We start from the raw sequence: 72,089 nt of genomic DNA, 5'->3' as shown, positions 1-72,089 counted from the left end.
CACTGACAAGGCTTTGGTTGGTGGGAGGCTATAGCAGAAGACACATGCCAAGTTGCCACACAGTGGGACTGAACTGAGGACCATGTGTTTTGGAACAAAGTTTGTTACCACACAGTAACACCTGCACCTATGTATGTGTGTGGGGGTGTATATATGTATGCATGTATATATGTGTACATATTACATGTACATCTATCTATCTATCTATCTATCTATCTATCTATCTATATATATATATATATATGTGCATCTACACATACATGTATACATATATATGTATACATATACAGCTATACATATACATCTTCGTCTTTTGTTTATTTTCATAAAGCTTCCCGTTATATATATATATATATATATATATATATATATATATATCTCCATATATATATATACATGTATGTATATATATATCATCATCGTTTAACGTCCGTTTTTCATGTTAACATGGGCTGGATGGTTCAACTGAGGTCTGGGAAGTCAGAAGGCTGCGCCAGGCTCAGTCTGATCTGGCAGTATTTCTACAGCTGGATGCCCTTCCTAACGCCAACCACTCCATGAGTGTAGTGGGTGCTTTTTACGTGCCACCTGCACAGGTGCCAGACGAGGCTGGCAAACGGCCACAATCGGATGGTGCTTTTTATGTGCCACCAGCACGGAGGCCAGTCGGGGTGGCACTGGCAACAGCCACGTTTGGAGGTTCTCTTATGTGCCACCAGCACTGGTATCATAGCTACAATTTCCATTGATGTTGATCGATTTCGATTTTGATTTTTGATTTTTAATTTTCACTTGCCTCAACAGGTCTTCACAAGTAGGGTTTGTGTCACAAGAAGGAAAGGTATGCATAAGTGGACTGGCTACGTCCCGGGTAGAGGCCATGGGTTATGGTCTCACTTGTCCTGTCGGGTCTTCCCATGCACAGCATACTTCCAAAGGTCTCGGTTTCTGGTAATTTCCTCAGTGAGACCTAAAGTTCGAAGGTCGTGCTTCACCACCTCGTCCCAGGTTTTCATGGATCTACGTCGTCCACAGGTTCCCTCAACTGCTAGGGTGTGGCACTTTTTCACACAACTATCTGCATCCATTCTCGTCACATGACCATACCAGCGCAAACGTCTCTCTTGCACACCACAACTGATGCTTCTTAGGTACAACATTTCTCTCAAGGTACTAACGCTCTGTCGAGTATGAACACTGACATTACACATCCATTGGAGCATACTGGCTTCATTTCTTGCAAGCTTACACATATCCTCAGCAGTCACGGCCCATGTTTCACTACCATGTAGCATGGCTGTACGTACACATGCGTCATACAGTCTGCCTTTTACTCTGAGCAAGAGGCCTTTTGTCACCAGCAGAGGTAAGAGCTCCCTAAACTTTGCCCAGGCTATTCTTACTCTAGCAGTTACACTTTCAGCACACCCGCCCCCGCTACTGACTTGGTCACCTAGGTAACGGAAGCTATCAACTATTTCTAGTTTTTCTCCCTGGAATGTGGCAGAAGTTGGTCTCTGAGCATTTTCAGTGTTTATTGCTCCTGAGCATCTGCCACATACAAAAACTATCTTCCCAGTTAGCCTTCCTTTGACATTGCTGCACCTCTTATGTGTCCATAGCTTACGCTTGGTGCATCCTATAGAGTTTCTATCTACGCCTTTTCTACAGATTGAACAGGGTCACCTACCTGAAGGCGTTTGTGATTTGCCTGCCTTCCTACATATTAGGACTTTGGTTTTAGCTAGGTTGATTTTAAGGCCCTTCGATTCTAATCCTTGTCTCCACACTTGAAACTTTGCCTCTAGTTTTGATAGTGATTCAGCAATTAGAGCAAGGTCATCAGCATATAGGAGCTCCCAGGGGCATCCTGTCTTGAATTCCTCCGTTATTGCCTGGAGGACTATGATAAATAGGAGGGTGCTGAGGACTGAATCTTTGTGGACCCCTACCTCTATCCTGAATTCTTTAGTGTACTCGTTGCCAACCCTCACCTTACTTACAGCGTCCCTGTACATGGCTTGCACAGCTCTCACTAACCATTCATCTATCCCTAGTTTCCTAATTGACCACCAGATAAGGGATCAGGGGACCTTGTCGAAGGCTTTCTCCATGTCAACGAAAGCCAGGTACAGGGGCTTATCTTTGGCTAGGTATCCTGCAGCTGTCTCACCAGAAATATGGCATCGATGGTGCTTTTCCCTGGCACGAAACCAAACTGCATCTCATCCAAGCTGACTCTCTCCCTAATCAGTTGGGCTATGACCCTCTCCGTAACCTTCATTACCTGATCCAACAGCTTGATACCTCTGTAATTATTTGTATCTAAAGCGTCACCTTTACCTTTGTAGCAGTTGACTAGTATGCTGCTACACCAGTCATTGGGTATGACTCCTTCGTGTATCACCTGGTTAACTATATGGGTGACTAGGCTATAGCCGACACTACCAGATATTTTGAGCATCTCTGCAGTAATTTCTGATGGGCCTGGGGCTTTCCCTGTCTTCATGCTTCTAATTGCCTTAACTACCAAGGAACTGTCAACTTGGATAGCTGGTCCCTCTGTTGGGTCAACATTCGGCAGACTCTCTTTATACCATTCATTTTCCTTATTCAGCAACCTTTCATAGTGGCGTCATCAAACCTCTCTCTTTGCATCCTCATTTAGTGCAAGTGAACCATCATCCATGCGAACACATTTCTCTCCTACCACGTCACGATTCTCTCTCACACATTGTCTGGCAACATGGAATACCCCAAGTCTTTGGTCCTCACGGTGCAGAACATTAGCAAATTTTTTCTTATCTGCTTCCCCTCTGGCTAAATAAACCTGTCTCCTAGCTTCCCTTTTGGCAGTCTGATACAATTCCCTGCTACCACCATTCTTCCAGTCCTTCCAAGCCTGTCTCTTTTCTCTAATAGCCCTACAACATTGTTCCACCACCACGTTATTTTGGGTCGAGAGGGGCACTTTGCACCAGCCACAGATCTGGTCAGTGGCTCTCATATATATATATATATATCCACATATATATATATACATCTATATATATACATCTATATGTATACATATATATATATATATATATATATATAATATATATATATATATATATATATATATATATATATATATACATACATGTAAATTTAAATTTAAAATAATAAGGGTTAAAAATTGAATATTAATTTGATTAATATGAATTGAAAACCAGTGGTGTAGCATATAAGACCATAGTGGATCTTCTTCTAGCAAAATGGATGTCCACTGTTAATGGTTCATCCCTGTTATATAATAGTTTCACGTTATTAGTTTCAGTATTAAAGTGAAAGCATGTGACATTACAATAGAGAGATGTTTTTGTTTCACTTTTAACATGTAATACTGAAATATTGGAGAAGATATATTGCTGTGGGCTCGCCCTAGGCAAGAAGTTAAAATATTTTTTTGCCCATGACACTACATGGACTCTAAGTAAGGCATGTGTAAAATTTGAATGAAATTGGTTGTGTAGTTCTCAAGTTTTAGGGATTCACACAGACAGATAGACAGACACATTCTCATACATATATACACACACACACACACACATATATGTATATATATAAATACATATATATACATATATATATATATATATATATATATATATATATATATATATGCATATACCGGAGTAAACACATAAATGTGAAACAAGGTGGAAAAAAGAGTACTCAAATACCAGTGGTAGAGTAATATGCTTTATTTAAAGCAGCAGAAAATTCAACAAAACCTGTTACTCTGAGTTTCCCGTTGCCTTTCATCGGACAGTTTTTTACTCTTGATTACTATCCTGATGTCATATGGGCTGCATATCTTTTGTATCTTTTCGAAGAAGCCTTTCACATGGGGTAGACAGACTGTGAACCGTTATTGGTTTCATCCACTCATTTCTTCATAATTGGAATGGATAGGCCTCTCCGAAAAGATACGAAAGATATGCAACCCATATGACATCAGGACAGTATTCAAGAGTGATACAACACTTTGCAAATATCTCCTGCATTATATAGAGGGCGGACTGGCAAGTTTGCAAGAGGTGAGGGACAGATGATTAGAGATGGGGGAATTGATGGAGGTGAATGTAGTGAACTGATGATCAAGAGTGGAAACGTACATGGCTGGTAGTAAATATGAATATGGAGGGAGGGGAAAAAGGTTGGAAAGTAGCTCAGGGAAGAGGAGACAATGAGTGGTAGATTAAAAAGGTTGGAAAGGAGCTGAATTAATGAAACCAGTGGTTGTCAGCCATTTTTACCTTTGGACCCCTTTGATTTACCTGGTGGACCCTGCCCCATAACCATTCAACATTTAAAAATTCTTTTTTGTTTTTTTATAATTAAATATTATTATGAATTTATTAAAATATTTTCTGTTTTTAGAACAACCAATATATTACTCATAACTTTTAACAATTGACTAAATTCTATGGAAAAATGAATTCTTTTATTTTTATTTTACTTGTTTCAGTCATTTGACTGCTGCCATGCTGTGTTTTTGAAGTGTTTTTTTAGTCAAACTAATCAACTCCAAGGCTTATTTTTTAAGCCTAGTATTTATTCCATCAGTCTCTTTTGCCAAACCTCTAAGTTACAAGGACATAAACACACCAACACCAGTTGTCAAGTGGTGATGGGGGCACACAGTGACTCCATCATCATCATTGTTCGACCGTGGTCGAGACAATGGAATTTACCATGCTACGCCAGACTTCACGGTCCATCATGGCATTACAGAGGTCCTGTTGCTGGATGCCTGTATCCCTAGAGATTACATCAGGGTAGGAGAGTGTGCGCCCTCTGGTATTGCGAGTAGATGGCTTCCAGAGGAGAAGAGTAGAAATTACCTCTTTTTCAGTGACACCAAGACACACACACACACATATAACAAGCTTTTTCAGTATTTGTAATACCAAATCTACTCAGAATGCTTTGGTCAGCCTGAGGCTATAGTTTGAAAGCACTTGCCCATGGTGCCATGCAGTGAGACTGAACCTGGAACCATGTGGTTGGGAAGCAAACTTCTTATCACACAGCCACACCTGTGCCTGTGTGGTCAGTATACAAGGACATATTTATTTGCAAAAAGATAGTACTTTAGTGCTTCAGTGTAAGCCTTGTGGTTGATGCTCCTCTGCTAGTTTTACATACTATTATGTTGAACTTTGTTAAGTGTTAGTGAAAGGAATTTAGTTTCTTGCAAGTTTTTCATGGACTTGTGAAGTGCTGCTGTGGATGCCCAGTTTACTATTTTGCTTGCACAGACCTCCAGGGGTCATATGGACCCTGGTTGAGAACTGTATCTAACTGTAGATAGATAAGAAAAAGGGAGATGATGTGAGTGTATGTGTGTGGGGAATGGGTAGATAGCTAAAGAAGGAGTGTTGGGTGGGGGGACATACAGTGATAGAGATGGAGATCAGAGGTATGTAGGGATGGAGATAGCAGCAAACAAAGATAGGAGAGGAGAATCAATGGTGATATGAGGCCATGTTAAGAATGAGATATGGCAGTCATAGGATGGAGCTCTGCAGGGAAAGGTAGCGTTAACGCCTTACTTCCATAGAAATGATTCTGTTTGAATGGTTTTAGTGATTTCATTTTCAAACTCTCCAGTGGAGCAACAACTGAAACGAGAATAATTTTTTTCAAGAAATCTTTATTTACATTTTTATGTTTATGTATTTGTTTTGCAAGATTCTTGATCTGAAATCAAGTGTTGAAACAGACATAATTATATTTGGGGATGTTCGTATTTTATTAATTAAAAACATGCGCTATATATTTAGTCTTTGCTTCATCTTTATTGCTGCTATTTTTGTTTCTTTGTCAAAGCTCTTTTGTCACACATCCTGTGACCTCTTCACTGACTCTCTGACCCATGTACCTCCTCTTGTTCTGCTTATTCCATTTAGGAAATAGATTGTAGTGTTGGCATAAGCAGAACAAGAGGCAGACACGTGGGATAGAGAGCCACTGAAGAGGCCACAGGATGTGTGACAAAAGAAACTAAAATAATAATAATAATAATAAAATTGAAATGAAGACCAAATATATAGTGTGTGTGTTTAACTGGCATAATATGACCATCTCCAAGTGTAACACTATTTCTATACATTATTTATAAAGAAAGGTTTTGAAGATACATATAACTTATTTGCTGTTGTTATTTATATTTGACTTCTGACTTGAATTTCTTTTTCTACTTTTGGTTTTTCAGATTTGAAAATTTGTTGCTATATTGTTTTTATCTGACTTGGAAATGACCAACTGAATATCGTATCAGGGGAATTATTCTTCTTTATCTTTATTCACATTTGGAAAATCTTAAGGCTTATGTAGTGAAGCTCAAATGAAACCAGATGATTATTTTCTATTAGTGAAATATTAAAGAAGTTTACGTAATTTATTTATTATGAATAAATACATTGGTAGGGTTGATCATATGAAAAATTCAGACATGCATCAAATAGAAAAGCCATTCAAGTGCAACTTCTGTGAGAAGTCTTACTCTTGTTCAGCGCATTTACTACGGCATGTGAAAACTCACTCTGGAGAAAAATCTCACAAATGTACTCTGTGTGAGAAAGCATTCTACAACTCTTGGGATCTTACCCGACACATGAAAATACACACAGGAGAGAGAAAATTTCGTTGTGAACTTTGTGAAAAATCTTTTTTACGGTCAACCAGTCTCACAGAACATATGGCTGTGCACACAAAAGAGAAGCCATATTCCTGTGAACTTTGCACAAAAGCTTTCTCACGCACAAGCCATTTAAATGCACATCTGAAAATACACTCTGGCATCAAAACTTTTAAATGTGATCACTGTGTGAAAGCATTTTTTAATTCCTGGGAACTTTCACGGCATGTAAAAATTCACACCGGTGAAAAAAAACATATCTGTACTTTTTGTACTAAAGCTTTTACACGACTAAGTAGTTTAAAAGAACATTTAAAAATTCACACAACAGTAAAAACATTCAAGTGTGTCTATTGTGTTAAATCTTTCACACGGCCCAGTCGGCTCGCGTCTCACTTGCGTATGCATGCTGGAATCAAACCTTATGCATGTATACATTGCAATAAAGCCTTTTTGAACTCTTGGGATTTAACACGACATACTCGCATTCATACAGACGAAAAACTTTTCAAGTGTCAGCATTGCCAGAAGGCATTTCTCAGATCTAGCAGCCTCAAAGAACATATTAGAATACACACGGCTGAGAAACCATACAAATGTGAATGCTGTGGCAAGTGTTTCACTCGTTCTCGTGGACTTCGGGAACATTCTCGGGTACATGCGGAAGAGAAAGCCGGTTGCCAGCACTGTGGCAAAACATTTTCCTGTTCAAACCATTTATCTCAGCATTTATGTGTGCAGACCAATGGCCAGATATTTTAAATATATTGTTTCTCTTTTTATCAACTGTATGAGGAATTTTAATAGTTTTCTAACTATTAATATACTTTTAAGCAATCTGGTTTTTTTTTTTATCTTAACTATTTGTGACTAATATGTTTGTCTATGTGCATGTCAAAAAGGAAATGAAATCTCTCTCTCCTTAGGGTAATTCTGAGTTCCTTCAAATACAATTCCAACAGATTGTTTAACATCATCAATATCATTTAAATCATACTGAATCTTGCATTGGAAATAACATTTTATGTTTAAAAGTCATTAAGTTTTTGAATTGTTATAAAAATGCTTAGTAACTTGCTCTGGTACGGTTCTTATTTTCTGAAAGAAGAACTTTTTCTTTTCCTGTGTACTATTTAATGTTTTGAATTATTGGAAGCTACTTGATAAAACATATATGATATGTTTGCAGAATACACCATTATTTAGCAAACTTGAATGCAAATCTATGCCTTAAAGCCATTGATATTGCTTTTAAAGATTTTGGTAACAAAAAAGGTGTTGTTCTAGAACATAAAAAATATTTTTGCTTGCTATTTTCATTATTCTTGTTAACAAGAATAATGAAGGCAGCAAACAAAAATGTATTCTATTTCTCCATTGTGAACATTTTATTTAACTGGAATTTTATTACTGATGTTTTTCTAATAATTTCAAAATATTGCACCATTTTTCTTGAGATATTTCATAATTTCATAAAGTATAACCTACTATTTTAAATAATAGGTTTGTTTTCATATCTTTTTGTTACTTTTAGTATAGTATGTCCCCACTCATAATAATAGAAGTAAAAGAAAATAGAACTTGATTAATCTCAACAGAACTTGATGGAAAATTGCAAAGTTAGATATAAAAATTTACTTTTTTGTGTTAATCTATATTTTCTGTTTACTTAAAAAATGAAGCATTTTTTTCATTCTTGAATTAGGAATAAAGAAAGCAAGCAGAAGTATTTGAAATATTTCTGTAAATGTGAATAAGTAATAAATAAAAAAAATACTATCTGTTAATTTAAAAACTGAATAGAAAGTTATGATGAACGTGAAAAACTTTCATTTCTGTTGTAATAACTGCTTATGAATAAATTACATAATAACCACAAAACAGTTTTTTTCATATTTAATTACTTTGTATACAAGATTTAAAATAATAATATTTTACTCACCATAAGTTACTATGTAAACTGTATTAATAGTAACAAAATATTGAAGTTTTTTTTCTGTGTTACGTCAGCATTTTTTCAAAATCAAATATTTTTTACATGCATTTTTTCTATGCTAGCAAAATTTAGGTTTTATAAATTTAAACATTTGCATAAATAATTGACCAAATACTTTTCTCATACAAATTTCTAAACTCTGAAGAAAAATAATATTTATTTTTACTTTCTCATGCCAAGAGTAATATTCTATGCGGTTTACCAATATTTGTATGCTGCTTTTTGGCTTGTGATAGTTGTCTATATTTCTGTGAGTGCAGTATTGCTGAAGAGTGAAACAAAACTATGCCTTTTCAAGTACAAATTAGAATAATTTTGGATCAAATTAAAATAATCGTGAAACAAATTAAACTAACCTTGAAGCAAATTAGTCTTTTTTCTGATTAAGTTATGCCATTAAACAATACTTCTGATACATTAATTTAATGAGTTGTAGATTAGAATTTAATTTTCTCTGGCAGCACTTTTGGGCAAGTATCAAAACGTTTTTCATAAGTGTATGGAAACCAACTGTTTTGGAAATACAAAACAGTTACTCTGACTGTGAAATGCATTTACATCAGTAAAATAATTTCTTTTATCAATCCTTATGGTGAATGTAAATTTTCACAAAGATTCTTCAACATTGTGACCATTTGTTTAACCAGTGACTCACTATATTCATGTTCTGTATTCTTTGTTATGGACAAATGTGATGCACAATCACTGCAAAGCCAATTATATGCTGTTGTTTTCTTAACCCCATGTGTAGCAATAATAGATTTCATATCTCATTCAGTAGCAGACAGTACATGTGTATAAGTTTCAAGTGCAAACTTCTTGTGTGTCCCTCACTTGCTTGTTTCAGACTTTTTGAAATGACAGTGCTTGTAGCTGGAGACAAGCTAGTGTTGCTTTGAGACTCACTATTATCATCCATAAATAAACGTAAAGTCAAATAATGAAATGAATACAAATTTAAAATGAGTTTGAAGGTGGCCACAAATAGAATACTTTCTTTTTTTGCTGCTTGTGTACTGGTTTATTTTCTAACCACTCAAACTTAGCCCTTGCTCTCCTCATAGTCACTTTGTATAAAAAATTTTTAAAAAATGAAGGATCAATGGTCCATCTCAAGCCATAGGTTCATTAAGCTAGTTTCTATGGCATATTTCCCTACTGGACACCAGTCTGTCACAAGATTACTCAATTTTGCCAGCTGAGTGGACTGGTGCTATGTGAAATGAAGTGTTTTGCTTAAGAACACATTGCAGGAATTGAAACCACAATCTCATGATCACGAGTGCAACACCCCAACCACTAAGCCACATACTTAGTATACCTCTTTTTTCATGTTTACTTTGTTCCCTCTAGCTGTGGTGTACTTCATCACTGATAGTCCCCTCAATTTCTGGTAATTATAATTAAATGGAATTGTTTTTCTGCCAGATTATGCAGTTTTTGATTATATTAACACACCTAAGCAAATACAGTATTTAGACCCTGCATTCTGGTATTGAAATGTTGAAGATTTACACACATGAAGGTAATATTCCAGCATTGTTTTACCTGTGATGGCTAAAACAATCTAAAGAACATTGCCAACCATTCTAAACATTCTTCAGTAGTGGGGGAAATCACAATGTAATGAAGGTACCTGCATACTTTTTAAATAAAATATTTAATTGACTGTGTGTACAAAGCACATTTCACCAGTGAAGAATGGCCATGAAAAATAAGGATGATGGTGTGTCTGTGTGCGTGCATACATATACAGGAGTCTTTTTATGCATCACATTATAGAGGTACTACTTGAAAACTTTATGTAGTGAATATAGGGCAAATCAGACAGACATTGCACAAACTTCTTCAACGTCAGAATTCCTTTCGAGTATACAATGATTTAAATGTGAATTCGATGAAATATCTGTATTTCATATGTATGTGTTTCTGATATATTTTAGACTATACTCTGAGCACTGAATTATGTATTCAAAATAGATGTATCACTTCTAAATAAATGAGTTTCTTTTCAAATTATTATTATTATTAGGGCATTGGATTGACAAAATTGGTAGAACAGTGAAGAGAAAGTGCTGTGGTAGAACCCTGCATCAGTCAAGTGTTGGGTTCTGTGCAGTTGATTGAACCTTCCTCTCAAAGTTTCAGTTCTTGTGCTTTATGATAGAAAACTCTCATTATCCTATCATTAGAAATGATTTCTTATGAAGTGCTGTGGATCTTGCTATAACAGAGTATTTAGCTTTGTGACTTTTTGTTCTTAGAGTTAACTTTACCTTTAATCTTTATAGAATCATTAAGCTATATCTAAAAATATTTTAACCTGATCAATGAAGGAAGTGAATAAATATTTACCGTTTCAGTTGTTTCCCATCCCAAGGATCTCTAGTTCAGGCACATTTTATATAATGCTAGAGGTACAGAAAAGTGTAGCAATGGAACCTAAAGCTTTCAAAGTAATTATGATGAATATGATTTATAAATAGGATACAGAAAGTTCAGATGAATCAAGACAATTACCTGAATTAGTAACTTCAGATATTGTTCAATTGTGGTTGAGCTTTGGTATGGAAATGTTCTTTTCACTTGTTTCAATAGAACCTCATTTTTATTTTGGAGATAAGAGTAATTTCTTCTATAGCAGCAAATGCTATAGGTAAAGCAGTTGTCAATTGAGAAAATGTTAAATAATAAAATAAGAATGCTTTGTGTTAAAATTTACACTTAATTTTCTCCTTAGTAGCTTAGAAATAAAACTTGTAAGCTTGGATCATCCTGAGAATGGCTCTGGTTTATTTATAGGTTATCTGAGCTTCATTGAGTTATTTAAACACTCATGCATGTATCATGGTTTTTAATTTCATTTTCTAAAAGTAACTCCTCATCATTATTGTTATTTCATTAAAACTTTATCTTTATTTTCAATGTAATTTTGTTATTAATATATACTGAAAAGAATCACACTGCTAGTTGGTGCTACCTTTGTTTTGATATTTTTGTCTACTTAAATCAGGCATTGTTCTTATATTCACAGATGTCAGAATTGCTATTTGAAACTATTGTGATTCAGTAAATACTCCTCACCTATCTATGTAAAATGTCAATGTTATTTATTTTTCTAATAATCGCTTTGATATGTGTCAATAAATTGTCTCATTAAAATTGTGAAATAATTTGTAAACTCTAATTTAATTTTGTTGTTTATTATGTGAAAAATATTTTTTGTAATGCATTATAGTTACACATTTATCTTTTATCAGACTGTGGCCATGCTGTGGCAACACCTTGAAGAATTTTTGGTCAAATGAATTGATCCTAGTACTTAATATATTAGTCTATTTTGCTGAACCACTAAGTTACAGGGACATGAACACACCAACATCAGTTGTCAAGCAGTGATGGGGGACAGGCACAAAGACACACACATATAAATACAACAGGCTTCTTCAAGTTTCCGTCTACCAAATCTACTCAAAAGGCTTTGGTTAGCCCAAGGTGCCACACAGTGGGACTGAATCCAGAACCATGTGGTTAGACAGCAAGTTTCTTACCACACGGCCACATCTGCACTTAATTTTTCTAATATCTCTGTCCTTTCTACTTATTAAAAGTTGTTTTTGCAAAGTCTACCATAAAGCCTTCAAATTCCAAATTGTGCTTCCGTTTCTGGAGTATCAACTTCAATTCTACTAATTCAGCTACAAGAGCTAAGTTGTCAGCATACATGAGTTCCCAAGGGTAGCAAGTCTTAAATTCTTGTTAGGACTTCAAGAACTATCATAAATTGGAGAGAGCTGGAGACTGAGCCTTGATGTACCCCTACCTTCACACTAAATTTATCATTGAACTCACTGTTGATTCTCACCTTTGCTGAATGCTCCTTCATGCATAGCTTGTACAGCCCTCACAAACCATCAATTTCCTTATTAACCACCAGATGGCAGTGCAAAAAACTTTGTCAAAGGCTTTCTGCAGATAGCCAAATCCTGTATAACATAGAAGACAACTGGATGTTTCTATGGAACAATCTACTGAGGGCTACAGATCATGTCTGTGGATGGTGTGAAGTTTCTTGAAGACCGAGGATGATGTAGTGGTGGAACAGTGAGGTTGACAGCCATAAAAGCAAAGAGAAAGGCTTGCAAAAGATTAGATGAATGGAGGCAACAGAGAATCAAGTCATTAGAAGAGACACAACAGGTTAGGAAGAGAAGTAAAATGTAAGAGGGTTACCAATGTTCTACTGAGTGAGGACCCGAGGCATGAAGTAGATCAGAGAGAAATGAGACATTGTGCACACATGGGAAATAGATTTTCTCAAATGCCTAGAAGGATCACAACAAGTAGCAGATAGCTGCTATTTCCTGTGTAACCCAATTGGCGGTGGAGGAGGAGGAGGATGCTCTAAAAGCTCTTGAATAAGAACCAGCTGGAAGAAGCTTAGAGAGCTATTACCTCTGTTGGTAACAAAAGGCCTTTCTCTCAAAGTGAAAAAGGCAGATTGTAGACAGCTCATTCATGCACACTAACATTATGCATCCAGCAGAGCATTTTGATCTCCATTCTTTCCATATCCTCCATAATCAATACCTGTTTTGCTATCATGCAATGTCACATTTAGTACATAAGTGTCATGCAATCTGTCCTAAACTTGAAGACAGAATTTTTTTGTTGCCACTCTGTTCTTATACTTTCAGAACAACTACTTCCACTACTAAGTAGACCACCTAGAAAGTCTCTCTCTGTCAGTTCGCTTGTAATACCACAATTTATGCACCTATACTTTACATTTAATACAAAAGTTTCTGCATACTTTTTTTCTATTCATCATCAGAGGTGGCCACCTCCCAATTGGCAGAAGAATCCCATCTTTTGTGCAAACTAAAACTTTCATTATTGCTAGATTTACTTAATAGCTTCTAGATTTGAGACTTTGCTTCCACATTTCCTCTCCAAATTTTCGACAGATGAGAACTAGATCATTGGCTGGTGCCACTTTAGAAGCACCCATGCCAGTGTTACATAAGAGTACCTGTAACAGTGACATGTAAAAAGCTCACATTGTTAAGTGGTTGGCATTAGGAAGGGCATCCAGCTGTAGAAACCATGCCACAACAGACAGTTGGGGGTCTGGACAGCTCCATGTCACAGAATGGGGACCAGACATTAAATGGTGATGTCCTCATGGACAGCTGATCTCAAACCCGTTATGGCACATTGAACTGATACACATTTACAAGCAGACTAAATTGTCTGAACTCACTGCTAATACCTTAGTGATACACAATTGCAGTCATGCTACATTCTTGTCTAAATTCAATGTTTGTTTTATTTTCTCTCTACATTGCTGGAATAACTAGCATAATTCATCTACATCAAACTAGGGTGTCAAAGGAAAGCCTTCAACTGGTCAATGAATGTGAGGTACGAGGGGCGTTCAATAAGTAATGCCCCTGACCCACTTCCCATAGCAGTAGAGCAATGAAACTTGGCACAGTCATTAGTCTTTTTCTACATAGGAACCATCCAGAGTTACGCATTTCTCCCATCGTTTGATGCAGCTCTGGAGACCGTTTTTGTAGAAGACCCCAGCTTGGTCCTCCAACCACGATGTGACTTTAGAAATCAAGGCTGCATCATCTGGGAAACGCCAGCATTTTACAAGGTCATATGATGGGGCATCATCACCATAAGTTACTTTCATTTCATCAAAAGTCTCCTGTGGCGTGCGTCCTTTCAAATACAAAAACCAGATCACTGCACGACACTCAACAGGCTCCATTTCACACTTGACTCAGTTCAAACACCTGTAAATCAGAAACCACAATTAGTTCAGAGCTGTAATTTGCCACTTAATCTAGAGATATAAATAATTGCACATGCAAAATTTCAGCTAGATCAAACAACTGCAAGTGGGTCAGGGACATTACTTATTGAACCTCCCTCGTATGGCAGTGTTAGTGTAACCATATGTTTATTAGCCATGCATAGTACAATGTATCTTTTGATCAGGTTGCTACAGATTACTTATTTCCTTTGACAACATTGAGTCCCAAGAGTTAGCTTACTTACATTGAATTTGTGTCATAAATGTTTGTACTTAAAATGGAAAGAAATGAAAAATCAAGAATGATGATACAAAACATTCAGTTTTTATTTTCAACATTTAATGTTTTTTCTTCTTCTTAAACTTCGTTTTTGGTCCAGAATATGCTTCTGCTTCTTCATCATCTTTATGTTTTCGTTTCTTATTAAAACTTTCTGATAGTTCCTGGAATAAGTTGGGAAAAAATTATTTTTGTCTCTATAATATATGACCATATAAAATAAAACCCCACGTAATTATGAAATTACATCACGGAAGACCTATTTTAGCCATTAAATTTTTTAAACTTATTTCTTTGTATGTTAAAAGAATTGTGTCAGGAACCAATTTGCAGTGAGGTGATGAAAATTTTGATATTCAAGAAATAGATGAAAATTGAATTTAATAGTTTTTGTTTATTTTTATGTAAATAAAATGCTTCTTTAACATCTCAAATCAAGTCTTTGCTAAACAAGTACACCTCCAAACTATATACTTACGTTTACCACTTATTTTAATCTGTTAAAAAAATATCTAACTGCTGAATTACACAGAATATACATCCTAAGTTGGTATAAAAAAATAAAGCATATATATATGTGTGTATCCTTTATACAAATCCACAATTTTTCAGTTAGAGGGCTCACACTTTCTATGGTCATTCAAAACCGTCCAAGGGTGGTCGTGCACATCTTTACATTTCCCCAGTCACCCCGCAAAGCTATTAAAAAATCAATAGAAGTCACTTTTTTGTGAATTTTCTATCCAAAACCCAATCAAAATGCGTGAAACTTGATACGCCAATTGAATGCTAGCTAGCTGTATGTGATTGGTCGGAGATTTGGACAGTACTCGCGTGTATGTGTGAACGCACGCAGCTGTATATGCATGCAGTAGCACTATGACCTGGCGTTGCTGGGTCATAGTGCTAGTAAAGTATATTTGTTCAATCCAATCTCTTGGTTACACTTATAAGTATTACAAATTATGTTCTATAGAACCAAGTAGTGTTAATGATTGTAAATATACTCACCAGTTTTGCTAAACGTTGTGCTTCTGAAACCCGCTCGGTCAATAACATTACTTCCTCTTCTTCAACTTTAAATAATGGAAGTTTCTTTCCAATCAAATGTTCGATTCTCTGGTACAGTTCCACATCATATCTAAAATGACAAAGTAATTGTAATTCTGTCAAATCAATGAAACTTTATAGTGGTTGACAACTATGACAAAATCCAGCAAGAAATTCAGATTATGATTTCTAATCTCCTACAGTTCAGACTAAATTCAATAAGAATACCAGGTCAGGAGCTACTTGCCATAGATTTTAGGGTTGCTTTAACTGAGGAAATAACAACTTTGAAGATATTTCTACAATACAAAGCATAAAATTCTTTGAGCATACCAAATATTAAAAAATAGGCTTATTCATTATTTAATGATTTTTAAACTTGAAATACACTTCCTTTTTTTACATGGCACTGTCGAAATAATCACTATAGATTTATGTCCAGACTCATCATCATTAAACATTTGTTTCCCATGCTGGTAAGCCAGAGAGATGCACCAGGCTCCAGCTCTCCACCTACCAGCTTCTCTCAAACCACATCTTTGATCGATTTTATTTCTAAAACATCATCACCGCCTTCATGATTTAAAGTCCATGTCTTCAGCAGTCATGGGTTGGGTGGTTTTTGCAGGATCTGATGGGTACAAGGATTGCATCATACTCCAATGTCTGCTTTGGCATGCTTCCTATGGATGCCCTTTCTAATACCACCCACTTTACAGTGAGTATTGGGTGCTTTCTTGAGCCACCAACACTAGTGAGGTGATTATGCAGCTTGCAAGCCTACAAAACCTGAGGGGAGAGGCTTCAAACTAATAGATGAGGGTTAAGGATTGAGGGAAGAGGATGGGGTAGAGCAAGTTTTTGTTGTGGGGGAGCTACATTTTACAAAATATTCAAATCTATTTGACTGACAGTTGTGACCATCACTGTCAATATTTTACATTAATCAGTTATCATTAATGTTTTGTTGTATGTAAAGAACTTCTAGTCTAACAAAAGAAGTAATATAAATTAGATGATCTAATTTTAATATTATTGTTATACAAATTTTATTATCTTTCTTACAGTATATTTTCATATTCATTGAATCATACATTAGAAATACTCACTGTGTTACAAAAGTTATGGATTTGCCTGATCGTCCAGCTCGAGCCGTTCGTCCAACACGGTGAATATAATCTTTAGAACGCATTGGGATATCAAAATTAATTACTATGTCCACATGGGGAATGTCAAGACCTCTGGCAAATACAAAAGAATACACGCTTATTTCTATTAACAATGTAAAGAAGAATGAATTACTTACATCTAGCATTATTGGTTCTCATATTTCTAATTTGGATTGGATTATAGGGGTTTAAAATTATATAAATGAGTTGAAGATGAAGAAATAAACAAAAAAAGCAAGTGTAAGAAATTTGTCAGTTGAAGCTACATAAAAGTTCGAGATGATTTAGTAAGACTGGTGCTTTATCTACCATCATCATTATAGTAAAAAGTCATCTTGGTGAAACTCATATTTCTCAACTAAACATTACATATTTAGTTTACATTATGAAAGTTGGATATTTTATTTTTCACCTGCAACCAATTCAATTCTAACAAAGAGAAAAGTTAATTAATTACAATATATTTTCACTAAAAATGCAGTAATTCATACATTTTTAAGAGAGTACTATAAATTAATAGGAACCGATAATGAGGTTGCTTATTTTTAGAATGACATTAAGAGTAGGTGTGAGAGGCTAGATATGGTTGCTTTAAATGATAAAGAGTTAAAAAACGTTAATAACTTTAACCATTACAGAATTTAAATTTCACTAAATGCTAGCAGGTAAAAATTCATTATAAAAAGAATACATATTTTATAAAATAAGCAAAAGCTGAGAATTTAAACTGCAAAACTTGATTTTACTCAAAGGTTGCAAATTAAAGAAAACAACGTCAGTATTAGTTGTTTCAGTAAATCCAACAGAAATTTAAATAGCAGCCAACACATTTGTTATCTGAAGAATTAGCTTAAAAAAAATGTATCAAATTGCTGAACTGACTTCAGCAAAGTAAGCATCAGATAAGCTCAACTTGCTCCTTTCAAAATCTCTGGAGAAATCAAAACAAAATGAAGCATAAACTTGGTAGAATATGTGTGGAGTGCTACACAACTGTACACAGCATAAAAGAACATAGATAAGAAGAGAGAAGCTTGGCATATATGGGGTGTTGAGCCTTTTAAACATTTGTACAGTTACCTTCATCTCAGGTTCACTTGAGGAGGGCACAACTGAAACGACTCTAAAACACATTTGTCCTAACAAACAACTAAATAAAAATGATTGAATTTGTTGTAGAATCTAAATCCTATAAAACTGAAAGAAAAGCTCGTTCCATGAGCTGTGGAGGCTCAGAGAGCCAGTGATTAACTCTACTTAGTGTAACATTAAAAAAAACTGAAGGTAAATTTCCTCCTGTATAAGATACGAGACAATTATAGAAGGCCTAGGAGTGATTTACCAGGTAGAAGCAAACTAAAGTTCTAGGAGTGAGTAATTAACTCAAGGATGAAACACTTTCAGTAAAATATAAATTTATAATTAAAGAGGCATTCTTCAAAATATTCATTTGCTTGTTTCACCTTTAGCAATCAATCAATGCATGGAAAAATGTATATGAAAAAATATTTATACTGTAAAAAGAAAAGTTGATTGCAACATACCTACTGGCAACATCAGTTGCAAGCAGAACAGAATTAGACTTGCTGCGAAACTTGTTGAGTGATCCAAGTCTCTTTTCCTTTGGTTAAGAAAAGCAAAACGCATATAAAAATTATCAACAATTAAAAAAATTTAAGTTAAAACCTTAAAATGTTAATAGAAAATATATAAAAGACAACAATTTTGAATATTTGTAAACTCAGTCAACTGATTCAATGCTTTTTCCTTTTCCACATGAAAGTTTATAATCAGAATAATATTGTATAAATTTTTTTTTAATGGATTGGTGAAAAGAGGAAGAACATGATACTTTTCAGGGACTCTGAGACTTGTAAGAGGAAATTATCCCTGACTGGAAATTTGTCATGAATACTAGCAACAGTGGAACTCCACTAAAGGCACTTAAGGGCTAATTGGTGTTTTTAAACCAAATAGCAGTTTAAGTGTAACACCTAAAAACAGAAACAATCCATCCAACAGGCTCACATAATTCCTGTCTACAGAAATTTCAGTCAGTACCAAAGTCAATCCAGAGTCAGGGAAGAAAACATTTGACGAAGAAGCCACAATGTGGGATTGAAGTCTCAACCTCCTAGTTGCAAAATTAACTTCTTAACACAGCCATGGTGAACCTGTAGTCTTAAAAGGATTACAAATAAAACCAAAAATGAAATCAAAATAACTAAAATTTTACTAGCATGGAAGAACATTTAAGTTGGATAATTAAAATTTTTCTTAACCACTATTGTAAAGATATAACAATTGTCAAAATTTACCCACCTGTGAAAGTTGACCATGTAAAGGAATTGCACTAATACCAAGGTTACGTAACATCAGAGCAATACGTTGAGTATTAGAACAAGTATTACAGAAAATGATACAAGACTTCCCTGATTGCTCATTCAATGCAAAAGTGAGGTAAACATCCTGGAAAAGATTTTTAAATGAATGAAGAAAACAAAATTTTGAATTCTTTTAAAATGAAACTAGCTTGTATGATAATTCATTTGGTTAAGAAGTTAGGAGAAGCTTTAAGCATAAGTTTTTAAAATGTAGTTGAACAAACTATTGAAGACTTATTAGATTCAGCTTGCAATAAATATATATTTTGAAGACTAATCAACAGCAAGCAAGAAAGCCAACTCTTTTTAAAACAAAACTAATATAAATTTGAAGAAATGAGATAATCATTAAAATAACAAATATGATATTTTTATGTAGGATATCGTTGTCTAGCCCTAGGTAAGTACTAATCAAGAAGAGGCATTGGAGCTAGCATACCCAGGATTACATTAACCTAGATGCATGTCTCCTTTTTTAAAACCTTACAGTCGGTATGAGGAATTGGCTGTTATTTCTAGCAGGTTGAATGACCATGTAGAATCCTCTTTGGTTTATGTAAACAGTTATTAAATCTATTTGGTTACCATGTATGACTATAAAGGAAACCAACATTTTTTTTTTTTAAATACAAGAACAGCACACAAACATTGACTACAAGAGCATTGATTTAATCATTCTTAGATTTCTCTCCCTGCTGTAACTCCACTATTGTTAATCAATAGAACATTGATATTGGCTAAGCTAATTTCAATAAATTTCAAATATAGCTTTGTAAATAATCAAATATTTTGTCAACTAAACAAAAATATTGGGGTTATAATAGCAAGCCATTATCATTTTGTCTCATCTCAGCAAAACCTGTTGACTTACAAAAATCAGTACCTCACTCAGCATCTCTAATTTTTTAACTCGAGCATTTGATTTAGATGATAACTTCACCATCCTCATCAGGATCATTTAACATTCCTCATCCATGCTGAGTGGAGTTGGATAGTTTGACAGGATGACAAACCGGAGGACTGTGGCAAGTTCCAACGCCAGCTTTCACATGATTTCTATGGTTGGACACCCTTCCTAATGCCAGACGTTTTACAGTGTGCACTGGACGTTTTTTTTTATGGCATCAACACTAGTGAGGTCCTTGTGACTTGCAAGACAAGAATAACCCCTCTGAGTAAGGACGTAATATTGAGGGAGGCAGCTTTTGCCAGATGTTATGATAGTGGAAGAGGAACTGATGTTTTGCAGTAGGGGAGATACATGGCCACCCAAGCTGGAAAGAGAGAAAATATGGTGGTGGTGGTGTAGTGTTGGGGGCATACCCTGAAGGAAGAAGATGTGAATATAAGAGAGAATAAGAGCAGAGGATTAGAAAGGGTGGGTGGGTAAAATCAAGAGAGTGAATTTAAGTTTAAGTACCTTGAATCTTGCTGGAATGAATAAATAGAATTGCTGGAGTTTGTCTACTGTTGTATATTTGGTTGAGACTTCCAGCCGCACTGGATTTTTCAAAGATGCCCGTTGAAGTTTAGCAACCTGAAACAAAGAATGGTCATTGCGAAAATTCAAGAAAAGACACGTAAAGCTAAGGGAAATATGAACTTACACAGACAAACATATATACATATATATATATATATCCCATAAATAATGCAGTTTTTTCAATTGTATGAACTAAAAGTCAGCGGGGGACAGGATAAACTACCAGCATCAACTTGCTATAAAAGCAGGTAGTAATTTTACCTTATCCTTATTCTTACAAGTTTTAAAGAGTGCAGTTCGATTTAAACAGTTATTTGTTTCAAAGCTATAATGGAAGTGACAAAGGAGCATTATTCAGCACATTTTGCTTTGTGATTTCAATAAAGGCAACAATGGAAAGTGCGAGGAATATTAATGCAGTATCTGGGGATCGGACAATAAGCATAAGCCAGTGTCAACGATGGTTCCAGAAATTTCAAGCCAGCAACTACAGCCTAGAAGACAAGCCTCGTCTTGGAAGATCTATAGAGCTCGACAAAGATGTCCTGCAAACCCTGGTGGAAGAAAATCCCATCATAACTGTTGAGGAACTAGCAGAGAATCTTGGATTTGGTCATTCGAGACAGAGCTAGAAGGAAAACGACCAAAGGTGTTCATCCATCAGAATAATGCTCGACCATATACAGCAATGGATATTCCAAAATGCTGGAGCAGTTTGAATGGGAAATGATGCCCCACCCACTATATTCGCCAGACATTGCCCCATCTGATTATCATTTATTCCACAGTCTTCAAAATCATTTGGATGGAAAAAATATGAATTGTGTAGACTAGGTCAGAACAGTACTGGAGGAGTATTTTTCATCATGATCAAGTGAATTTGGACCATCTAAAACAAATCAGATAGGTAAAGAGCATCAAATGACATGTCATTGCATAAAAGTGAACCATTTTTGCATTGTATTGTTACATGTGATGAAAAATGGATTCTTTTCAATAATAGCAAGCATTCTGCATGGTTGTTGGGTAGAGATGAAGTGCCAAAACACAATCCAAAAAAAAAGCTAATAGTGTCTGTTTGGTGGTCCAGCACTGGTATTATTCACTACAGCTTCATGAGGCCTGATAAATCAACTACAGCAGATGTATATATACATCAACCAATTGGATGAAATAATGAGTGAACTTGCAACTGGTCAATAGAGACAGGCAGCCAATTCTCTTGCAAGACAATGCTCGACCACATGTTGCACAAAGAATGCTACTCAAGTTACAGGAACTGAACTTGGAAATACTCTGTCATCCTCCATATTGAATAGACCTTGCACCAACTGGCAATCACATTTTCCAGGCATTTGACAACTTTTTGCAAGGAAAAAACTTCAAATCTGAAGAAGATGCAAAAACAGTCTTTCGTGATTTCATCATCTCTTGTTCTCCAGAATTCTTCACTGCTGGCATAAATAAGCTGCCGATAAAATGGCAAAATTGTGTTGATAATTTAGGTGCATACTTTGATTAACTGCATTGCTTTTTGTTGAGGGAAAGTAAAATAAAGTTTTTTTGCTAAAAATCGGACAATTCATTTTTAATGATCTGATAGAAGAGACTTGCCCAAGGTGTCATGCTGTGAGACTAAATTGAGAACCATGTGGTTGAGAAGCAAACTTCTTACCACACAGCCTACCATCCACACGCATGAGGCGTCTTCAAATTATGTCAACTAATTTCACTTACAAGCTATTGGTTGACCTGTAGTTATTGTACAGAATGCCACCCAACAATGTTTACACAGCAGAAACAAATCTTTAACCACATGATTTCTGAGCGAACTTCTTAATCACACAGCCATGCCTACACCTATTAACATTGTACTACAAAATAAATTTATAGATTTCAGCCAACACTAACCTATGGACAGATTTTATAAGACAGTTGTACAGTGTTAGCTGAAATCTATAGGTTTATTCTGTAGTATATCATAACACCAAAACCAACACTGTTAATGAGTTAGTAATTTATAAATTGAAGTAGCTGCCAATAATGTGTTATTCATGCCAAAAAGGGTTGTCTAATTTAATGAAACTCTTAGTAATTACGACCATATATACAGTTTTATGATAGACAGACAGCTAGAGAAGGAAGTCAGTCGGTGGTGGAATCTCAATAAAGAAGGAAACTAATTCATCAGATCCTTCGATTTTTTGTTTATAGAGAAATTATGTAAAAAGACAGTTGTTCATAATTGACCAGTCTATTTAATTAAGTCTAATTTACACACAGTTGTGGTCATGAGTTCAGTCCCACTGCATGGCACCTTAGGCAAGTGTCTTCTGCTGTAGCCCTAGGGCAATAAAAGCATGTGAGTGGATCTGCAAGATGGAAACTAAAAGAAATCTATTGTGCATACATATGTGTGTGTGTGTGTGTGTTTGTCCCCAGCACCACTTCAGAACGGGCACAGATTTGTTTGCATCCTTTTAACTTAGCAGTTTAGCAAATGGTGATGATTTCTGGTTGATAACTGACAAAAGGTGGGAGCATCCACATCCTTTGTGAATTTTTCTCCTGTTTTCCTTATATTCTTTTGTCATCCTCCTGTGCAATATTTTATTACACACACACTAACAGTTTTGTTTCCCAAATTTACTCAAAAGGCATTTAACACCCAAAACCATGTGATTGGAAAGTGATCTCCTTAACTGCACAACCATGCCTGCACCTATTTACATTAATTTCCTGTCAAAGATATCCTGAATGGAGATAATTCTAAAAACAATGGAGAAAATAATCTACTGTTTTGCAAATTGCTGACCTAAATGAAGCACTAAGTGTAAATTAAAAAGGCTTTCTTTTTTTTCTAATTCTATGAATCTAGCAACTAAATTGCAGCACATTGCTTAAAATAGTAATTTGTGTATCATACTTATATTAATTGGTGATATATAAGGGAAAACCTAATTAACTGCAGTTGCATATAACAAACTTTTATTCAGCCAACCAGCGAATTGCAAAATCAATGTTTTTTTTTCCAGTCATTGTTTTACTGAATCATTAATGACAGATTTTGTCTTGGCAGGCAGCTGCTGCCAGTGGAGAATGGCTATTGACAAAGTTCAAAGAGGCAGAAATGAATATCTAGCACTGCTGCTGAACTCATACATTTCTAAGTTGTTTAACACTGTATATCTAAAAGAGATACTATCTCAGGATAAAACCATTGTATATAATAAATTCTAATTGCTTAAATATATTTTTTAAAGTTCTAACAGTGGTAAGATTTAACCAAACTGGAAATTAATCAACATAATTATATATGATTAAAAAAATAATATTAAACAAATAAAAAAACAATTTTTTTTTTTCTTTTTGTTTTACCTTCTTGGTCATTGTTGCAGAGTAAAGATAAGTTTTCCGATCCCGAGGAAGAGCTTGCAATATTTTGTCAATCTGATAAAAGAAGTATTTTATGGTTAGTTGTAGCAAAGATTTATTTAATTTGGTTCTTACTCATAGAAAATGGTAAGGAGCTGAGCTTATTTTGAAGAAGACTTTGTGGACTGGTTTTGACTATTTCAAGTATTCAGAAGTTTATCATTGATATTATTGCAATACAGAGTCAACCTAAGAAAACTACAATTTCAGTGACAATTTTTATGAAGTACCTTCCTGAGTTTGCATTCAGCCACAGAAATGATCATTAATGCTAATAGTTTTTTCTTTGCATCACATATACCATCTTAATTGATTCATTTTTTACTTTTTTATTCACTACATCCATCCATCATTTTGAATCTGAGTTTTGTCCCTGTTAACGGGGGTGGTCGGATCTACATCAATGCCATAGCAACCGCCCTCACACCATCTTTACCAGTTTTGGGCATCTTCCCTTCTCAAGCCAACTCTCCCAATCTCCTCCTCCACATTTTCCTCAGTCTACCTCGCTTTCGCTGTCCATTCACCTCAAACTCTAGCATCCTCTTCAGAACATGCTCCTCATCCCTCCTCAACACATGCCCATACCACTGCACTCCACTCACCCTTGCCAGCCATTCCACCGATTCCTCCAGCCCCAGCATCCCCATCAAGTCCTCAGTCCTCCTCTTATCAAATAGCCTCATGCCACACATTGCTCTCCCTCAGTCCTCCTCAAAACTACCATCTCTCTCTCTCTCTCTCCCCCTCAAACACCATGTCTCACTCCCATTCAGTATTGCAGCTCTCGCACAACTCCTATACACCTTTCCTTTCCTCTTCAATGAGAACCTTCTCCCATATAACAATGCTCTACATTCCCTGAACTTCACATCCACCCTATCTCCCAAATAACAAACCCCCCTCACTGTCTCCTCCTTGTCACATTCTGTTTCCACTGACTCCGCCAGCCCTCCAGCTCCTTTCTCACATCTTCCACAAACAAACTCTCTTGCCAGTCTTGGGGTCACTTTCTTCATTTACGTACATCTACCATTGATCCATTTCTCACATCTCGTACGCAACATTGCATTTGCCATTACCCTCCCCCCACATGGATCCACCTTACTCACTAACACTTCTCCTTCCACCCCACTCACCATCACCTTTGTCTTCCTGAGGTTTACCTTCAAACACCTCCTTCCATTTCCAAAACTTCTCCCTCAATCCCTCCATCATCTCACTCATCAGAACAAGGTAATACAGTACCTCCATTAGCAGCCCCTCTCTTGCACATCAATCACTATTGCTAACAACACTTTTGTCTTTACCTCATCATGCAAACTCATCACTACTCTCACTAGTACACCTCTCTTCCTCAATGCCTACTCAGTCACCTTCCTTGGAACCCTGTCAAATGCCTTCTCCACATCAATGAAGCACATGTGCAACTGACTTCCGCTTATCTCAGTGTTCCTCCTGCAATCTCCTTACAATGAACACTCCATCTACTGTCCCCCTTTCTGGCATAAAACCAAATTGTATCTCATTCACATCCACCCCTTTCCGAATTCTCCTCTCCAACACCCTTTCCACTATCTTCATTGCATGCTCCAATAACTTCACTCCCCTATACGCCCAACAACTCATCGCATCCCCACATTTAGTGCCCAATCATTTGGCATTCCTCTTCCATCCAGCACACCCTGGCACAGCTCCATCATCACCACAATCCCTATCTCTCCACTTGCAGTTATCATTTCCACACTTACTTCTGATGGACCAGCTGCCTTTCTTCTTTTCATTTCCTTCATTGCCTCCACTACTTCTTCCCAACAAACCCTCTCCACTGGCCCCTTCACCAGAGCAACTTCCACCCTCTGATCCCATTCATAATTCCCTCTATATGCTCCTCCCAAACTCTTCCCCTGCCCTTCTCACTAAAATTCAACCTTCCATCACTCCCCCTCATCTCTTCCATCACTTTTCATTGATTTAATAAACCTTACACACTCTATCTGGGTTCTCATCCAGCCTGCTCAACCTCTCCTCAGCCTACTTCCTCATAGATCTTGCAACCACCCTCTTTGCACAATTCTCCATCTTATTATACCTGGCTTTCATTTGCTCAGTCCTTTTATTACATAAAGCTTTGTGTACTTCCTTCTTCCTTGCTATCGCATCCCTCACCTCCTTGATCTCTCCTATTTTTCGTCTTGTCACACACCTTAGTACCCATTCTTTAAAAAACTTCCATAAATCCGGTGCATCAATGCTTACCAACTCCCCAACCCTCTCCTCAAACCTTTCTTTTGTTTCTTCTTTCACTTTCCACACTTTTCTCCTCTCAACTGTTACATTTCTCACATGCTTTTTAACTTTCCTCTTATCCAAGTCAGCAACCACCAACCTGTACTGCAACTCCCCTGGTATTGTCTTCACTTCTCTCAGATATTTTCTGTTTTTCCTGCCAACCAACATGAAATCAATCTCTGTCTCATTCCATCCTGCACTGAAAGTCACCTTCCTTTTCTCTGTTTTCCTAAACCATGTATTCACCACACAACTTTTTCTCATCACAAAACTCCAACAGCATCCTTCCATCCAAATTTCTCTCTCCAATTCCATTTCCCCCCTGTACACCCTCAAAGCCCTGGATCAATTTCCAAACATGTCCATTAAAATCACCCATGCCCAAAACCAATTCAGCTACCTTTTGTAAGTCTCACTCATTCGCCATTTCATCCAAGAACTGCTCTTTCCCAGTGATCCCTCTTCCACTTTGAGGACCAGACCCACAAATCCCCTTCACCACTTCTTCTTCCTCAATTGCTAACACTACTGTCATCCCTCTGTCACTCTTTCTCCTAACCTCCACCACCTTCGCACAGATTTCTTCCTTCACCAAAACTCTCACACCTCCAGTCCCCCTGCTCTTTCTCTACCACAACTAGTACCTTCTTCCCTTGACCCCTACAAATCTTGCACCCTGGCCCATCCACTCTCCTCTTCCTCAATTCCTCACATACTTCAGTTCCCCTTCCACACAGAGTGCCCACATTCCAACTTTCCAACCTCACCCCAGGCGGTTGGCCATCATAAGGCAAGTCATGCTTGCGTAACCCAGGATGAGGGTTTGCACCTTCCTTTTTTAGGTAGGCAGGTGCAGTCCACCCCAACCTTTGCTATTATCATGAGGTTTTTTTGAAGCTGGATTTTCTACGGGGAGCGTGCCCTTGCTACCCCCAACCTTAGTTTCCAGACATGAGTGGTCCCAAGACCAAGCCTTCTACCATGATTTTTAAGAAATGTGGTGGAAACACTTTATTGTTATTCCCTGCTCAACTGTACATTCTCTAGTGGAGGTGCAATGGCCCAGTGGTTAGTCCAGCAGACTCACGGTTGTAGGATCACGATTTCAATTCCCAGACTGGGCGTTGTGAGTGTTTATTGAGCATAAACACCTAAAGCTCCACGAGGCTCTGGCAGGGGGTGGTGGCGATCCCTGCTGTACTATTTCACCACAACTTTCTTCCTGTTTCTGTTGTAACTGAATTTCAAAGGGCCAGCCTTGTCACACTGAATCTCCCTGAGAACTCCATTAAGGGTACACATCTATGGAGTGCTCAGTCACTTGCACGTTAATTTCACAAGCAGGCTGCTCCGTTGATCGGATCAACTGGAACCCTCGTCGTCGAAACCAACGGAGTGCCATGATACATTCTCTCTACAGAAGGCACATCTAAGGAATTTTTTCCCGTCATTTGTTTTAAATTGCCTATTCAGTGAATACTTCATGAGGCAAAAATCCTTTGGAGTCAACATTTGAAAAATATGTTAAGACCCTAAGTAGACCCTCTTTTGTCTTCTAGGGTTAAAGTACAGCTTAAAGTCCAATTTGATATTCCCCAGACTTCTGATATGTGATGATGACTGCAAAAGTTCCTTAACTCCAATTTTCTTCTTCATTCTACCATTGATATTTCACAAGCATTTTCCTGATTAAGTCATGAAAAGAACCCCTATTCTCCCTCTGCCAGATGGTTCTGTAGAATGTTACTACTTTGGCTAAGGCTGGAGTCCCAGTAGATCCTCCCTTGAATCCTCCAGGGTAGGTGTTCTTACATATGGTAGATGTACTCTATAACCATTGTTGAGAGGCTTTAATGAGGTACCCCACTTGTCATGACATGATGATGATGATGATGATAACCAAAGTTATATAATTATAGCAGAAATGCTTAACAAACAACAGCTTGAAAAGGCAAAGATAGTTTAATCTATTACAATTACTCCAAGTAAAATTGGAGAAAAAAAATGTACATAAATCTGAAGTATTACATTTTTTTCGATGTGCCAACCCTATCTTTTTGCTTGTGAGACAGACAAGCTATTTCTATAAAGTTAAATAAGGATACAGTCACTCAACAGTGTATATCAGCAACCCCAACAAAATAGTGAAATGAGATAAGAGTTAGTGACAAGTGTAGTGAGAAATAGCAAAAGAGTCTTCATAAGGCTCAATTCTCAGCCCACTTCTCTTCTTTATAGTCTGCCAAGCCAGAGCAGAGAAGTTTGCTCTGTAAAATGTAAGATTGGATGAAGACACTTTAGTCTTGTTGAGAACATGACACCTCCTTAGTGCTGGTGCCATGATGAAAGCACCCAGTACACCCAGTTGAGCAGTTAAAAGGGCAGTCCTTTCAAACTGTCTAGCTGAGCAGCACTCTAAATATGTGCCGACTCTGCCCATGCCAGCATGGAAAGAAAACATAGAACATGATGATAATGATTATAATAAGATACAGAGAGTTATAATACTTGACAATATATCACAGGGAGCTCTGGCAAAAGTTCATTGATAAGTTCTATGAAAAGTAAAATATTTTGTATCAATAAAAAATAAACTTACATCATCTGTAAAATCCATGTTAAGAATTCTGTCTGCTTCATCCATAACCTAAATGAAATGTTCATATTAAAAGACATTAAAAGGTATATCTAAATAAAACTTCTGTAGTAAATAGTTTACTTCAATGTTTACATAAAAAGACATTTCAAAGTTTAAGGAACAAGCTCAACAAATTCAATATCCTGGGCAAATCGAATTTTCTCAAACTGCAGTTCCTAGATATAGACTGCCATTTGCGTCTGTTCAGAGTGAGATGTTCTCAATGAACAATGTTGATGTTCAAGGACTCAAGCATATGTTTTTGTTTTTTGTAATCTCATGAAATCTTTTCATACCAAGAACTAATCACTTTAGAAGCCTGAAATCAAAACAGATGGCATGACCAACCTATCACATATAGTATTTGATGAGGTGAGCTTCTATACTGAGACAATCTGCCTTTTCAAACATTTATGAGTCAGCTGTAAAAGATTCCCAACTGATGCTTTATGTAGATCTTAGAAAATTCTGGTGAAATCTTTTGAGTATTTTCAAGAATCATTGATATAGAATACATGTGTCTGATGAATGTGATAATGCAAGCACCACAGAAGCAAAGCTAGTTTCAAGTTCTTCATTTCTCCAGTGTCCCAGATGCACTCAAAGTCTTCTTAATCCTTAAGTTGATCTTTGAATCTTTTCCTACCTTCATCACCTTGTCTACCATACTGGAATACACTTCTCTCGTAATAGCAAGTCCACATTTCTTTTTTTCCAGTATTGATAAGGGCAAGAGTACTATAAATACACTTCTCCCAATCATTCCGCTTTGATATCTGGAAAACCTCATGCTTCAGTAATTTATGTCTCAGAAGATTAACAACTTTTCACTTTTGGCTTATCCTCTGGTTAAGCATATCTAGCTTTTCTTGCTACACAAATATGCATACCCTCACATACATAAAAAAAAACTATACACAGACACTATTTACATACTTATACAAATAAACAACCACATATATATATATACTAGCAGTATCGCCCGGCGTTGCTCGGGTTTGTAAGGGAAATAACTATAAAGCATTTTTAGAGAGTTATAGCCAAAAAATAGCAAAAAAATGGGAAAAAAAATGATGGTAAATTTTTTTTGATAGTTAAAAAGGTCGAGTTGCGCCCCCTAGACCATCTGTGGTTTGTGTTTCTAATTGTCGAATTTATCGATCTTTTTCAGAACTGGGGGAACTTTTCAAAATTTTCGCTGCGTTAGTTTTGAATTATGACATTGGGCTATGTGTGTGTCAAGTTTCATCAGAATCGGTAGAAAGCCGTGCTCAGAGTGAGGGTACAACCAAACAGACACACTGCTGTTTATATAGAGAGAGATAACCATGTATAAGGTAAAGGGTAGGGTAGAGCATCTGTTGTTGCTACTACTTGGTTTGGAGTGAGAACAGTTATGCATTTTGTCAAAGATACATTTGTCTTGGTGTTGAGATAACTATTGCGCTGCAACCCTTCACACGATAATCCTAATTGTTAAAACTGCATCCCAAGGAATAAGCTCATTCTTCACAAACAGAAAATAGTTTACAACTGATCAGTTGTTGCTCCTTTAACCAATGAGAGGTACAGACAGCAGAGAAAGTTACCAGCAAGTTTTATACAGCAATATCAAAATTACTTTTATACTTACCAAATATTTCAAAGCTTTCATATTGAAACCTTTTGTGTTTTCAAAATGATCAACTAAACGCCCAGGCGTAGCTGAAAATAAAACAAATCAACAATTAAAAAAAATCGGTTGTGCAGAATTTTGAGAGAGTATGTTTTCTATTTTATAACTTTAAACTAATCAGTGCCTTTTGGGTGGAGTTTGGTAAACAGAAATTATGTAGAAGTACTCTTGTAGGAAGGCAATGGCAAACCACGTCAGTAATGTTACAGTAAAGATTTGTGAGTCCACACATCAATGAAGGGAATATAATAGATGAATTGAACTTACCATCATACTGGCATTATTTTAGTGACTGTGAAAGGATGAAATTCAAAACAACTCTTGGCTAGCATTAAAAAATGCTGATGAAGCTCAATAGCTTTCTTGATCAGCTTTGCACATCTGACACATGTTTGTTCTCATCTGATGTTTCAATAACATACAATACCATCTTCAAACGCAGAGATCATAGTTCGAATTTTTAATATAGTGAAATTCTTTGTTGCTAGTGGAGGTAAGCTTTTAAAAAGTTATTCCAGCTCTCGACCATAATCAATATACTATCAGTGACACCTGTCTATTTCTATTTATATCATCAAAGTAAATACAACTCTTCTGAGACTTCCACCTACCCCTTGAAGCACATGGTCTTCACTTCATAGCGGATTCTGCTGTTAGCTACTCTAGTTTCATTTACAGTTCTGCTGGATCAATGAATACTATCCACTGATTACATGATACAAATTCAGGTAGAGCAAACTCACTGAAATTTTAAAAACTGAATCAAGCCTAAAATCCAGATGACAAAGGATGTTACTAAGAAAGAGTATTTGCTTATTAAGTAACCAACTGAAGATGTTACACAATTTTTAACAGTAACAAATATTGAAGTCTGAAATTGTATATGACAAGAATTAAGTTCACTAAATGAAGAAAAATGCTTGCAAGTATAACAGTCATACTTATATTCAATAAGAGAATAGTTTTTGCTTTCATTTCTCAGTGTCCATTAAAAAAGTTTGAATAAAAAGTGTCTCAAGCACAGGAAACTGCCAGAAGTTTCAGTCCTTTGTTGTCTCCTCTGTGAGGTCCAACATCTGAAGATCCTTTCTCACCACTATATCCCACATCTGCCCCAAGGCAGTAAGTTAGTAGGTACCCTACTATGCCAGACAAAATGCTTCGTGTTTTTTCTTCCAGCTCTTTAGATCCTGAATTCAAATGCTGCCAAGGCCAACTTTGATTTTCATTCTTTGAGGGTCAATTAAAATAAGTACCAGCCAAGCATTGATATCAGTGTAATTGACTAACCCTCTCCCACTGACCTTCTGCCAATATTTGAAACAGTTATTTCTATTTGGGAGTGGTAGGATAATAGAATTGGTTGAGTGAGGATAAAACGTCTCTATTTGGCTGTACCTTTTACCAGTACTGACAATGCCTTTCATCATACAAGGCTGGTAAGATAAGAACCATTCTATAAGAGTTTATTTAGCTTTCTTACAGATTAAGAGGAGGTAACCAAAGAAGTGTTTTTGTGTATTTAAGAAGTCTCTTGTTATATGGTAGATAAGTGCACTTCAACCATTCCGAGTCCATCTTTCTGAAAGAGACCTTACAGTAGCCTTTAAAACTTTCAGTAATTCAGTTTGAAAATAGCAGAAAACCTACTTACCAATAACTATATGAGGTTTTTTGGCTAGAACTAATGCTTGAGTCATCATATCAACACCTCCAACAATCACAGCTGAAAAGACAGCAAAAATTTTAGCTTTAGCTTTTTAACAAGCTAACAATAGAAGTACAAGGAAACATTTGAAGAATCAACAGAAGATACAAAGTCTGGAGTTATCAACCATACTTGCTAAAATCAGATTAAAATAATACTAGTCATTTAGCTGACATTTTCTTCCCTTCACTACATCAGTATTATTAATTGATTGGAAAATTTCCTCAAACTACACAATGGCACAAGCAGATCTGCAGGTAACTTTCTCAAGTCATTGTTACATGAGCTAAAGTTTTATTCACATTGCACAGGTATTATTAATTAATTGGAGTTTTTTTTTTTTTTTACACGAGTTGAGATATGTGTTTTCATGTCTAAAAATCTTACATGTAAAAAAATATTACTCTATTTTAGTTAAGGGAATGCTGATAAACTAGTTTTAACAACAGTGATAAATGAGGTAAAGGAGTTGATGCGAGAAGAGCAATTTATCAGATTAAACTTTGCTATTTGTTCTCGGTCCATTTTGTCATGCTGAGTTATAGACACTTGGCTATTTGCTTATGACTTGTTTGAATAGTTAGTTTGCAGTAGCATGTTGTACTCAAGAAGACCCGTCCTCCACAGCAGCACTGTAAAGTGGTTGGCATTAGGAAGGGGCATCCACCCACAGGAACCAAGCCAAATGAGACTGGAACCTGGTGCAACTTGCCAGCTCTGGTCAAACTGTCCAACCCATGACAGCATGGAAAACAGACATCAAATAATGATGATGGTCATTCCAGAGTTAATTAATTTTACAAATATTAAATAAAAGTATTCAGGATTTATAAGCACCAACAAATACTGCGAAGTAAGAAGTGAACAGCAGTGTGCAACCGGTAACGTACCCTTTGATACCAACCTGCTTGAGACTGCCAATAGTTCTATGATACAAACTTCCTGTTTTAAAGTGATCTAAGCTTAAAACTTGCTTTCAAAATTTCCTGTTAATTTATATTCCAAACACCAGCTTCATAACGACTAAATAATTTCATAAAATTCTTCATTACTTTCAAAATGAATTATAACAAAGGCAGTATATTTCAGAAGAAATAATGTAACGAAGGGATTAAATTCCACAAAAGATTTTTTATCACTTAGTCAGAAGGAATGTAGTACCTGTGGTTTTTTTCAGGGCCTCTGTTATTGGTAAGAGACATCTGACATGAATGTTGCAATAGAGTAAACTTCACTAAAGGTACCCAAGGACTAAATGATGGAATTAAACCAAGTGACATTTAACTTAATTTGTAAAAAGACAAGATTAAATACTGTTTCATCCAACCTGTGATACTTTACTAGAATTGTGTTATATTTGAGAAAGATATGAACATTATAACATCAATTTTTACTTTCCCTATAAATCTGAAGCCATGAACTTTTGTGAAAAAAAAACAAATCAATATGCATCAGAAGTCCCAAAGTTTTTAGTAAAACCCACATTAATTATGAAAATAACCCAGCCATAAAGTCAAATAGGTTTGTGATTATTCAATAATATACAGAGTAACAACTTATGTATATATCATCTTAGGTCTTTTGCACTAAACAAATTTTAAAAATTTCAAACCATGCTAGCATGGAGAATGGACATTAAACAATGATGATGATGATGGAGGAAAAAAATATTGAAGACTTCTTGTTATAAAAAGAGAATCACTGTTGAGGAATACATTTTAAGAAACTACCTTTGCTAATGTCAAAGTTTAACATTTTCAATAATTACTAACTGTACTTAGAACATCTCTTACCACATTTGATACTAATAGCAGCTCCTAAAGCCTCAATTTGTTCAGATATCTGGAAAGCTAACTCTCGAGTTGGAGTGAGAACTAAACCAAATAAACGCTGGGGGTTTTCCAAGAGAGCCTGAAGAATAGGGATGGCAAATGCTCCAGTTTTTCCTGATCCAGTTTCTGCCAAACCAATGACATCCTTTCCTGAGCAAAAGAAAGAAATCAATATTTACTTTTGAATACAAAACAAAATAAATTTTTTTTTACAAAATGATATACCTACCTGTTTACAAAAATGTTCAGCCCCAGGTCAATCAAAGCCCAGTAAGTGGATTGATAGATGGAAACTGTGTGTATGTGCATGTTTGTGTCTTCTTGTCTTGACACTGAGTGATAGTTGTAAGCAAATATCACCATCAGACAAGTTGTATCATTTGTTTCTAGTCTTCCATCACAAGATGTTCGGCTTGGCACAGCTATAGGCGCAGGAGTGGCTGTGTGGTAAGTAGCTTGCTTACCAACCACATGGTTTCGGGTTCAGTCCCACTGCATGGCACCTTGGGCAAGTGTCTTCTACTATAGCCACGGGCCGACCAAAGCCTTGTGAGTGGATTTGGTAGACGGAAACTGAAAGAAGCCCGTTGTATATATATATAAATATATATGTGTACATGTTTGTCCCCCCACCAATCACTTGACAACCGATGTTGGTGTGTTTACATCTCCGTAACTTTGCAGTTCGGCAAAAGAGGTTGATAGAATAAGTACTAGGCTTACAAAGAATAAGTCCTGGGGTCGATTTGCTTGACTAAAGGCAGTGGTCCAGCATGGCTGCAGTCAAATGACTGAAACAAGTAAAACAAGTAAGGGAAAATAGGAAATATTACCTTACTTGCAAAAAGGTGAGGGTTAGTGTCAAGAAGGGGATCTTGCCATAGGAAAACTGCTACAACAAATTCTGTCTAAGATACACAAGCATAGTAAAGTGGATGTTAAAACGATGATGAACACCAGTGGCATAACTACAAAAATGTGTCCCCCACAATGATTATGTTTCCCCATAGTTTTCTTAAAATTGCATCTTTTAATGAAATTTCCATGAGGAGATACATTTTAGGTGTGCAACCTGTGATCATCGGGGTGTGGGGATTGAAAACAATCATCATCATTATTTAACATCCATTTTCCATGCTGGCATGGGTTGGACAGTCTAATAGGGGTTGGCAAGGCCAGGGGCTGCACAAGGTTCCATAGTCTGTTTTAACTTGCTTTCTACACCTGGATGTCCTTCTTAATGTAACCACTTTACAGAGTGTACTGGGTGCTTTTTATGTGGCACCAACATTGACAGTAATGCTTTTTACATAGTGCCTTAGTGACTGAGCAAAAATTTTGGCTTTTCTGAAAGACCTTTCCCCACCACCCACAACGGATTTTGTTAAATGCTTATTTTTTTAATGAAATTTTCAAGAGTCAAGCTTTCAAGGTGAAGGTTATGATTATCACAACAGATTTTTTTTCTGAGATGTGTCAGGTAATTCCCAGCCTCCCTGGGTGTTATAACCTTCTATGTTTGAGGTGAAATTTAAGTAGCTTTCCATCCTCTTTGCTCAGGAAAATTTTCTGAAGACGTCACATTCTGTAAAAACTTGTCGCAACAACAATTTTGATAAATAAAAAAGCAAAAATTGCTGTTAGTGGACAGAGATCCTAATTGAAATTGAAAACAAAATCACAAGAATTACAGAAATAAATATTACTACCTTTTAATGCAACAGGTATTGCTTCTTTTTGTATTTTGGTTGGATGCTTCCATTTCAGAAGTTCACATGCTTCACATAATACATCGACGACACCCTGGAAATAAATATTAGTGATTGGTGCAATAATAATGGTTTCAAATTTTGGCAAATGGCCAGCAATTTAAGGGTGAGAAGGTAAGTCAATTACACCGACCCCAGAGCTCAACAGGTGCTTATTTTATTGATCCCGAAAGGATAAAAAGTGAAGCTGACCTCGGTGGCATTTCAACTCAGAATGTAAAGATCCAGAAGAATGTGGCCAAGTATTCTGTCCGACGCTCAAACGTTTCTGCCGAATAATGTTAATACGAAGACAACTCGGGGCTTTAAACCAGATGACAGGGAAGTTGTGACATTTATGCCTTCCCCAATGATTAAACGTCGTAAGAAAAACACTCAAATCAAGTTGACAAAAGGTCTAACGATAAATAAAACAAGAATCATATGGGAACTTAATTTAATTTTTAAAAAAAAAACATTTAGAATCAATGTTTCTAATTAAAAGGAAATATTATGAGAAACTATTGAAACGGCTTCGAGCCTGGGTTCCAACATTGGTCATACTACGACACGTTCAATTCAAACGAAATGTATTGGTAAATGAAAACCAAGTAGTCGTAAATGTCTCTTACCAAAGAACTAAATGTGGCTTGCTCGTTTTCATCGCATTTCGGCCCTGATTCCTTTTTGCCGGGATCTGGTTTCGCTTCAGCTTTTTCCATTTTCTGAGACAGCAAATTCCGGAAGTTGGGTAGAGATGTTACTTCAAAAACTGGGAATTGAAAATAATACACTTCCGGAAAGTTATTTAATATTTAACATTATAGCATTATTTTGGTTTGGTAAAATCTATCTTGCAGAATTTTATTGAGTTAAGCATTAACATCGAAAACGTATACGAGTTAACAATTTAAAATGTATGTCATCTTTTTTATAATTATAGTTATAAATAAAAGAGAAGAAAGTTTGCTAATTGTTTTAAATTAATTATACTTTTTATTATGTCGGAAGAGAAATCGTAATCATTGATGAAATAAAGTTTATAATAAAAAATTATTTGAAAAATATTGGTGATCGTTGCCAAAATATTAAATGAATGAATTTTGTTACTCAATTTTTTAATCTTCTTTTCGTTACCGCTACGTAAACAATTCCTTATTTTGGAGTCACTCATCCATAGTTTCTCCCTCATGGCGAAACATCATCCAGATTTGATTTTTTGCCGAAAACAACCTGGTGTTGGTAAGTAAAATTCTACAGAACGTTCGACTAATGATAAAGTATTGTAAATATCTCAGCAAATAATTACAATAATTCAGAAACTCGTGAATATTATTATTTTGAAGTTTTTGCCTTGTCGCCAATGACTCTTACAAAATGAGACTCTTGAGACTCGCGAAGCATTAAATGGAAATTTATTCTTTTATAAACATTAAAGAATTGGTAGAAATGTATTTAGTGCAGTTCTTTTTTCCTTTTTCTGTCACCGTTTCCATTTCTCTTATTTACCGGGTGAAGTTCAATTATAAATGCAAATCTATTTATTCAAAAGATTAATGTTCAAATAACTGAATTGTTTATTTTTATTGGCATAGAGATAATTATCCCTAATTCTTTATGATAATTTGTTTTTATCTGCTTAAACGATAGTTAATACACGAAACTCATTGTTTTATGCCATCAATACAATTATTTGCTTGTACAACGAAACAAAGGCCTTTTTTCCTGCAATATTACAATTCAAATGTCTCCCCGTAATATTACAATTTAATATTATGCAAAGCTAAGTTTGTTTTGATTCTTTAATAAAACATTAAAATTATCATTCCTAAAAAGTATTATAATTCACCACTCTTAATCTTCCAAACAGTTGAAAATTAAAGGCCTCAAGGGCCAGACACAACAGGCTAATTAATTACTATATTTGCCGGTGTATAAAACGCGCTTTTTTTCTTTCCATTTTCAGAAATATCAAAAATTGTCTTGTGTATAATGTGGTACAGTAGGGAACTAGGTAAACGGATGAAAGTGAAGAGCACGTACACCAGGTGGTTAGATTTAGGGTTTAAGATTAGGGTTAGGGTTTTACGCTGAAAACGGGTGGTGTACGTATTCTTTGTCTCCGCCAGGTAAATGTAAGTTCGTAAAACGACAGTAATTGTTATTAATACTAAAATATTGTAAACAAGCGAAAATGTATCGTTCTGATAAACATGTAACAGTTGGGTTAATTAGTAAACAATAATATGAGACGACGGCATTGTAATCAGTTTGTAAGGATTGGTTCTTCCTTGATTTCCATTTTGTAAAGACGAAAGAACAGTGATTGAAGTTATAAAGAAAATATTTATATACCGTAACATTGAATATACCTTGCCTTGGCAGGCAAGTGATAAAATCCTAGAGTGTGCGAAGTAAAAAAGTTAATTTCGGCCATAGAAATATGGTAATGTGCAGAGAAGAAAAAATGAGAGAGAGTAGGAAGTTGGGTCTCAGCTGCTGACAGTAAATTTCATTTCTCCATTTGACCATTGTCTTTGGTAGCTGCCTTGTTTGTGGTCATGATTCTAGCATTCTTTTCCCTAACTAATGTTAGATGTCTCTGATTTGAGTTGACATTCATTAACTAAACTGATTGTCACGAGTCAACTAACTGAGGTTCTTGCTTTTATAACTATCCAGAAGGATAGTCATATCGTTGAGAACAATGGATTTAGTTGGTGGTATTTGTTATCTTAATTTGAGCTTTTGGTGGTCTAGGAGAGGTTAGAAAGACCAAGTGGTAAAGACATTATTTCAGCCTAGCTAAGGCATCTGGAAAATGTAAAACTGCCATCACAGAAAAAAACCCATTGTTCCACCGCGAGAAAAGTTCTGTTGAAGTGTTAATTTAAATTTGGCTATGGTAGATTAAATCCACTTCAATCCTGCAAGATCCGCTACAAGCACACACGAAAAATTGTTTATGCTACGTTGGCAGTTATACAAAGAGGTTTGGTCATCTCATTGTATCTTCTTCCCCACTATACATAACTTACACCTGATGTGTCTTACATTATTTAATAACTCTGTTACCTTTAAGAAACAATTTTTAATTATGAAAATGAAAGAAGATGGAAGGCATTATATGTTTTTATCCACCTGTCACCTATTTGCAATGAGTGGATGACAACAAAACCATAGCGATTGTGTACCACCTTGGTGACCGATTGCTTTAACATAAAGCATCACGGCCATGACATTCATATAAGGTAGTTTGTTTATGATAAATTTATGGTTTCATACTTAATTCTATTATACTGTCAGCATTGTATTTACATGTACAGAATTGTACGTTCTCTTTCAAAACTACTTTAAAATATACTTCAATAAGTGTGTGATGGAACATACTTGTAAAATAGGGTTGCATCTAATATGAAAGTTTCCAAAGAAACTGGGGAAGTGAAATATTTACGTTTTGGACATTTGTCCTTCGGAGACTGAGATTATGTTAGAAATATTGCCTTGGTCGTAATTGCCAACAAAGCAGCTTCTATACAGTCGCTTGAATTACTAGAAATAATCCAGATAACATTCTAGCATCTTCAGAAAAAGAAGTACGTATTTGTACCAAAATAGTGGGTTGTTACTACTGAAACATCATTGGTCAAAGACTGTCCTGGAACTAAAAAAAAAAATTTTTTTTTTAAACTGGAAAATAATTGTCTTCATCTTAATACTAGGGACTGTTTATTCATCAAAATTATGTATCCAACATTCATCATTCTATAATGTCTGTTTAGAAAATAATATTTTGAAAACATGGAATGCTTTTTCTTTTATTTAACAATATATTGCTGACTTGTTTGTATTTGTTGGATCCATGGCAGTGGGTGGTTGGAGGAGGGGATTGCGAATAGCTTTTTCATGCCTTCGTAGATTAGATAATAGTAATTACTGAGTTAGGTTTATGATCAGTCTGAAAATTAATAGTTGGAGGGAATAAGTAGACAGGGAGGAAAACCCCCGTGTGGTCACTGGGAAAAAGATTAACTAAAATGTTTAGTTAAAGTGTCTAGTAGGAGTAACGAGAAGAAATTGTGAGTTATTACCACTTTAGCATTCACATTACTCTGTCAAATATAATGCTAATTAATACACAATGTAGAGAAGATAGAATTTTGGGATTTAATTTACATGCTCACTAAATAATAAGTGAAAGAAAGCTTCCAGCTACTGCTCTGATAGATTTACTTGAATGGAAAGCTTCTGTAATGAAATATTGATGGAGCCTATTGGCAGGTTTGCTGGAAGATTTTCCTACCAACACAACATAAAGTTTGCTTTGTGGAGAGAAAGGTTTTTATTTCAGCAGAGCTTTTGATGGCAAGAGAATGCTAATTTGAAATATTGTAGGTTTTACAATGGATCTAGCTCTACTGGAACCTTATTTTTACTCAGTGAAGAAAGTGATACGAAGAAGCATTCATTGATAAGAGTCTCAGTCACTTTAGGAGTTAGATGTGTTGATGATAGAGCAGAAGTTGGTAGGATTGCACATACCTTGTTGAAGATAGGAAAAGGAATTAGGTTTCCATGTATATTTGTTGAGGGAGAAAGGTTATAGTTTATTGAAGGCAGAAGTCAACTAAGCAAATAACTGTTTCAGGATAATGGTCAAGACTATGTAAGATCCTGTAGCCTTTCTTGGAGTTTAGCAAGCAAAGTTAGTTGGGGTCCTAAGGTCATGAAGACGATCGCAAGCTTGCAATTTGTGCTCAATTCAAAAGCCCCTCTACTTCTTCGGATAGTCTTGCATATAAATCTTACATGAAACTATTAAATGGTTATGGTTAAGTAATATCTTTTAGATGTTACAATACATAAACTTAGCTTGTCTTAAATACGCAACTTCCTGCAGATTATTTGGTTGAGGGTTGGATGTGAATTCACTTCATCGTCTACATTTTTCATTGTGTAATATATGAAAAAAAGGTAGTTATAAATTTGTGTCACACCCTGCCCCTGAATTTTGAATGGCTTTGTCAGATGAGAAGGTTAGTACCTTTGACCTTTTCAGAGCGTCTGAGACAAGTAGGAAACAATTCTTAAACCAGTGACTTGATGTGAAGCTTTACAATACATTGTTGGATTGCATTACAAGCATCCAGGGACGAAGTGGTGAGGCTTACCAGTCATAAGAAATATCAATCGGTAGATTAGACAAAGTGTCTGAGATAATTCGTTGACTATCCTATTTTAGTGCTGCCACCAAATATGAATAATGTTGAGGTGTCTTTAATTTTTTTTAAAATTTACTTTATAAAATTTCTGATATAATTTGAAAAAACTGATTATGATACTTATAATGCATTTATGTCTTGGTCTCATATCAAATTATGCTCATAACTTTTTCGTATGCTTAAATTACTTAAAATTCCATATAAGTATTGTATATTTAAGACTAAAGACTAAATTCAACACCAAAAATGCTAATCGATTCCTTTTTCATTTGGTTTTCAGCTATTGGAAGACTTTGTGAAAAATGTAAGTAATTTGAATTCTTTCTAATTATTATTTGAGTTTCTGGAAGAGTAGAGAAGAATTGGGATCATAGAGATTATTTTGATTGTAATAAAAAGGGAAGACATGGCAGACTAAGGGTTTCTGTTTCTGTAAACTAAGTGATTATATGCCACCTTCATTTTTCTGCTTACCACTTCATGTTTCATTCTCTAGATCTTGCATGGACCATTTCCCAGAACAGTACTATACTTAAAATCATTCCCTACCTATAGTATTCACTCAAGGCTAATCCAGTTAATCTTAACCTGTCTGAACAGCTTATAGCTTTTGACATTCACCAATTTTCTTTATCATCAGCATCATTTAACGTCTGTTTTCCATGCTGACATGGGTTAGATGGTTTGACTAGAACTGGTGAGCCAGAGAGCTGTACCCAGCTCCAGTCTGGTTTGGCTTGGTTTCTACGGCTGGCTACTCTTCCCAGAGTGTAGTGGATGCTTTTTATTTGTCACCAGCACTGGCCACATCTACAGTTTCACTTGACTTGGTGAATCACCAAAGGTCTCAATTACTTGTCATTGCCTCCATGAGATTCAACATCTAAAGATCATGCTTCACCACCTTGTCCCATGCCTTTTGGGTCTACCTTTTCCACAGGTTCCCTCTACAGTTAGAGATCAACACTTCTTTATGCAGCTACCCTTGTCCATCTGATGATTTATTGATAACATTCACAAATTGATCAATATTCTCTAGAACAATAGTTCATAGTTAAAAAATTTAGTCAGTCCTTTGTTTAACCTTTTGAAAATTGTTTTTTTTTTCCTTCAATAGTGAGAAGGAAAAAAGTAATGTACTCATGGTACTCATGACCTTTTTCAAAGTCTTAGATTCGTGGGAGGAAGATATCCTCTGACTGGCAACAAGAGTGAACTCTATTAAAGGCATCCAAGGGCTAGGTGGTGGTGTTAAATTGGATGATGGATTAAGATTACTGAATGTCACTCCCAAAGCTTTGAGTGATCTGAACCTAGGGTAGAAGACATGTGCCTAAGGTTCTATTGAAGGGTGTTGAATCCAGAATCATGTAGTTGTGTAGTAATTTCTTATCATGTGGTCACATACTAAATGCTGATGTCTCTACACTTACAATGATGAATGTTATTTTCATCTGGTCTGTTGAAATCTTAACTTCTTTCATAATCCTGTTATTGGAGCATCATTAACGTGTCTATTTTAGTTTCACATAAAAGCCTATAGAGAAGTTTTTTGTAATATAATATTGCAAAAACGTTTTTTTCAAAGCTGGTGTGTTGTCTGTAGTCACTACCATTACTGTTCTACACTAAAGAAGAGAGAACCATTTTTCTAAGAATTTCTTGAAAAGATTGCTTCTTTCTTTTTAGCAAACAATTAGTCAGACTGCTAGATAATAAAACAAGTTAGGTTGTAAGAATTACAACTAATAGACTTCTGAGGTAACTCTTCATGTCATAAATCTGATTGCTTCAGAATACGTTGCTGGAAAAAACCCTAACATTTATAGATAATGTCATATTTCTTAGGGCTGTACATATGTAGTTATTCGGGAACAGTGTTATTTAAAGTTAGACAGTTTTAACCCTTTAACACTTAAACCATCTGTATCCAGCCCAAATATTCTGCTAGTCTTATAGTCAAACTGGCCAGGCTGACAGCATAGTGTATTTCATGTAATAGATACAGAGCAACCAAGAAATGATGCCTTTCAGTTATTCAGGCTCATTAGAAGTAGTTGATAGCTTCTGTAGCATTTGTAAAGAATTGTAGCAAGAGCAAGAATGACATGGAACAAGTTCAGGAAGCTCTCACCTCTGTTGACAACAAATAGGGTCTCTCTCTCTCACAGCAAAGGAAAAACTGTATGATGCTTGTGTTTATGTACAATATGACATGGTATGCTCTGAGCACAGAAGATATAAGTGAAAGCTGGCAAGCATGCTTTGCTGGATGAGTAAGGTCAATATGCATTAGCATCAGAGCATCAGAGGTTTCTGAGAGAAAATCTGAGCATCAGAGGTTTCTGCCATAGTCTACGAAAGAGAAGAGTGTAATGGTAATGTATATAAAGAATGAAAGCTAAGGGGAAAAGTGTAAAATAATGCAGGTAGGGGAAGCTTGCAAAAAAAAAAGGGAAAACTGAAGAAAGATGTGATTAGGGTTGATCTTTGAAGATTGAATCTCACAAAGGGTATGATGAAAGACTGCAACAAGTGGAGCTGACATTGTGTTAAAACTGACCTACCTATCCAACCCATGCCAACATAGAAAAGTGAGCATAAAATATTGTTTTCAAATTTTGGCACAAAACTAGCAATTTCAGGGAGTGAGTAAGTCGATTGCATCGACCCCAGTCTTCAACTGATACATATTTTATCAACCCCGAAAGGATGAAAGGCAAAGTCAACCTCAGCGGAATTTGAACTCAGAATGTAAATTTGGAAGAGACACTGCTAAGCAGCTTTCCGGCACAGGAATGATTCTGCCAGCTTGCTGCCTTTCAAGTGGGCATAAAATATTGATGCTAGATTATTTGAATTATGGTTATTATTTTTCTTTAATAGTTAGATAGCAATTTAAAATGAAATTTGACTGGCAACTGTTGATGCTGTCACCTATGGTTACTTTCAGAGTTAGAGGTGGAGAGAAAGAGCATTTGCTAAGAAATAGAAGGGAGGGAGAAATTTCCCTCGAGGGGAGAGAATCGCTCTGGTCTTCTTTTTTTGCTTTATTATTATGCAATGACTTTTGAGAGAACATATTGAAAGGAAGCAATAATAAATCTCTGAACGAGATATAAACAGTAACCGCTCGACAACGTAAGGTGTACTAGCCATCTGATCGCCTGGGGCTAAAAGCATCAGTAACACCCCACCCCCAGTGGCTAGTACACCTTATATTGAAAGGATATTTCCATATAATTCATTTTTTTCTTCGTTTTGGATGTGCTAGTTTAAAATGATTTAACTCTTATTTTGCTTCTTTTATTCTATTATTTTGAGTAACATTCTTTCTTTAATGTGGAAACTTAAATTTATATAAAGTTCTTTTTTTATATATTTAAGGTGATGGTAAATGTGTAATATGTGATTCTTATGTTCGACCATGCACATTGGTGCGTATCTGTGATGAATGCAATTATGGTTCATATCAAGGACGTTGTGTCATTTGTGGGGGACCAGGCGTATCTGATGCTTATTACTGCAAAGAATGTACCATCATGGAAAAAGATGTTAGTACATTTTTATACTTAATGTTTTAAATATTATTATTATATAAACTAAAAGGATTCAAACAAGGTTATAAGATAGTCATTCTCCAATTTGCATTATCTGGTTGTTTCTGCTATTTTCTTGTGTGCGTTTTCTTTTTATTTAGTTCCCTTGAAGCCAATCTGTCCATCAAATTCACTCTGTATATTTACATTTATTTCGTTCTTGAAGACCCACCCACCCACCACAACAGAATTGAAATCCTAAAACCAAGGTATTGGTGTGGGTGGGTTCTCGTACCACATAAAAAGCACTGGTGCTAGTGCCACGTAAAAAGCACCCAGTACACTGTAAAGTGGTTGGCATTAGGAAGGGCATCCAGCCGTAGAAACCAAGCTGTCTAATGTATGTCAGCATGGAAAACAAGTGTTAAATGTTGACGATGAATGTCACTCATTACTGCTTTTTTTTCATGAAGAAAATCTCATGAGATTTTACCTATTAGCTCTAGTACTCTACTGAGTTATAGGGCTAGATAGTTAAATTGCTTAAAAATGATCTGTTCAATTATTTAATTACCTATGATAAATTATTTAGTATATTGATGGTGTTTCATCAACCCTGTTGCCTTTTGTTGTCAGCCATTTACCTAATCAGGTAATTCAAACATTCTGTACCTATTTATTGCCTCTAGGCATTGTTCGCTTACACCTAATTAGATCATGTCAATAGAAAGAAGTTAAAGTCCATCTCAAACTGACCAGCTTATTTGGTTGGAACTTATCTCAGTTCTTAAGCGTTATAAGCAACTGAGAATGCATGACCCCTCACTAGATAAGATGCCATTCCATCACAAGGTTAGACTCCTCTTATTGCTGATACTCATTTTCAGCTGAGTAAACTTGAGCACCTTAAAATGAAATGCCTTGCTCAAGGACTCATCATGCTACTCAGTCTAGGAATTGAACCATGACTTTATGATCATGAGCTCATTAGGCTATATACCTTCAGACTAAAATTAAACTTTTTGTTCTGTGTTTAGGTTTTCTACAAGTAAAAATAGCTTGCTGTTCTTCTTTTGAAATCATCAATTTATTTATAGGTGCAGCTAAGGCCATCTTAGTAATCTTATAGGACCATGGCTAAATCAAAACACTGGGTCCTATCATATTTACTCTTTGACAGTAAACCACTGCATCTATAGATCAGAAATGGGTCCCTTGATTTGTGAGATCCCTGGCTAACTGCCCAGTACACCCATTCCGTAAGTAGCACAGGGTCCTGGCATGGCTGGCCAAAACCTTGAGTTGCTGAAAAAGTCCATAGTGTATATAAATGTGTGATGTCAATGTCTCCTTGTCTTGATATTATACAATAGCTGTAGATCAGTGTCACTGTCCTACAAGCAGTGTACTTCATGTCCAATCCGTGAAAATATATTCAACCATGGGGGGTGGGGTAATATTACCTTACTTGGAATCTGGTGTGGGTTGGCGATACAAAGGGCATCTGGCTATAGAAAATCTGACTCAAAGAATTTATTCTGGCCCATGCAATTATGAAAAGGGACATTAAAATGATGATGATGATTGTAATGCTCACACAATATTATATTCCTATCCACAGAGAAACTAGGGAGCATTGTACTGCTTGTTGCTGTTTGAGAGAAGTAGATGATGATATTGACAGTCAGTCTGCACTATTGAAGACTTTTGAAGAAAGAAATCCTTTCTTTGAAAAACACATAAGGGTTGGTGACAGGAAGACCATCCAGCTGTAAAATCCTGCTTCAAATAACACCTGTCCAAACCATTGCTAAATAAACAAATGTATACACACGCACATACATATATATATATTAACATCCATTTATATATTCTTGCATGAGTCAGACAAAATTTGTTTAGGCAGATTTTCTATAGCCTGATGCACTTCTTGATGCCAACCTTCACCTGTTTCCAAGTAAGGTCATCATTCCCATGTTTTCCTAGAAGGCTGGAAATGAATGACACCACTTGATGGCAACACTTGCTTACAACCACCCCGGGATATCAGACCAAGCAGATATGAACACAAACACTCACATGCACACACTCACTTATAACGTGCCCTGTAGAAACTTTTTATGTAGAAAATAGGCACATTGTTAAAGATGTCAAATATCTTCATTGTTTTTTGTCTTGATGAAAAAACGTATCTAGCTTTTGTCAACAAAAGCAAAGACTAAATACGTTTTTTAATGATGCCTTCCATGTGTATTCTTTACATTATCATATTAATGATTTTTTTTTTATCAGCATTTTGTCAATATTTATCTTTTTCTAGAGGGATGGCTGCCCTAAAATTGTGAATCTTGGAAGTGCAAAGACAGATCTTTTCTATGAAAGAAAAAAATATGGGTTTAAGAAAAGATAGGACTTATATTTTTTTATTTTATCATTATTCATAATTATTTTTTCTCATTGTCAATAAAAATGAACATTTTTTACATATTTGTTCTTTTCTTTATTTGATATAAGATGGAAGTACTTTATTTGCACTGGTAGACAAGGAATGTTACAAAGAATTAATAGAATCTAGATTCAGTCATATTTCCTTTGTGTCCATGCATCATATATGATACACATTCCCAATTTTCTCAACCACCAGAGTAAGTTAGAACTTCTGAAAGGAAAACTTTATATTACTCAGGATGGGCTAACTAAAAGTCCCAAAACAATGCTTTGGGCAGGCAAAGGGTTAACATTCTTGTGTAAAAAAAGCTTGGATGAGTTTTATATGTTGTTGAGTGATTTCTGCAATCTGGTTTTGTTACTTCTCTGTTTTCAGTTGAAATTCTGCTGATGTTAACTCTGATTCCTTCACAGTAGATAACATGCAGTGTAAGAGTAATACAACTTCAGGAATAAGGTATTTGACTTGCTGTTCATGGGTCGCTAATTCAAAATTGTGTTTTTATGTAGGATATTTTATTTCTCATTGCTTCAATTCACTTAACTATGGTAGGGAAACAGGTACCAGTTCCAATTATTATTAGATAATATTAGATCGAACAATTCATCTCATCTATCACAAACATGAGAGAGAGGTAAGTACCTTTTTTTTTTTAACATACTGTGGTCATTTATAACAACTGGTTCCACTATTTTCAAAATAAAAATTTGTGAAAGCAACATTGTCACTTTCAACATCAGCAAAGCCTTTAACTGTGATTGACATACAAATACAAATCTTTTATCAAAACTTTTTAGCTATAGATGCTACTCGTCTCTCATGTCTTGGATCTGTACCTTCCTATCTATTGCAGTAGGGGTTGACAGACCTCTTTCTGCACTTTCCTCATCCCTAGGTTTCACTTTTATCCCCCATGTTCTTTTTTTTTGTATATCAGTGACTTGCTTGCTGCCACATCCTTTCTTCAGCTATGCATTATTCACAAGCAACCTAGACACCATATATTGTAATTGCACTATAAATGGAGACCTTGAGAGAATTCTTCATTGTGGCAATGCCAACCTTATTTCTTTTAACTGTAAAAAAAAAAAAGCTCAAGAAAACTCCACTGCACCACACTCCCTTACAGAGCCTTTACAGTTACTTTTAATGTTGGACCCCACTTTCACCAAGGATCTCTTCTGGCAAAAGTATATCCTTAGTTTAGCTAGGACTGCGTCCCTAAGACTGGCCCATCAAGGTCATAAAATATTTAGCCCCCAACAGCTGCTGGCCTACACTCTACAAGGTACAAGTGAGGCCTACAATCGAGTACTGCATTTATATATTGGATGGTATTGCTACTTCTCACACATGTCCTGGACTGCATCTAGAGAAGAGCAACTTAACTAATTAATAATCATTCATTGACCAACTTGCTCCAGTGAGTCTGGTCCACTAATTAACTGTCTCCTGTTTTTGCTATTGCTTGCCTATGGGCACTTCCAGTCCATTTGCCTTTTCACCTCTCATCACTCTTACACTAATCACTATTCCCAGTACTTTCTCCACTGGTCTTGGAGGATCTGTAAAGGTCATGGGCAATACCCTTTCCTTCACACTTAAGAAAAATGGCAAACATGGAATGTTCTATTATGAGTTATAGAGGACAAATTAGTTACTTGATTATGTATTAGCAGTTAAATTACATACAACTAATTTATTTCTTGATTAAGCTTATCCAGATTCATAATTCTCTTCTTTTATGTGATTGGTGATAACTTTTACAATTCATTTTTTTTCAGAAAAATTCAAAAATAAATTTGAACAGTAAACAAATATTGACAGGGAAATGCAATATTTCTAATTTCATGTTCAAATCAATTTGCATTTATTCAGTAATATTCTAATGATATACATGTCCCCCTCCTCACAGCTCTCATCAATGCAGTTTTGAATTTTAAGCTTGTAGGAGAGTTATAGTTGCGCCATAATCATCATCATTTGACCCCCACTTCTCCATGTTAGCGTGAGTTCAGACAAAACTTACTGAGGTGGATTTTCTACTGGCAGATGCCCTTCCTTGTTGCCAACCCTCACTTATTTCCAAGAAAGGTATTTTTCCATAGCTAGGCCTGATTTTCACTGAAGACTGGAAACAGAGTCTTGCTTGTTTATAACTGTCACCTGACATTTAGACAGTGGCACACAATATACATACATATATATATAATAGAAATATATATATAATAGAAGAAAGAAGAAAATGGAGGTTGGGAAGTTAATAATTGATTATTAACAGCAAAAAATTAGTCATCCTTCCTTCAGCTGTTGCAATTAATAATCAGTGAATTAATTAAATATTAAATTCATATGCCCTGAGCATATCTTCAGAGGGTAAAAATATACCCTTGGATGTTTTATATATGTGTTTATGATTTGTATTTGTATGTGTTCGGGCAAGGGGTTTGCTGGTTGGTTGGAGATAAGACAGAGTAGGTAAATAGAATTAGAGTAAGAGATGAATAAATTAAATGGAGATGATAGAGGAAATTTCAATATGAATAAGGTAAGAATGTAATATATGTCTATAAGGTATAAATAAAGTTAATAAAATTTGTATATATACAAGTACACATGCATATATATACACACATTCATTCGTTGGTTCATATATGTGTATGTATATATATATATATATATATATATATACAGACACTCGCATATACTTACATATATACATCTACATGCACACACATATTTATATACACATTTGTATGTGTGTGAATACATTAATACATTTGCACATTGACATTTACATCCATGTATATATATATATATCTACATATATACGTTTACACTTTCTACCTATCACCCCCTAAGAAGAACTTAATATAGATCCATGTTGGTCAATTAATTCTGATTGGTTAGTGGAATTTTAAATTATTGTGTTTATTTTATAGCATTTTGAGGGACGCATATTTGTTTTAATGGTTTTGTAAATTTGTGGTGTCTTCTGAATTTGCATATGAAAATAATAAACATGTATGTATACAAGTGTATAGAAATTTAATCATGGAGATATATATATTTCCTTTCCTTTCCTTCCTTGGACACGTGAAGACCTGTTGAGGCAAGTGAATTCGAAATCGAACCTCATCTGACAACTGGCACCCATGCCAACCTCCCTTCATTGGACACTAAACTCTGCTTGTGAAGACCTGTTGGGGCAAATGGAATCGGAATCGAAATTGAACCAATCCTATGACTGGCACCCGGCACTTGCCAGTGCCGCTGGACTGACTCCTGTGCAGGTGACAAGTAAAGAAACATCGTTTCGACCCTGTGCTTGAGGAGATCTATTGAATCAAGTACACCAACATTGAAAATCAATGAAAATTGTAGTTGTGATCCCTGTGCCAGTGGCACATAAAAAGCACCATCCGAACGTGGCCGATGCCAGCGCCGCCTTGACTGGCTTCCATGCCGGTGGCACATAAAAAGCACCAATCTGATCGTGGCTGTTGCCAGTCTCGCCTGGCACGTTTAAAAGCACCCACTACACTCACGGAGTGGTTGGCATTAGGAAGGGCATCCAGCTGTACAAACACTGCCAGATCAGACTGGAGCCTGGTGCAGCCTCCTGGCTTCCCAGATCCCCGGTCAAACCGTCCAGCCCATGCTAGCATGGAGAACAGACGTTAAATGATGATATATATATATATACACACACACATATATATATATATGTATATATCTTTATATATGTGTATATATACACATAAATTTAAGACTGATGATAAAAGTTCTATTTCTTGCAAAATATTTTGTTACTCACACCATACAAATTATTTTTATCTTTTACACCTTATGCAGAATTTATTTCTCTTTCGAATGATGCAGACAATAACGGGAAAACAATGTAGCCTCAGTCCAGTCATGAGAGCAAAAATCGTGTTATTCCACCAGCAAAAAGTTTCCTTTTCGAACACCAGCAAGCAACTAAAGTGCAATAAAATGGCTTGTGAGCAAGTGTGGAAGTTATACTCGGAGACTGGTCAAACACATACAAATACAAATCATAAACAGTATCATTCAGTCTGCTATAATGAATCCTAAACACATATATAAAAAAACCAAGAGTATATTTATTCCCTCTGAAGATATTATGCTCAGGTCATGAATTTAATATTTAATCAATTTACTTATTAATTGCAACAGATGTAAGGGAGGATCACTGATTATACATATATAAAACATCCAAGGGTATATTTTTTTTTTCTTTGGAAAATATGCTCAGGGCATATGAATTCAATATTTAATTCACTGCGTGTTCATTGAAACAGCTGTAAGGAAAGATGATTGATTTGTTGTTGTTAATAATCAGTTGTTAACTTCCCAATTTCCATTTTCTTTTTTCTTCTTTTATATGAATATAAACTATATGGCTTTATATAGATACCTATTATTTTAAGGAAATCAGTTCCCCCAAAATATTAGGTATTTGAAACAGTATTTCCTTGGATGACACCATCCCTTCATGAGGCTGACATAGCCTCTAATTGAAGATATATATATATATGTATATTCTTTTACTTGTTTCAGTCATTTGACTGCGGCCATGCTGGACCACCGTCTTTAGTTAAGCAAGTCAACCCCAGGACTTATTCTTTGTAAGCCTGGTACTTATTCTATCAGTCACTTTTGCTGTGGACATAAACACACCAACATTGGTTGTCAAGCAATGGTGGAGGGACAAACACAGTTTACTTAACTGCTTGCTTATATCCTAATATGGCCACAAACATCTTCAAACCAGTCTTAAAACAAGACTAGAATCATCCCTTTCTACAATCATTAGTTCATTATTTCCTTTTTGTACTTGTATAAATGAAGATAATTATTATGATTTAATTTTTTCCTCAAAAATGAAAAGTAATTTCATCATCAATTACATTTTAAGTAATCTTCAAACAATAATTCCATTTTTTGGGATTGTTTTAAATTATGATAAACTTGATAATGATGTGGATAATAAACTGCTTCCAGTGCTGTTGAAGTATTTTCACTCTGTCATTCACTTTGTATAACTATAATATTTAAGATGACTCATTGTAAGCCAGCAAGAGAGCCTCTACACTTGCTTAGTCAGATCCAAACAACGAAAAGTAATTGCATCTACTTGTCCTCTTTCTGTCTCTCATAATTTAATAATCTAAGCCTAAGAAAAGGACTGCATTTAACTAAACTGTTAGTGTATTATTTAGAAGTATTATTCAGAGTCACCTTCACATGAAATATAATAGGTCAGGGGATATTACCATATGTAGTACAAGGAACTTTAAAAATTTGTCTCTGAAATTAGCTATCAAGGCGTCATCTGTGGCTATGGTAGACAGAAACTAGAAGTCTGTGTTATGTACTTGTGGCTATCCTTTTTATGACATGATATGGTTTTAAGTGATCATTGTTGTCATACAAGTGATGTTGTGCATTTCGAACCTGTGGAAAACATGACAGGCAACAGGGAAGTATTACTTTAACTGGTAACAGGGGCAGGTTGGTGACTGGAAGGGCATCTGGCTCTAGAGTTTACCTCAACAAATTCTGTCTGACCCATGGAAGAGCAGATGCTACCTGATATTGATGATGATGAATATGCCATGTCTTAAATACTCTAACACAGACTGCCCTCTGACCTAAATGTTAACATTTTACAACTTTTCATTCATACTTTACTTATATCCTGGGAAAGACTTGCATTGATCTCCATTAATCTAACTGTAAATTGGTGCTAATAAGAGAGCTTTATATTTGTACACAGAGTGCTAATCACATGAATATTTCATTAATTTGCTACTTTTCATATCCAGGATATTATTTGGGAGAAATGGTAGTACTAGAATAAACACTTTACAATATTTAATTAACACCATTTCCACAAATCCCTACCTTTTAGCAAAATTCTTCAAAAGTTTGCCCATAAAATATTTCTGTTTGCTGTATTTACAAAAATTTATTTTTATTTTGATCCTTATGTAACTTTATCGATATAAACAACACATTTTTGGTTTCAGTCATTCTTAGATAATGTTTAAAATCAATCAGAAGAATTTAGAATCTTGGGAATGTTTTTGTAGTCTTTTATTGTTCTTTTTCTTAGAGGTTTGTTTTGGATTTAAATGATTTGTCAGTATTTCAAAATGTGGAACTGCCATCTAAATTTATATTGTATCGTCACCCTAATCCTAATTGTTTCCAGCTTTATAGTATCCACTCCAATCTTACTTACCCACCACTATCCCAATTTATAAAGGCTTTCATTGGATTATGAAGGAAACACCAATCCTCCTGAGACGTGAAAACATTGTAATTCATATTCAAGTTGTGACTTGAGTATTGAATCTGATAAGGCAGCTAAGTCAAATAAAACACCTGTTTCTCAAAAGGAGATTTAATCTGGATACAGCTTTAGCATAATTAGTCATGTTTGGAATATTCAAAGAGCTTAGTGTGCATGTGCTCCTCAAGTGTTACATTGGCTCTCAAAGAAATGGATTAATTTGGAAGAGAGAAATTCCTTACAAGGAATAGTGGCATGTCTGTTATACCGAAGCTGAATTTTTTAATGCACCTGGTGCAATGGTATAATTTTAAATCTGGATTTGGTTATGTTAAGAAAAAGGAATTATTGAAATTAGCAGTGAAGATAGCTGGGGAACAGTGAAAGGCGTGGCTGTGTGGTTAGAAGTTTGCTTCCCAACCACATGGTTCTGGATTCCTGGCACCTTGGGCAGGTGTCTTGGGCTGATCAAAGCTTTGTGATTGGAATTAGTAGACAGAAACTGATATAAAACTGTTATATATGTGTGTGTGTGTCTGTATCCTCACCCCCACCACTTGACAACCTGTGTTGGTGTGAAGTATTGGGGTTGATTCCTTCAGCTAAAATTCTTCAAGGTGATGCCCTAGCATGGCCGCAGTCTAATGACTAAAACAAGTAAAAAGGTAAAGATAAAGGAACATGTTTACATTGAAAATGGCGTCAGATGTGAAACAAATAACAAAGATATTAACTTTGACAACAGTGATGTAGGAAAGCAAAGGAAGGATATTAGAGGTGGTTGGTGTGCTTCCATGATGGCTATTAGAAGGTGAGGAATTTGGGGACATGCATTGAATAATACCATCAGGTCTTTAACTCTAATAAATTATTGAAAATTAGTGACAACAATTAACTTTGTACATGTGGTGGGGACTTGCTTATAACACCATTCTCAGTAAACCAATTTGGAGTGTTAGGTTTCTGGGTCTTGGAAGATTTGGAATAGTTTAGAGTTTTGAATCAATGGTTAGACTGGCAAAGTCTTGGTAATATTTTCTTGAAAGTTTGTTAACAAGTGGGATTGGAAGTGATTGTAACAGTAAAGGATTTAAGGAAGAGTAAGAGAGTGTGAGCTTTAGCCAAAGTAACTGAAAGGCATTTTTTTTTTTCAAGTGGGTTTAACTGCAGTCTGGCTTTTAAACTGAAGTTTGTAGCTTTCTATGGCTGCCTGGCATCCTGTTCAATATTGTCTTATTTTCCATCAGATTAATTATATAGAGTCTTAAATAAAGTCTTAGCTCTATCATTCTTTGTGATCTGTGAAAGGTTTAGCTCATGATTCCATTCTCCTTGACAAAGAAAGCTAATATTGAACCAAAAGAATGTATAGGTTTTGTTTTAAAGGTTGTGCTTGACTATCAAGTGGTAGATCTAAATTGGAAAACTTCAATTTGTATCTTTTAGTGAATATCTAAAATGATTTTTGTCACTCTGCAGTATCCTGACTCAAATAGGTAACCAAAAGTTCACTCATGGATTTAACAGAATTTAACCATACATCCTTAGGTAAAAAAAAAAAAACAACACCAAAAACTAGAGCTTTAGAAAATAGAAAGAGAAGAATAAAAAGTAATTCCTCACCCTCTTATTCCCTTTATGTTTTACTTACCTATTTAGGCACATGATCAATAGAAGGGTAATATTTTTACTCCTAGTTTTACACATTTTAGTATAATGTAAATGATGATTTAAAGAGTCTCAGTGATCTTTAACACTCAAAGGGCTTTCAAAGAATCTGTCCAACTCCACTTCATGCTGTTTGATGGATGAGTGATAAGACTTCCACTCAAAAATACATTTGTGTGATGCAGACTTCCTAGATGTTCTAGTAGCACAGCAAAGCAAACTAAGGAAATATAATGTTCTGTTCAGAAATACTATTTACCAACCTTTGAATCCTCTTAGCCATGCCACTTATATTTAATGAAGGATAAAAAATGTAGCCTATTATCTTGATATGGAATTTTATGTAAACCTATTTTATGGTTGATAAATAATGAGACAACCTTGATTTAAGACAGGTTGTTCTTTATATAAATAACAATGAAATAGTAATCTATAGAAATTGTAAAGCACATGATTAGTAGTTTGTAGGATTTACTTTGATTCTTCTGTCTGAATATTTATTTCATACTAGGCAACTTAATCTTTTTGATACCAACTCACCTGTGGATGCTCTGAGTTCTCTAATACAAATTTCTTGTTTTAAAAATGATTTTAATTAAAAATTTCCATCAAAATTTCAAGTTAATTTGTGTTTTAAATACCAGCTTCATAATGACAAAGTTATTTAAACTGGTCTTATCTGGTCAAAATACTTGCTCTATGTTCAAACTGGTCAGATCCGGCCTCATGCCTACTCTAGAATGTCATTTTAAACATAAACAGTCACATCATCAAAATTTCAAGACTACAAGGTAATGTAGGGTAAATTCAAAACAATTTAAATATCTGAACACTAAAGGGTTAACTAAAATCTTCATAAGTTTCAAAATTAATTGAAACAAAGGTAGAAATATAATAACGGAAGGGTTAACCTTTCATTGGTAAAATGTGTACCAGAAATGAGTTGAGGTTGTCCTTCCACTGAAAAAGAATCAGTATGTTTAGTGATAAAATAAGAATTTACTATGAATATATTTTTGGATCTCATTGACATAAAAGAACACTAGCTCAGAGTTTGTATAATACAAATATTTTTATATTGAATAAAAACTGGAATAATTTTTTTAATTTATGAAAATAATTTTTGTTTTCTTTTGCTATTCTTATAGATTGAATAGTTTCAAAAATCTAGGAATTTACACTAATTCTCTGTGGAAGACATGATTTTAGCTGTGTGTCCTTTTCAACTATCAAATGTAACAGTGAATTGTTGAGAACATTATACACTTCCCATCATGAACTTTTTATTTGTAATTCCAAGCAACAACCTCCTCTGCTCTATCCACTTTTAGGTTAGAAAGTTCTTGCAGAATTTTTAATTTTAGTTTTAAATGATGTATTTTCAAATTAATTTTCGTTAAATTACTTTGACTTTATATATCATTTTAAAGTCCATTTTTCGCTCTATATAATCGGGTTACTCTTTTTCTTTTTGAATAATTAGGCCATTTTTTCCAGAATGTTGAATACAACATGGACAAAAAGCAAATTCACACAATTTTCTTATTCCAGTTCAAGCTAGGCCAAAAGGTGGCTGAAACAGCTCTCGATATCAATGATGCATTTGGCCCAGGAACCACTAATGAACATACAGCACAATGGTGGTTCAAGAAATTTTGTAGCAGTGACGAGAGTCTTGAAGATGATAAGTGTAATGGTTGGCCATTGGATTTTGACAACGATCAGCTAAGCACTCTAGTCGAAGCCAATCCACGCAACTGTTCGAGAGCTTGCTTCTGAATTAGACATAACGTATACAATTTTCAACCACTTGAAAGAGATTGGAAAAACAAAAATACTTGAGAAATGGGTGTCGCGCAAATTGAACGACAACCAAAAAAAATGCTGTTTTGAAGTGTCGTCTTCCTTTCTTTTATGCAGCAAGAGTGACCTGTTTCTCAACCAGATTGTGACTTGCGATGATGGTGGATTCTTTACGACAACCAGTGATGCTCAGCTCAGTGGTTGGATGCTGATGAAGCTCCACGGCAATTCCCAAAGCCAAAGTTGTACCAAAAGAAGGCCATAGTGACTGTTTGGTGGTCTGCGGCCGGTTTCATCCGCCACAGCTTTTTGGATCCAGGCGAAACCATTACAGTGGAGAAGTACTGTCAGTAAATGGATGAAATGCATAAGAAACTCCAACAACAACAGCCAGCATTGGTCAATAGAAAAGGACCAATTCTTCTCCATGACAACGCTTGGCCGCACATCACACAACTGACCCTGCAGAAGTTGAACGAATTGGGCTATGAAACTCTGCCTCATCCGCCATACTCACCAGACCTCTTACCTACCGACTACCACTTTTTGAAGCATCTCGACAACTTCCTGCATGAGAAATGCTTCAAAAACCAAGACGATACCAAACATGACTTCATCGCCACCAGAACGCAGGATTTTTATGCTACTGGCATAAATATACTTGTTTCGCATTGGTAAAAGTGTGTTGATTCTGATGGTGTTTATTTCGATTAATATAGTTTTGTTTGAGCTGAGAAATATGCATCTGAATTTAAAGGTTAAAAACTGCAAGAATTTTCTTGACAACCTAATAGTAATTATTTACCATATAAAAGTTACTGGTAATCTACAAAATCAATCTATTTGAGATAGGCAGTTAGAAATATAACAACTTTTATTGATTAGAATAAAAAATTAACAGAAAACCTTAAATTTTCAGAAAAATGTAAATAGTATATTAGGAAAGTTATATCTTTGACAGACATTTGCACTGTTCCGTTATCCATTCAGTTATGCCAACGATTTGTCCAATAGCAGTCATTAAGTCTATCATTTCTCTGGTATTTTATTGAGCAGAACTGTGATTAACAGTGATTAAGTGGACATTATAAATACACATTCATCACATTCTGATTTGGTGTATTAGAGAGACATTTTAAGGTATTTAATGATCCTCGCATTATTTATACCAGTAGTTATTTTGGTTTGAAATATTTTTACATGAATCAAAGCTGAGATGTAGAATGAAGTTTAATACGGAAAAATAATTCAAAATGGTTCCACACACTTGTGTGCATCGGTGCACATGCACACACTATCATCGTCATCATCATCATCATTGTTTTCATGCCTACTTTGCTAGAACCACATGGTTTGGATGATAGTGTGTTGGAGCAGAGATTTCTACAGCCAGACACCCTTCCTGATACCAATTCCTACATGTTTCCAAATAGGATAATAATCTTCCAATCTGTCTAAAAATAAACAGCCTGGATATGGTAATGCAAAGAACCAGAAATAAGCAACACTATCCCAATAAGCCTTTTGTTTACAAAGGTTGAGCAATATGTGAAGATAAGGGCTTTAAAATGCAGTCAGTGTTAGGGAAACGGTTTTGTATTGCTGCTGTTGGCAATTATTGAGAATGCTGAGGGAAAATTCCTCATCTACATTATATGTGTTAAATGAAATTCTGCATTCTCAATACAAGTACAGTAGGGTCTCAAATACGAAATACAGAAATTTAAAAACTGAGATTGCACATGCAATTCATAAATTAAAACTCCCTTCCTGGTGTTTAAAAGTGACTAGCGAGGGATAAAACTCAAATATGGTTAACTGACCAAAATTTTTAGAAAATATAGACACAGGCACAGGGTTTACAACTGTAACAGGATGAGAGATCCCCACACTGGATGGGTGCTGCTCGCATTCTTTACATTAAATATCAGTTGAAGAAAGAGTCAAGATTTTCCATTAACTTCAGCAGTATAAATATTTATTCCTTGATTCGCAATATAAACATTTCCTTCCCCTGGGCAAATCAGCATCCTAGGAGCTTATCGGCAGTAGTCAAGAGGAGTGAGTCAATCCTGCCCGTTCAAGCATAGCAGAGATGCGCCATGAAGTAGCAGCTCAAAAGAGCTGCTGGAGACACGTCTGTATCATTCAGCTGCTAGCGTCAAAGAGAAAAATACAAGAGGATTTTGCTGCTGCTAGTTTTCTGCGCATGCGCATGAGGGAACTTCTGGCAGGCCTTCCGGAAGATTCCAACCCTGCACATGCGTGCTGGAGATTTCCAAGATGGCGTTACTACACAACCACATAGTTTCAGGTTCAGTCCCACTACATGGCATCTTGGGCAAGTGTCTTTTATACTAGCCCAGGCCAACCAATGCCATGTGGGGGAATTTAAAAATCTGTTGTGTATATGTATGTCTTCTGTATTTAATCACTTTAATTCTTCTTCTGAAGAAGGAGCTGGTTTCTAACAAAGATACGAAGCTCCATCTTTGGAAAGTAGATAACAAAAACAATGTCACATTTAAATCCGAGAAAAGCCTCGCATAGTTTTACTATTCTACTTACAGATTGTATTTGTAAATGTGCGAATCGGTTGATTTCTTTTTCTGAATATCCAAGCTTATCCAGACTTATGAAACCAAGTGCTGCAATTATTATTGATATAGAAGTAAATTTGTAATCCCGATATAGAAGCTGGTGGTTTCAAAGCAGCTGTCCATAATTATCTTCTTTTCCTTTGATTTTCAAAGAGATATTCACATTAGCAGTACAGCTGACCTCTATGCTGGTACATACATTTTCTTGTCTGTCCCAAGCAACAATATCTGGTCTGTTATGTTTACACTTGACAGATGTTTCGATGGGACTGTTCCACCAGTATTCCTTGTGCGGGTATTTGTGTACATATTCAATAACAGAGGAATTTTCTATATTTCTTCCAGGACAGTCTTTTTTCTGAATGGCATCGTATATTGTTTTTGCAACATCATATTGCATAGAGAAGTAGTACCTTGATGACATTTTTGGGCAACTGCTAATCATATGTGTAATGCCTTTCATGAAATATGACATAATCTACATTTTTGGTTGCATCTTGGAACTTCAAGAGCTTCACTGTCTCTTTTATTGATTAAGGTATTTAGTAGCAATCTCCTGTTATTGGATTGCAAATGCAAAGCCTTCGAAGTGTGATGTAATGTAGTGGTCATGAGTCTAAGAAAGGCTTTGTTTCATGTCAATATTAATATCTTCTACGAGTCCACAAGAAACATACCCATTATTTACATTAACCCATAAGCATTTAAACTGCCTATATCCAGCCCAAATACTCTACCTGTTTTATGTTCAAACTGGCCAGAGCTGGCCTCTTACATTTAGTCTACAATATCATTCCAAAAATAAACAATCACATCATCAAAATCTCAAAGTTATGAGATAATGTAGGATTAATTTAAAACAATGTGAATAAATAAATGCTAATATTTTTTTAAAAACCTGGTACTTATTCTGTCAGTCTCTTTTGCTGAACCACTAAGTTACAAGGGCAGAAACACCGGCATGAATTGTCAAGCAATAGTGGGAGATGAACAAACACAAAGGCACACACACAAAAACACACATTCTTTATTTATTTGCAGAAAGTCACCTTGTATAATTTGTTGAAAGTTTAGGCATGGCTACATGGTAAGAAGTTCCCTTCCCAACCAGATGGTCCTAGATTCATTACCACTAGATGACATCTTGGAATCTGCATGCTAAAGGGTTAATGACTAGATTCATCAACTTCCACTAGCATTGCATTTTGTAAAAATTTCAGTTGGCTAATTTTATTAAAGTTTTATCCCTTGCTTGGTTTTAGGTTTTAAACACTCATCATCATCATCATCATCATCGTTTAACGTCCGTTTTCCATGCTAGCATGGGTTGGACATCAAGCATGGGTTGGACATCAAGCATGGGTTGGACATCAAAGCATGGGTTGGACATGAGTAAATTCTTTGGATAATCTCAGTTAATCTAACGTTTTCAACTTACCGTTCTACACTTGTGAGACCCTACTATAAACATAAAAAGTAGCCTCATGTTGTTCACAACTCATCTCTTTATTCATTTGCAGAAAGTCACTGCGTGTTAAATGTTTAAATTTTAGGCACGGCTGTGTGGTAAGATATTTCCTTCCTAACCACATGGTTCTGAGTTCAGTCCCACTGTATGGCATCTTGGGCAAGCATCTTCTACTAAGGCCTTCCAAAGCCTTGTGAGTGGATTTGGTTGGCAGAAACAGAATGAAGCCCACAGTGCTTTTTTCAGTTTCTGTTTTCCAAATCAGCAGACAAAGCTTTGGTCAACCAACGCCCACAATGGAAGACACTCTTATTCAAGTTGCTGTACAGGGGAAGAGAGGACTTTGAATTGCTTACCTCAGCCGAGATTGCATGGGCTGACCTGCAAAGAGACATGTTTTATCAGTTAACCAATGACGTAGAGTGTTATCGAGAATAACTGTGACATGGCCTGGAAAATAGAGATGGGTGGAGGATGGAGGCCATGTGAATCCAAGCAAGTTAGATCTGATAAAAGTAAGGATGATGATAATATATGTGTGAGTGTATGTGTAAATGTCGATTCACTGATCATGAAACACCAGCTTCGATGGTGAGGACATATAGCGAGAATGGAAGTGTCAAGGATTCCACACCAAGTCTTATTCCGTGAGTTCACTTCAAGGAAAAGACCATGGGGTTGTCCTCTTCAAAGATACAAGGACCAACTCAAAGCAACACCAAAAGTCACTGGAATTGAGCCTAAATGATTTGAAACATAAACCCAAGATTGTAACAAGTGGTTTCATCACCATCGGAACCAAAAGCTTTGAAGCCACCAAAAGAGAAAAGGAATAAATCAAATGACAGGAGAGAAAAGTTCAACAAAATCAACTTTGTCCTTCACCAACATTGCCATTCAGTCAATAGCATCAACTCTTCTATGCAAGCATTGGTCTATGTTACATAGAATAATGAAAACAACAATGGTGCTGCCATAGTGTGCAAACCAACAGGGAAAAGTTTTATCAAAATTGATTCACAGAAAACTGAGAAATTCTAAGCTGTTAGCATGGTTCTGGGTGTAGGTAAAATGCCAGAGAAAGAAACTTAGCTGTTTCTTGCAATACATTCATCTGAAGCAAAATTTTTTCAGGGACTCTTAAAATATTATTGCGGATCCCCAGTTTACTATTTTGTTGCATGGACCCCCATTGAGAACCACCGGTCTACAAAGTTATCAATAGTATCACCATAAAGGAAGCGTTTAGCAAAGAAGAAACTAAATTCTCAGATACAAGATAAAGCCAAAAACAATGAGTAAAAAGAAAGAAACTGGCTGACATGAACTTTTCAGATAGAATCTCTACGAGTGCTGGTTATCCAAATTCCAGTGAAGGAATGTTTGTTTTCTTGTTAGAAACCAACTTCAACATTCAAGCAAAGTATTACATACATACATAATTGCATACACACACACACACACAGAGAATCGTGTGTGTGTGTGTGCACATGCTTGATTGAGTGTAACAAGCATATCAACACCACTAGTAACATGTTACAAAAGAAAGAGAAAGAAAATTACAAGAGACGAACATTAATGAAACGAAATAAAATGATAGTGTGCTGAGACTTGTTAAAAATAAAGTCACAATTAGCAAATCCATTTAGTGCAGACTTTTAGCTGCTTCATAACAGTTGTCAATCAAGGCTGTGCTTTTAACTCCTTTCTTTTCACACATCTTCACAAATCCCCTTCAAAACATTCAGAACTCGATGACTTTGAGGGCAAAATATTCAGTTAGACTTGTATACTGACTAGTTTGTTGTAACATGAAATAAAGTCTAGTGTTTTAGCAGAGGGCTTTTGTCAGAGAAAACATGCAAAAATGTTGTGAAATTTCAAGTATGACTATTTGGAAATGATAAAACATTGTGTACAGTGCTCAGGTGCACTACAACTCATCTAAAGTGTATGTATAGTACATAGGGTAATGTACAAGCATCAGGAAAAGAACAGTGCATGAGTCATGACATACACATATGTGTATGAGTATGGAAGGGGGGACAATCAGGTGTAGTTTCGGCGGATTTCGGAATGCATAATGGTGAGTTAGCAGGAGAGAAAGAGAGAGTGAGAGATGAATAAAAAATAAACTATGCACTTAAGAGAAACATTTTCAGTTAAAAAAAAAATGTTAATAATTTCAGAGGAAAATGTGTGATTTAAGGGAGATCTGGCTGTTCTTTCTAGCACATCCCCAAACCTCCCTCCTCATTTCTTTCTCACTCACACATCTAATGATATTTTTCAATATTTTTCTCCCCATAAAGGTAGTTTTGTTCTGTGGTCTTTTTTTCTCTTCCAGGTTATTTTGCATGCTTTCAATGAATGTGACATTGAAATCACATGTAAACGGCTCCTTTTTCCTGGAAAGGAATGATTTGGCTGCTGTTTCTAGCATGTCCTGCTACCACGAAACAGCTATTCGTGTTCACACCGAAATATTTACTAACTTTTTTCCTTCCATTTATTTTTTTTCACTTTATGAAAGTCAATATTTTCTCTGTTGACATCCATCTCAGTTAATTTTTGCTTTTCTTCCAGTTCTGTGCTTTCTGGAAGAAAAGCCCTCACATTATCTCAAAGCTATGAGAATTCACTAACGTGATTTGTTCATTTTTTTGAAAGATTTCGTAGTGGAATTAGATACAATGGGTTTTGGCTGGTTTAAACATTAAAGGGTTAAAAAATGCCAAAACCATAAAATCAGCTCTTTTGGCCTTTCCAAAGGCTTTAGAACCCCAAAGGTATAGGTTTTTCTTTTTTTTTTTTTTTTTTTTTTTTGGCTTAGAGTTAAAAAATGGTGATTTTATAGTCTTAAATTTCGAAGGGCCTAAAAGAGGTTGATTTCATAAAGGCTTTTAGAGTCAGAAAAGAGTAAAAAAAACAAAAAAACTCAAAGGAAACACAATATTAGTATTAAACTAAAAAAAGTTTATTGATAAAGTGGCCTTCAAAAAATAAAAACGAAAAAATGAAAAACACAATATATACATAATTTAATGTTTCCTCTTCTTCTCTTACATTCTGTTGATGAGATTCAAGTTAACCTTCGTGAAAATTAACATAGTAAAATTTTCATCAGACGAGGACAATCTGTTGGCATTCAAGATGTCCTTGCGACATTCAGCTGCAGCACTGCAAGGGATGACTGTGTTGTACTTGATGAACAAGTCCACCAACACTTGTTCACTCAAGAAGGCAACATCTGTCAGTAGATCTTTGGAGTTGGTCTCCAACCAGGTCTTTACTAGATTCTGGGCCTTGTCCTTCAGTGACCTGTGGCTTCCACTCTCTTTTTGTTGGGTGATGCCACTGAAGGAGTCATCCTCCACTGTTGCTACTCACTTCCTCAGACTGCTCCTCATCGCATCCTCGACCTTATCCTCCATGCTTCTCCTCACCTTGGTGAACTTGGTGCTAGCATACCTATTCAACCAAATGAGGCAAAACCTGAGGTGGAAGGCAGCAGCCAGTTGGCATTCCTCATCACCCAGGAGGGTTGCAAATCTTTTGTCAATACCTTCCAAAATTGCATTGACCAAGGGGCTGCAGTAGATGAGTTTTGGGTTAGCGGACTTGAGTTTATGGAAGCTAAATGTAACAGAAGTTAATTAGTCCAATAATGATTTTCTAAGTTAACTTAAAAGTTAAATTGTTAACAAAAATGTTAACTTTGTTACTTAACGATTAATGGATTCATAGACTTACGCCCAGCTCTGTATATATATATATATAAGAAATAATTGAGATTCAGTTGAATTAGGTACTTAAGTTGAAACATCAAGTCAGTGCGATATTATCCATACAACTCAAAAGTAAGGTGAATAAAATCAAAATAAGCAACAGGATATCAAGAGGTGATGCAGTACGACCGTTTCAAGTGACTCCATTTAATTGAACAATGCAATCGTTACGTCAATTTAAATACAGAGCTATCCTGACCTGCATAAATAAATAGAATTTTTTATCAGTTGGACACATTGATATAATTTTACTCAAATTCTCTAATGGAGCAAGAAGAGGGAAAGAGTGCATGTTGCTACTAATGTACCTAAGAATGTACTACACTTCTAAGATCTGTATGGAGTTTGTTGGGGGTCATAGCTTGTAAAGGATTGTGGTTCATTTTCAATCTATTAGTCTCTTTTCATCAACTACCAAATCTTAGGCTAGAAGACTGTGTCTGTTTAGAATGGAGGTCAGGAGTGAGTTGACAGCACAGAGCTGGGTATGCTCATAAATATTGTCAGGATTTCTAAGATTTGTATAAATATTTTGATTTTATATATATATATATATATATATATATATGTATATTTGAAATATATATATATATATATATATATATATATATATATATATATATGTGTATATTTGATATATATATATAAATATTTGATATATATATATATGTATATTTGATATATATATAAATATATATATATATATATATATATAGATAGATATATATATATACATACATACATACATACATATATATAATATACCTATATATATACAATTAAAATCCCGTTGAATTAGATGCTTAAATTGAGGCACCTTGTTAGGTTGGTATAATCCACACACTCAAACAATGTTAATTGAATACTGAATATGAAAACTCTATGCAGAAGTGTTTGCATCACCTGATATTTCTGCCATGTGTGCAGAGAAAGCAACGCAGCTGAGAGAAGAGATCCACTCTTGGTTGTTCAGACATGTACTTTATATAAAGATACTTTCTATAGTATTTCCAAAGAGTAGATTCCAAGGTAGATGAATGAAATATAAACAAGTACAGAGATATGACAACGGAAACAATGTAAGTATTTTGAATTCCATTATTGATGTGAATATGTTAGAGCAGTGGTTTTATCCTCTATCTTTGAAGTCTATGCGGTCATCCGATAAGAACAGTTTCTTTCAATCGAAGGAGTTGCTCAAAATGGCCGTAATGAATTGACACCAGTACATCTTCATTACTCATTTATATATATATATATAACATATATGTTATATATATATAATGACAAGCAAGTTAGCCATGTTGATTTACACAGTACATTAAATACATTTAATGTGCATATCACCAAGCCCCCCCCCCCCCCCAGCTGTTGGACTCGTAAAACAATACCCATTTAACTCCTGATACCATTTATATTCTGTAAGTCAGGCTATATTAGATCCATACACATGTACATTTTTTTCTATTAAATGTATTTAATGTTCTGTGTAAATCAACTTGCCAAACTTGCTTGTCATTACATTTACTCAAGTTCAAATCTCTTGAGCACTTCGAAGTATGTTCTATATAGAGAACACTTGTCTCTAACCTATAAACTATATGTATGTATGTATGTATGTATGTGTATTATATATATATATATCATCATCATCGTTTAATGTCTGGTGTCCATGCTGACATAGATTGGATGGATTGACCAGAGCTGGAGAACTGCATCAGGCTCTAGTCTGATTTGGCATGGTTTCTACGGCTGGATGCCCTTCCTAATGCCAACCGTGCTACAGAGTGTGCTGAGAGCTTTATGTGACACTGTGCAGGTGTTTTTACATGGTGCTGCACCACTGCTTTTATGTGGCACAAATATGGGCACTTTTACATGGCACTGTGTGGAGACTTTTATGTGACACTGCACAGGCACATTTACACAGCACCATCACAAGTGCTTTTTACATGGCACCAGCACAGGACTCCTGCAAGTCAATCCTCTCCTCCAGGGGGACTAGACTTAACACTGAGTACAGCAAGATATCAGGCATCCTGATCCTTTGCCATCTTCCCTGAAAAGTTCAGCATTCTGAGGCCATTCTTCAGTACTTCATCCTATGTCTTCCTGGCTCTCTCACTTCCATGTGTTCCATCCACTTTGAGAGAACAGCACTTCTTTACAGAGATATTATCATCCATCTGCATCACATGACCAAACCAATGCAGTCTTCTCTCTTCAACATAGCATTTAATTCCTAACTTCTTTCCCAATACACTAAGCACTCTGTCAAACATGAACACTTACATTACACATCCAGTGTAGCATACTAGCCTCATTCCTTACTAACCTTTGCATGTCCTCTACATTCAAGGCCCATGTCTCACTACTATGTGGAATTACTGTCCATATACATACATCATAAAATCTTCCTTTCACTTGGAGAGAGAAACCTTTCATAGCCAGCAGAGGTAACCGCTCTCTGAATTTCCTCCATCCTATTCTTATTCTAGCTATCATACTCTCGATGCATCCTAATTTGATCCCCCTAGGTAGCAGAAATTATCTACTACCTCTAATGGGCCATCAGGAGATTTAAGAGAATCAATTTCCTGAGTCTCTATAGTTTTTATGGATCCTGTGCATCTTTCACATATGAACACTACCTTTTTAGATAACCTTCCTATTAATCCACTGCACCTTTTGTGTGTCCTGAGCTTACACTGGGTACACCATATGGAGTTCCTACCTATACCTTTCCTACAAATCAAACAGAGCCACCTGCCTGAAGTGGGTAGGGTCCTGTCTGTTTTCTTGCTAACCTCTTTCCAGACCCATCACTTCTCTTTTATGGGCTGTTCTACCACCATGTCACTCTTGGTCTGGCAGAAGCTTTGCTCTAACCACAGATTTGGTCTGTTGTCCTTAGAAGATTGTTCCATAGGAACTTCTAGTTATCCTCTATGTCATATATTTTAACCTCTTCCTCTTCTTCATCAAAGACTTCATTACAGACATCTCTCTGCCCATTTGAGGGATCCTTAAGCTTCCACATCCTCCTTTTCCATATCGGCTCTTTCTGGCCCTGTGTGTGTGTGTGTGTGTGTGTGTGTGTGTGTGTATGATGTCCTTCCTAAGGCCAACCACTCCCATTGCACTCTTAAAGAGAGCATCTAGCATTAGGAAGGTAAAAGGGGTAAAAACACCATATCTGTCCAGTGTTGCCATATATCAGGATTCACAGATATCGATGTTTCTAGCTCCTTAGCTGTTATCAATAGAAAATACTTAAGAGAGGCAACTCCAGACAGACCTTAGTAAAGCTATAACTTTTGCAGCGAATTTATCTTTTAGCAGTTGAAATATGTCCCAAATATATTTTAACTAACCTAAACTTTGCTTATACCTAAACACTGCTTAGCAATAATATTATGGTAATTTCCACAACCTGGCACTCTACCGGTACAAGTCAGTCAATATTGATGACTGTATTTTAGTTAATGCTATAGTTGTGTGTGTGTGTGTGTGTGTAGTTAAACATATATATATATTTATATGTGTTTATATATTCATTTTGCAAGATTCTTGGTGTGAATTCGTGTGTTGAAACAAGTATTGTTGTATTTGGGTCATGTTGCCAGTTTAGCCAATAAAAATACACGCACTATATATTTGGTGTTCACTTGCTTCAACTTTATTTCATATCAATTGTATTTCAGCCAGAGTTCTTTCGTCACACTTCTGTGACCTCATCATCCCCTACATATGTCATTGTCTTGAGGAGACAGCATGGAGCATAGGAGAGTGGGTAAATGAGCACTGGAGGGAACTTAAGGAAGAGAAGAGCTCATCAGTTCTATACCAGCACGCTGAGCAGAAACACAGGGGCTCATTCAACAACATAGAAGTTACGATCTTGTCCACACATAGAACAGATGCAACGCTTAGAGAAATTACAGAAGCTGCCCACATAATAGAAAATAAGCCTAGCCTAAATAGAACACTAGAATGGAACACTAGCACACACACCCCACATAACACAACCTATGACAGAATAAGATCCCCATAAACTAATAATAATATGAAACTAATACAATACACAGATAAATGAATGGAATTAAATAATTATACACATAAACAAAATATAATAAATTAAATTAAATTAATACAAAAAAAAGAAAGAAAGGAAAAAGTAAGTAGATAAAAATAAATGAATAAAATAAAGGAAAGCAAATTAAACAAACATGAATAAACAGGGAATACTGATAATGCAGGTACCATACACATACCCACATGCTTACTAAACATAAATACACACAGGGATATACTCATGTACAAATAAAGACACATACAGCAGGAATACAAAATGGCAGATCATTAGTAAGGAGAGACACAAAAAAGAAAGAAGAAAGCAAAGGACCACTGATGAGGTCACAGAAGTGTGAAGAAAGAACATACAATTAATATAAAATAAAGCTGAAGTAAGTGAACACCAAATATATAATGCATGTGTTTTCATTGTCTAAACTGGCAACATGACCATCCCCAAATAGATACTTGCTTGCTTATGCAATCAGATAAGTAGTGCTGTCAAATATTAATTGAAAAGTGTTTGAGCAATTAACAAGGGATTTAGGCTTATGGATTAAAGATTTTACTTCCATAAGATTATGCCTCTCCTAAATTATGCTTCACTTTCACAGAGCCCTGGAAATGAAGAAGCACCATCAATGCATCAGAAAAATTATAATTTGAAAAGGAATCCTATAAAATTTCAAACAACTCTGTAAAATCAAGCAGCAGTTATCGTTCATTTTGATAATGTCTGGTAAATAAAACAGTGAAAAAGCGACAACAAAAGAAAGCTAATTATTTCCATGATGCATGTTCATGTTTTTTCTCTCTACTCAAACTGATATAATTTGAATGTGTCTGCAAAGTTACATCCTCATTTCATTCCTTTTGCTGTTTGTTTCCTCTAATATTGCTACTTTTACTATTTTTGCTAACAAATTACATCAAAAGTTTTTAAAAATTAATTTCATGACATTTAACAACTTTCTATTTTATACATGACCTATCATATCAGGCTATGTTTAGCCTCTTTTAGCACATTCTTTTGCATTTTTTTTATTTTTATCTGTTAACAATAGTGGTATCATGTCAGGTTATCAGACATAACACCGCACTGCCAAAACATAACCTGTTTTACTGAATAATTAGCTTTATTCCTATCCTACCTTAGGCTTTTGAGTAGTCCCACAATCCCACTTGAGGATACACTAGTTATACCAGCTTTGATTTTTATATCAAAGAAACATATATAGCTCTCTGTACGCAGTTTCAATCACAGAAAATTTACAATTCAGTGAAAATGTTCTATTTTTACAGTTTTAATTTACTTAAACAGTTGTCCTAAACTAAAATAGCTAATGTCAACTCAGATACTTACAATTACAACAATTACAACCCTATATTCAATCAAACAGTAGCTGTCTAGCTAATGAGAGGATTTTTATATGTTCACTAATATTTCAAGTAATTTTAAGTACCTACCTGCATACTGAAAAGTACTATTATCTCAAGATTATAAGCTTCTTGCATCATAGCACTAAGTTGCCTAACCTTATTAGAGTTAATTCTTTTCAATCATTTTATTAGGATTTTGTGATTGATCAGTTACTATTTATATGCTAAGTTTTGCACATGTGGTTCTCATTATTTATTTAGTTTTTGCACACGTGATTCACATAGTTTCTTTAATCTTGGGTAATAATTTTAAATTATCTGAAAGAATGTTTTTCATGATATATTTCAAAATGAAAGGAAGTATTAAAAAAATTATAATTTAGAAGAAGAAAACAAAATATTCATAAATTGTAATTTCTCTAATTGTATTAATAGGTATAATATCATCTGCTAATTAAAAAGCAAATCAAAACAAGCTGTTATTTTATTCATTTTAACTTTCAAACAACATTTTAGCTTATTTTAAGCATGTGCACGTGTACACACTCACACAGACACACATATGCGCATACACACTCTCACACACACATATTCATACAAATACACAAGCACACACTCACACATAGCCATAAGCGATAAGTATGTGTGTATACACACACATACTCACACACACACAAACACGCTTGCACACATACACGTGTGCACACAAGCACACGCACACAGAAAAACAAAATGATAGCTTGTTTGACAAATTTGACAACAACCTGACAGCTGCAAAGAGAGAGAGTGGGAGGGAGAGAGGGGGAGGGGGAGAGTGAGAGGGAGAGAGAGAGAGAAAGAGAGAGAGAGAGAGAGAGAGAGAGAGAGAGAGAGAGAGAGAGAGAGAGAGAGAGAGAGAGAGAGAGAGAGAAAGAGATGGGTGGACAGACAGATATTCAAAAGCAGAAATGAGATTACTTATTTATGGATTCTCCTGTTGCTGATAAGCTTTAATTCTATTCTGAGAGATAAATATTGGCCATGGATCTCACACTAATGTTCACTTACACCAGGACTGTAAGAGTGGGATTTGCAAGCTTTCCTTTTCACTGCTATACAGATTTGTGAAGAGGAAAACAGCTGAGAGTCCTTAGTGCTAGTTTACTTCCAAGCAAGTCTGTCTTTAGCAATATCCTTCATTGAACTTCGGTCAATCTTGAGCCCTTTTAAGATTGCTTTTAGTGAATTTATTAATCTTTTACAAGATGCACCAACCTTGCACACTTCATCTTCCTGTTCACAAAAGAAGAATGGTACGCTCTCCAAGTCCCATTGCCATAGAGGAGAGTTGGAAGGATAATAATATTGTAAACTTAAATTCTGGTATCAATAGGAACAGCTGGTTTGTCTCACCTCTACCACAGTTTTCCAAAATTTGCTTGACTCCACTCTGATATTAAAGTCGTCAAGTAAATATAGACAGCCTGAAGTTAACATGCCTTAAAGCAAGAATTGGGAGTCATGGTAAAACTTATCTTCTATTTCACTGGAATTGGTCATGGTGGGAGCATACATACTTGTAAATGTAGTAT

The 72,089-nt window shown here is 35.6% G+C and overlaps 3 protein-coding genes across 5 annotated transcripts in view; 2 read left to right on the top strand and 1 right to left on the bottom strand.

Annotated features, from left to right (window-relative positions):
* Positions 1-7,652, top strand: part of LOC115213342 (zinc finger protein 98-like) — a 15,685-nt gene extending 8,033 nt beyond the window's left edge. For both annotated transcript variants that reach the window (XM_029782277.2, XM_036504301.1), the window contains exon 2: positions 6,263-7,652. In XM_029782277.2, coding sequence (XP_029638137.2) covers positions 6,458-7,450 — 993 coding nt within the window. In that variant the 5' untranslated portion in view covers positions 6,263-6,457 and the 3' untranslated portion in view covers positions 7,451-7,652. The remainder of the gene's footprint in view (positions 1-6,262) is intronic.
* Positions 7,653-14,814: 7,162 nt separating this feature from the next.
* Positions 14,815-37,412, bottom strand: LOC115213453 (probable ATP-dependent RNA helicase DDX47). Of its 2 annotated transcripts, none has more exons than XM_029782432.2 (14): positions 37,199-37,412; positions 36,838-36,977; positions 36,167-36,260; positions 34,419-34,607; positions 32,572-32,643; positions 30,876-30,946; positions 29,204-29,251; positions 24,256-24,327; positions 20,815-20,931; positions 19,333-19,479; positions 18,555-18,631; positions 16,951-17,082; positions 15,803-15,932; positions 14,815-14,955 (listed from the first exon to the last, which is right to left on the bottom strand). In XM_029782432.2, exons 1-14 carry the CDS (start codon positions 37,395-37,397, stop codon positions 14,851-14,853), a joined length of 1,593 nt encoding a protein of 530 aa, XP_029638292.2. In that variant the 5' UTR covers positions 37,398-37,412; the 3' UTR covers positions 14,815-14,850. The 2 variants fall into 2 exon arrangements, with proteins under 2 accessions (XP_029638292.2, XP_036360192.1); XM_036504299.1 differs by having other exon boundaries at positions 36,838-36,983; positions 37,316-37,412.
* LOC115213059 (PHD finger-like domain-containing protein 5A) lies at positions 37,351-47,449 on the top strand. Its single transcript, XM_029781968.2, has 4 exons — positions 37,351-37,447; positions 41,708-41,731; positions 44,815-44,981; positions 47,287-47,449. Exons 1-4 carry the CDS (start codon positions 37,396-37,398, stop codon positions 47,374-47,376), a joined length of 333 nt encoding a protein of 110 aa, XP_029637828.1. The 5' UTR covers positions 37,351-37,395; the 3' UTR covers positions 47,377-47,449.
* The last annotated feature ends 24,640 nt before the right edge of the window (positions 47,450-72,089 follow it).

Source organism: Octopus sinensis, linkage group LG6 (genome assembly GCF_006345805.1).
Source record: "Octopus sinensis linkage group LG6, ASM634580v1, whole genome shotgun sequence".
Lineage (NCBI taxonomy): Eukaryota > Metazoa > Mollusca > Cephalopoda > Octopoda > Octopodidae > Octopus > Octopus sinensis.
This window is presented reverse-complemented; position numbering and strand designations above follow the sequence as displayed.

What these genes read in the sequence shown, in the direction of transcription:
- LOC115213453 (XM_029782432.2), bottom strand. Translation starts at nt 37,397, where the DNA reads ATGAGGGAGAAACTATGGATGAGTGACTCCAAAATAAGGAATTGTTTA. An exon ending in CTCTTCCGACATAATAAAAA is followed by an intron (nt 36,978 to 37,198) that starts GTATAATTAATT and finishes TTCAATTCCCAG; the next exon opens with TTTTTGAAGTAACATCTCTA. An exon ending in AATACCTGTTGCATTAAAAG is followed by an intron (nt 34,608 to 36,166) that starts GTAGTAATATTT and finishes TCTTTTGCTCAG; the next exon opens with GAAAGGATGTCATTGGTTTG.
- LOC115213059 (XM_029781968.2), top strand. Translation starts at nt 37,396, where the DNA reads ATGGCGAAACATCATCCAGATTTGATTTTTTGCCGAAAACAACCTGGT. An exon ending in TGGAAGACTTTGTGAAAAAT is followed by an intron (nt 41,732 to 44,814) that starts GTAAGTAATTTG and finishes TATATATTTAAG; the next exon opens with GTGATGGTAAATGTGTAATA. An exon ending in GTACCATCATGGAAAAAGAT is followed by an intron (nt 44,982 to 47,286) that starts GTTAGTACATTT and finishes ATCTTTTTCTAG; the next exon opens with AGGGATGGCTGCCCTAAAAT.